At 41.5% G+C, this 72,089-nt stretch overlaps 3 protein-coding genes and 1 long non-coding RNA gene across 8 annotated transcripts in view; 2 read left to right on the forward strand and 2 right to left on the reverse strand.

Moving 5' to 3' along the window:
- Nucleotides 1-1,627, reverse strand: part of LOC139536402 (uncharacterized) — a 5,654-nt gene extending 4,027 nt beyond the window's left edge. Inside the window, exons 1-3 of the long non-coding RNA XR_011667298.1 lie at nucleotides 1,043-1,627; nucleotides 733-925; nucleotides 195-639 (exon numbers count right to left, since the gene is read on the reverse strand). This is a non-coding gene — a long non-coding RNA (uncharacterized lncRNA). The remainder of the gene's footprint in view (nucleotides 1-194; nucleotides 640-732; nucleotides 926-1,042) is intronic.
- A 2,999-nt stretch (nucleotides 1,628-4,626) lies between these two features.
- On the forward strand, nucleotides 4,627-11,230 carry LOC139536277 (serine/threonine-protein kinase TAO3-like). Of its 5 annotated transcripts, none has more exons than XM_071336669.1 (8): nucleotides 4,627-5,403; nucleotides 6,409-6,703; nucleotides 6,889-7,023; nucleotides 7,121-7,324; nucleotides 7,579-7,818; nucleotides 8,034-8,246; nucleotides 8,636-8,818; nucleotides 8,912-11,230. In XM_071336669.1, exons 2-8 carry the CDS (start codon nucleotides 6,518-6,520, stop codon nucleotides 9,071-9,073), a joined length of 1,323 nt encoding a protein of 440 aa, XP_071192770.1. In that variant the 5' UTR covers nucleotides 4,627-5,403; nucleotides 6,409-6,517; the 3' UTR covers nucleotides 9,074-11,230. The 5 variants fall into 5 exon arrangements, with proteins under 5 accessions (XP_071192770.1, XP_071192761.1, XP_071192799.1 ...); XM_071336660.1 differs by having other exon boundaries at nucleotides 4,628-5,403; nucleotides 6,467-6,703; XM_071336698.1 differs by having other exon boundaries at nucleotides 4,629-5,403; nucleotides 6,889-7,017.
- Nucleotides 11,231-24,527: 13,297 nt separating this feature from the next.
- LOC139536413 (uncharacterized) lies at nucleotides 24,528-26,305 on the forward strand. Its single transcript, XM_071336931.1, has 3 exons — nucleotides 24,528-24,642; nucleotides 25,282-25,430; nucleotides 25,602-26,305. Exons 1-3 carry the CDS (start codon nucleotides 24,585-24,587, stop codon nucleotides 26,073-26,075), a joined length of 681 nt encoding a protein of 226 aa, XP_071193032.1. The 5' UTR covers nucleotides 24,528-24,584; the 3' UTR covers nucleotides 26,076-26,305.
- A 2,568-nt stretch (nucleotides 26,306-28,873) lies between these two features.
- LOC139536417 (calcineurin B homologous protein 3-like) lies at nucleotides 28,874-55,755 on the reverse strand. Its single transcript, XM_071336944.1, has 8 exons — nucleotides 55,425-55,755; nucleotides 48,266-48,335; nucleotides 47,921-48,001; nucleotides 34,018-34,157; nucleotides 32,010-32,071; nucleotides 31,809-31,916; nucleotides 31,625-31,672; nucleotides 28,874-30,792 (listed from the first exon to the last, which is right to left on the reverse strand). Exons 1-8 carry the CDS (start codon nucleotides 55,486-55,488, stop codon nucleotides 30,715-30,717), a joined length of 651 nt encoding a protein of 216 aa, XP_071193045.1. The 5' UTR covers nucleotides 55,489-55,755; the 3' UTR covers nucleotides 28,874-30,714.
- Between the last annotated feature and the right edge of the window lie 16,334 nt (nucleotides 55,756-72,089).

The following is a 72,089-nucleotide window of genomic DNA, read 5'->3' on the forward strand; positions in this document are numbered from 1 at the left end:
AATATTACACTAAGTGGAATTGTCCAGAATTGTCCAAAAGGCTGGGGTTATAACAGCATTAATGTCATTCAACTTCTGCTTTTAAAACTTCCTCTAAATATGTGATATGTGATTGGTTTTACAGATTTCTTTGGCTAATTGCTCTCTTGACTGAACATTAATTGAACCACTATACTGCAAGTTCTTGTTCTCACATTTCAGGGTCTCCAGCTGATCCAGAGCCTCCTCATTGGAGTTGTTCATCTTGAACAGCTCAGTGCTCATAGAGAGAATCTCTTCCTGAGATCACTCCAGCTCTGTCTGTCCTTCCTTATACTTCTGTTTCCACTCAGCAAGAACCTGCACAAATGGACAATGTGACTAACTTACACTACTATGATCAAGAAATATAATTATCTGTCATTGTATCTCATTACAATCATCTCTTTTTATTAGTATGCTTTCTCCCTTTCTAGCTTGTCAAAGTTCCTCTGCTTCTTATCAAGGTTGGCAGCCATGGCATTAGCGCTCTCCACATCAACCATGAGGTCCTCTACCTCTCACCGGAGTCTCTGTTTGGTCTTCTCCAGAGAAGCACACTTGGAGTACAGAGCTTCAATTTGTTCCTCAGCCTCCTGCAGATGGGTGGCAAGCTTTTTCCTGTTGAACATGACAATTATGCAATGAGAAACTATGAGAACAAAAATCAGAAAAAGAGGTACATACTGTATTAGTTGTTACTTTTGAACACACTTTGCCTCCTCAAGTTCTTCAGTACACTGGATTGCATCAGTTTCATACTTGATTCTCCACTGAGCTACCTCACTGTTGGCCTTGGACATTACACACTGCAGCACAGCCTTGGCCTCCTGTTCGTCCTCAAACTGCTCCCTCAGCATATCACAGTCATGGCTGGCTGATTACAAACAATGGGCTAGGGTTTAGCCTTTAAGAAGGAAAAACAAGTAATTGGTTATAATAAAGTTACAAATGAAAATGTATGAATTGATTGTTTGTAATGACAGGTCCTTAACTTGACCTCCTCCTCAATGTGTATCTTCACCTCCTCAATCTGCTGAGTGTGTGCCTGCTTCCCTCTGGTCAGCTGAGAAACAAGAGCTTCTTTCTCTTCAAGCTGCTGGCTATATTCACCTGGTTTAAATGCACATCACTCATGATTGAAATTATATTCATATTAATTGGTGTCCTCTATGATACTGTAACATGAGAGATCATCAATCTCCATTTTGTATTCATTCTTCTCCTTCTCAAGCTTCTGCTTGATGCGCTGAAGGTTGCATATCTGCTCTCCCAGCTCTGCTACGCTGTCAGCCTGCTTCTTGTGGAGAGCAGCAGCGCTATCTTCATGCTGCAGGGTGGATTCCTCAAAGTCCAGGCGCAGCTTCTGGAACTCATCCTCACGCTTCTTGTTCATCTCAATTTGAGCAGCAGTTGCACCACCAGCCTCTTCAAACCTCTCACTGATCTCTTCAAGTTCCCTGGAAAGATCAGCTCTCTGCTTTTCAACCTTAGCGTGGGCAGTACGTTCTGCCTTAATCTCTTCTTCCAGTTCCTCAATACAGGCCTAAGATGAAAAGGTTAATGCAATTGAGTCCACCTTTCACACATATATAAATTATTGAATGAAAATAAATACATTATAAACTGCATACTTCACACCTAGAACGCCTTGATTTTCTTCTGTAGCTGAGACCCCAAATATTGCTCATCTTTAATCTTGCTTAGAAGCTGGCTGGTTTCAAAGTCCTTCCTGTTATAGACATAGGCAATGTTGACAGTTAAGTCTGAATCCTAATAAAAAGTATATGTTGATACAGTAGATGATTTACTAAATTGCAGTCCATGTTATTTTTTGATCTTCTCTTCTGACTGCTGCTTGTCATTCTCTAGATCCATTATGGATTCCTGGGCCAGTTTTAGGTCACCCTCAAGCTTCCTCTAGGCTCTCTCAATTTCCATGTGGAGCTTCTTCTCTTGCTCCTGAAAACCCTCAAGCTATACAATTAGAGAACATATTTGTTAAATGTAATTCTGAGCCGGTTTTATTCCAGCTATTTGATCAAAATCTAAACTCACATCATCCACTTGATGCTCAAGCTTGGTCTTGGATTTAGTCAGTGTTAACTTTGTCGTCCTCTGCCTGGAGATCCATCAGGGTCTGCGGATGTGCCTCTTGGAGGGCTTTTTCTCCTTGGTTAGCTTGCTAATGCTCTCATCTTGAGAGGCCATCTCCTCTGTCAGATTTTTAACCTGGTTAAAGTGAACGAGAGTCGAACTGTGTTGATACCAAATCAAAATGTAATTTTCATCATTCCATTCACATTAGCAGGTTGAATTTACAATGAAACAATATAATCTATTACGCCATACCTTGTTTTCTGTTACATGTTTCTTCTTCTCCACTTTAGCCAGAGGTGCTCTAAGTCATCAATGTCTTTCTTGAGCTCGTAGCACTCATCCTCCAGCTTCTTCTTCTTGGTAGTCAGCTCAACATTCATTTCCTCCTCATCCTCCAGTCTCTCGGTTGTCTCTTTGAGTTTGGCCTCAAGCTGGATCTTACTCTTGATGAGTCCCTCACATCTCTCCTCAGCATCTGTGAGATTCTCAGATTCCTGCTGTCGTAACAAGAGTACATGTACAGTTTATTTAATGACACAATATCAATGAATTGATGCAACGGTATCTTTGAAACATTTTGAAATGTTCATCAGCTAATGATTGTGTTCTAAGAAAAATGCTCACTCAAAGATGCTACTTGGAGTTGCAAGTCATTCATCTCTTGCAGAAGAGATACCCTATTTCCTCAATCGCCTTCTTCCTCGCCTCAGCCTTGGCCAAATTCGCTTTGCATTTTGAAAAGTCTTATTTCATGTTAGCCAGTTCCTTCTCTGTTTTAACACACTCCAGAAAATGCTTGATCTTGTAGTACACCTTCATCCATGGTCAGTGATAGGTTCTAAGTTTCTGGTACAATGATCCAGAAGAACTCCATTTAAATCTCATGCTAAATTTATGAAACCACACTGGGTCAGCTGCAGTGGCGATTTTAGCATGTAAATCTTGGTGGGGCATGCCAGCAAAGCCACTACACAACACTAAACAATAATTGGACTATAACGATAACAAACGGTGCCCACAAACTGTTAGGGCCTACATAATGCTGTCCCAACAGCAATCCCAACACCTTACCACTGCTACACATGGCTATCAGTGGAGCCTTGTCTGGCAGCGAAACAGTTCATTCAGCCTCATTTACTGCCTTTAAAAAAAACATAGCTGATATGGCTGACTTACGTTAAACAAATGTGGTTTCTACTGACAATTAAGATGTACAAACTATGGCATAAGGGGATGACGAGCGGATAAGAGGCAATACGTAATTTTGATTAAGACATTAATGAGCGAGCTAGGACGGATGTAGTCAATATAACTATTTGTTCAGCACTTTTGAAATGTACAGCGACAGAATTCAGATCATGGACCATTCTTACTGTATTCTTCCTGTACACCAAGTCCGAACCATAGGATAAATAAAGGGGGCATACTCTTACTGACAGTTGTGGCTGCTTTGTGTGATGTATCGTTGTCTCTACCTTCTTGCCCTTTGTGCTGTTGTCTGTGCCCAATAATGTTTGTACCTTGTTTTGTGTTGCTACCATGTTGTTACGTTGTGTTGCTAACATGCTGTGGTCATGTGTTTCTGCCTTGCTATGTTGTTGTCTTAGGCCTCTCGTTATGTAGTGCTGTGTTGTCTCTCTTTTTGTGATGTGTGTTTTGTCCTATATTTATATTGTATTTATTTATTTTAATTCCAGGCCCCGTCCCCACAGGAAGCCTTTTGCCTTTTGTTAGGCCGTCCTTGTAAATAAGGAATCCCCATCCAACCTGACAGAGGTTGAGAGGATCTGCAGAGTAGAATGGGAGAACCTCCCTCTCATACCCAAGAAGACTTGAGGCTGTAATCGCTGCCAAGGGTGCTTCAACAAGGTACTGACCTGTTTTTAATTTGTCATTATAGGGTATTGTGTGTAGAATGATGAGAATAAGGCTAACGTAACACAATGTGGAAAAAGTCAAGGAATCTGAATACTTTCCGAATGCACTGTATAACTCACATTTCTATGTGAATTTGGTCAGGTTGCCCAAAAAGTTACATATTGCAGCTTTAACAAATAATATACATATTTATAAACAGCGTACCTATTAATGAATTACAATGACATTATTTGTAAACATTTTAAGCATGTATAAACATAATTACAATTCAGAAGCAATTATGGCATGCATAATAATTTACAAAACACATATAAACATTTATAATGGCTTATTCATGAAAGTTATTGTAAAGGGTAATCAAGTTATCTGTACAGCAGGTTACCTACAGCCAGCCCTTTGAACTAGTATTCGTTTTAAGTAGTTTTTACAATACTACTATTGTATGACTTTTATAATGACCTTGTTGTTTATTCAGAAATGTTTACAAATCTGTATCAAGAATCAACAACATTCTATTAAATGAAGGAAGCCACACCATATAATGAATTTAAAGAATCGTTGTACAGCTTCCATCAAGTATGTGAAACATTGCAGTGTCTCTTTAAAAATAAAGTGGGAGTGTAAAAGATGGCTAGTGAGAGAGCTGGAGAGATCAATAGAAGGCACTAGAAACAACCATTTAAGAAAGAGCACAATGTATTTTGACTGAAAATGAATTGGAATATATAATAAATATCTAGCTGATTAGTATCGTCATAGGAGAAATAGGCCTTGGATGGATCTCTGTTTGATTTGCATAGTTTCATAGATCACCCAACATTTCATATCATCATGGGAATACAAGAAAAGGAATACTGCCCATAATCTTTTAATTTTATTTTGAGTTCGGGAGGAGTGCAACAATCTCTCTTTATAATTTCCCTCCTCTTCTTTTTGCCCTGATTGTATGTTATAGGCATTGTATATTTCACCCTTTCCCACCGGATCCATTTGGTTCCTCCTCCTCAGGAAGTGGAAACGCCAGAGACAAGGACTGCCTTCAGCTGCTGCCTTCCTGGCGGGGCCCGCTATCACTCTGCGATGCCCTGTTCATTTCTAGCGAGGAGCTGCAGGCAGTAGCGAGGGACCACGCAGGGGAAGGATGCATTTAAAGCAGGATGTGTGCTGGATGCTGGGAGACACGGCAGCGATAGCAGCAGCAACAGCGAGCACGGAGGGCCTGGGAAGCGCCCACCCCCTCTCTCTCCTACTTTTCCTCCCCCCCTGCAGGACCATGCTTGCGTGAGGGATGAGGCTGTGCACAGGGACGCCAGGCCAGAGCTGCGGCCTACTTCTTCTCACAAGAGCCGGGCTCTCGACTGCAAGATCTGTGAATGCTTTGCCACCATCAAATCATCAGCATCTTTGGTAGGCAGGCTCCCTCTCCCCGCTGTTTGCATAAGAAAAATGGGGGGGATCTCTCCGCCCTCTCATCTGCACATCTGTAGTCATGGCAACCGGATCCCGTTAATAAGTGTAATTCTTTCAATCCTCCGTTTCCCTCCTCTGCCTGTGCTTTTATATGTGTGTAATCGTTTGGATTTCTATCAAATCTCTTTCGATATCGGTTTATCATGATTTCAAGTGTTTTTGTTATTTATTTACAAGCTGTACCTTTACCATTCAATAGTAGGCCTGCAAACCAGGCTCACACCGCTCCATTTGTGGCTACATATACAGTATGTACGTGACAGATATATTAGCATGAGGAACACCACATTGACGTTCAAGGCACCCTCTTTATGTTAATGTATGTAGCAACCATAATTGATGATGCATGTGCTATGTTTCTAGCATGAAATCTGAGCCAAACAGCAATGATCAATCAGTGAAGAGGAACAGTGTGCATTATTTCCTGCCCTGGAAAATGCTATCCACAAATACTGTAGCTAATAATCCCCAGGAATGTCCACCAAATAACAATTGTGTGCATGTGCCTTTGCGTGTGTGTTTTATGTGTCAAATTTATGACAGGATTTGTGATAGGTGGTCATAGAGGCCATCTTTAGTTATAATTGATTGGACTTTACATGTTGGACTAGAACGCAGATTATATTTGGTATATTCTGGAATTAATTTAGTTATACTACATCAAGGGTGAAATTCAGAGAATGCTCTCTAGAGTAAGAGCAAATACATAGAACCAAATAAATACTGTAGTTAGCTTTAGGTCTACTGTATATAGTCTTTGTGAGGACTCTATTCCATTTAAGGTATTCTTGCAAAGACAATAAAATATGTTAAGTTATGTTTCAGATTCACAAAGAACATTGTTCTACTGTATTTTAAGGTCTATTACTGAGTATGACTAGGATACTCGTCCATGTTGAACGACACAGTACATTTTAATTTTACAGTCGTCTTCCTTCACAGGCCCTCTTGCTTTTCACCCCTGACCGTTCTCTCTGTGGCCTCCGACCCCTGTGTCCAGGTTACCAGGTAGATCCAGGAGCATGAGCAGGACTCTGAGCTGCGGGAGCAGATGTCTGGTTATAAGCGCATGCGGCGGCAGCACCAGAAGCAGCTGATCGCCCTGGAGAACAGGCTGAAGGCGGAGATGGATGAGCTTAGGCTCCGGTTGCAGAAAGAAGTGGAGACCCACGCCAACAACACTTACATAGAACTGGAGAGACTGGCCAAACGGCACGCCGTTCACACAGACAAAGAGGTGAATGATGTACTGTCGCCTGGTAGGACAGTAGGTCCTGATTGGTATGAATGAGGTGTAAACTGAAGATGTTCAAACTCCTTGATTAGATAGCATCCTTAGAATTTTGCCCTTTCAGCATAATGTCAGAATTTTAAACAGAACATCGAAGGGAGGTGATAAACGTTTAATATGTTCCCGTACAGTTAAAGGCAGCTACAGCAGAGGAGAAGAGGATCCAGCAACAGATCATTGCCCAGCAAAAGAAGGAGCTGACCACCTTCTTAGACAACCAGAAGAGAGAGTACAGGCTCTGTAAAGAGAAGATCAAAGAGGTAAATGTATGAATCATTAACACATTTGTGTGAAATTGTTTGCATTTTCCATGCATTTTCTCCCATGACCCACTAAGCCCTGGTTCTTGTCTGGGTGTTGCAGGAGATGAATGAGGACCCCAGTACACCCAAGGAGGAGAAGCAGGAGCGTCTGTCCAGGCACAAGGAGACGGTGCAGCGCTCACAGGCTGATGATGAGGCCCATCTCCTTGACCAGCAGAGGCTGGTCTATGACAGGAGTTGCCGGGCCATGAAACGCAGGACACTGGTCAGGAGGCACGAGTTTGAACAGGAGCAAATGAGAGAGGTACAGTTGCTCTGAGATTTAGTTAGCTAACTGAACTCACTACATGCAGGGTCCATGATGCTGATAGATGTGCGCTTTTATATCCCTTCTTTATCAGTGTGTTGTATGATTGCTTTCTTCAACTTTGCCTCATAGTTCCCGGTAAAATAGTAATCTCAACCTCTTTTGTTAAATGGCCTAATTTGCATTGTACAAATCTGAAGAACTGTATATTTAAAATGAAATGGAAAGATGAGGAATATGTCCCGTCCCAGGAGCTGAATAAGAAGAAGACCCAGAAGGAGATGGAGCAGGCCCTGATGATCCGACAGGACGAGTCCACTCAGGAGCTGGAGCGCAGGCAGCTGCAGACACTGCAGAGGCTCCGTGTTGAGCTGATCCGCCTGCAGCACCAGACCGAGTTGGAGAATCAGGAGGAGTACAACGGCCGGCGGCAGAGAGAGCTGCACAGGAAGCACGCCCTAGAGCAGAGGCAGCAGCCCCGGAACCTCAAGGTGCATAGAATCTATACTGCAGCTGTTGCACTGTAAATTTGGTTTAGTAAGAGCCAATGGTAAATCATTGTATGCCTGTACAGCTAGGCAAAGACCCTTTAGTTAAAGTTGTACCCCTGGTCAGACTGAAGCTCAGCCAGCACCCAAAACTGGCAAATTTATTGGTTCTTACTGTATATTTCTTACAATTTTTCTTTCCATTTGTCCTTCTGGAGATGTTGGAGATGCAGATCAAGAAACAGTTCCAGGACACGTGTAAGGTGCAGACCAAGCAGTACAAAGCCCTGAGGAACCATCAGCTTGAGGTCTCTCCTAAGAGTGAGCACAAAGCCATCCTAAAGTCACTGAAGGAGGAGCAGACACGCAAGCTCGCCGTGCTGGCCGAGCAGTACGAGCAGAGCATCAACGAGATGATGGCCTCACAAGCGGTAAGGGGACTTACCCTGAACCTCCAAACAGTCACACAATCTCTGCTGGTACATGCATTACATTTTTTGCCAACTCGGTGGCCTTGTGGTTAGAGTGTTCGACTTGAGATGGGAAGGTCGGAAGTTCGATCCCCGGCCGAGTCATACCAAAGACAAAAAAAATTGGACCCGATGAGTCTGCTTGTCACTCAGCATTAAGGAGATGGATTGGGTTAAGGCCCTGCGATAGACTAGTGTCCTGCCCAGTGGTGTATTTGCACATCAAGCTGCCTCACGCTACAGAAACAGGAGATAAGCTTTTGCTCCTATGAGTCGTTCCAGCTCGTGCAAGGCTACTTTACTTACATGTATTTTTAACCCCTCTCGCTCTCGTCTCTGTGGTCCTCCAGATGCGTCTGAAGGAGGAGCAGCAAGGAGAGTGCCAGGCATTGAAGCAGCAGCTGCAGCAGGAGATGGAGCTCCTGGATGCCTACCAGAACAAGACCAAGGCCCAGACAGAAGCCCAACACGAGCGGGAGCTGCAGAAGCTGGAGCAGGAAGTCTCCTTACGCAGGGCCCACCTGGAACAAAAGGTATGTTTTGATTATTTTATAAGTAACACAGACTCACCTCTTTAAACTGACCACTTCACTTATTTTATTGTTTAATATTCAACATGGATTCAGATTGAAGAGGAGCTGGCCTCACTTCAGAAGGAACGCACTGAAAGGATCAAGCACCTGTTTGAACGGCAAGAGAGGGAGATGGACGCTTTCGATGCAGAGAGCGCTAAGCTGGGGTTTGAGAGCTTAGGATCACTGGACTTCCCCAAGGAGGACGACAGATGAAAATGGATGTGTGTGTGGAGGACTCTTCCCTTCTGGTGTATGGTGTAGACACGTGCTTGCACGGTCTCACTGTCGACTTGACCATCGTCAACCTCCACAGTGACAACGCTGGATAACTCTCTCTCTCCCTTTCTCTCTCTAGTCTTTTAGATACCACATCATAGCATAGTGCTGTCATGTGCCAGGGGAACTACTTTTGTGCAATTTAAAAAGGGGGAAAATAAAACAAGATTAATTCAAAACACAAGACAAACCAAGAAACTAATGCTTATCAAAAATAAGAACTGACTCTTTCCTCCATGCCGTCACAGCTCCTTTTGGTATAAAATTCAGGAAATTTTAGTAAAAATGAGCACTTTGATATGTTTAAGTATTAACCATCATGTTCCTATAATGCTTAATGCGTATGTTACATTGAGGGGCATTGCGATTGTGGAATGTGAGCTGCGAACGACACCGTGATGTTTAGCTGCTTCATCTTCTCAGAGAATGTGAAAAATACTGGATGTGAAAACTGTGAGCTAAAAAGAGGGTATGGGGACGGTGTCAGATGTTGTATGTACAGTTTTATGGAGAGCTTTTACTTAATTCCATATTGTGCTAAAGAATATAGTCCTTCACTTTTTTAAAACAATTACGGTATTTATTTCCCATTGTTCAGTATTTAGGATTTATTGATATCAGTTTGATCAAGGTGTGTATTTTATCACAATGATTCAACTCAGTAAAACTGCTTATTGTTGCATGCACTTTAAAGACACATTCAGGTTGTGAAGTAAAGCATGAATCTGTCAAGAGATTTTAGCCGTTTGTAAATAAAAGTGGTCATAGCATTTTTGTTTTAATGCCTATTGCTACTGAACATAAGCGCCATATTAGATATGACAATTTCACAAATGCCTTTATTTAAGTTGTGCCTATGAAGCGGTTTTGATTTGTCGTTGTTCTTTCATGTTTGTTTAGCACGGCCAACACCATTGTTTGTTCCATCCCAATTTGTGAATAATTTAATGTTCACTAATCAAAGCTATTGTAAAGGAAATGGTGAGAATTGTGCTGTATAACTTTTGATATAAATATTTGTATTTGAGAACCTAACTAGGAGATACAGAAGATTTGGTCAATTACTGATGAAGGAACTTCACATTATAATTGGAAATATGTTTTTTTTTTTTGTCACAAATAGAACTGACATGGTAATACAGTAGATCAACATACTGAATACGAATCACTGCAGACTTATCAGATTGTATAAAAACAGTTTAATGGTACCACAGAATTACTGTAAATACATATTTTTTAAAGATGTCTGGCAGGTGGTTGCTTTGTTCTGGGTTGCATTCAAGTCATAGCTGTTTAGCTACCAGATGTACAATGTTTTGCAGTGTTCACTGTTGTTATTGCACATAAGGTTGCACAATGTGTCCATTACAGTGACTGGGAAGGAAATTGTTTGGTGCTTGATTTCTAATATCACCATCAGCCTTTGTGATCCTGTGACACAGACAGAAGACCAGATTGAATGTCTGTCTATGGATGTTACAAACTATTTCAAAGTGTCCAGGGTGAACAGTTTCAAAAGATTTCTTGAATGCAACCCTGGTATTTTGACAGTTGCCTCCAAACTCTCCTGTTCCCTATACATTGATAAGTGATGGAAATCATGCTCTTCATAGTGGTGGGCTGGGCAAGTGAGATTGAGAATGGTATAATATCTGACACAAATGCAAGAGAACTAACTATGGAATTCGAAATATATGAATAAACAACTCATATTTTCAATGTGAACAACCCAGTATGGCATTGTTGATACCCCCAGACTTATGGCTCCTTGCAAGAATTCAAGTGTCAAAGTTATTTAGTAGGCCTCATTTTTGGAATGATTTGCTGTAAATTACTCCTTTGAAAGCAAAATATTTTGAGTTTGGAGGGTTTTTCAGATTGTAACTTTTGTTGACAAATGGTTTAGATCCATATGCTATTTTCTCTGGGTTGGTTGAAAATGGTTTAAACCTGTTATGAACCAAAGTGTTTATGTGGACTTCAGTTATAAAGAAATATGTATTTAGCTAGAATAAAGGGGACTTTCCTAAACTAAGCCAAGCAGCATTTCCTGTGTGGCACAGAAAAAATAAAAGAGATTCTCTTGAAACATGATGACTGCATCAACATCCTGCATCCAATTTCAGTGAATGAATGTGCAATTATTTTATTATTTCCTGTATTGTTACCATATGCGTTATATACAGTATACACCCTGACCTGACAAAGTGTTATTGACCAGAACAACCGCATACTGTAAGGAGTCACAAGAAATACAAAAATAATAATAGCATGTCAGATTCACTAGAAGGGACACTCCAAATTTCCCACAGTGCTGTGTGTGATCTGCTGGTGAGGGAAGTTACACGGCAGTGCTTCCTGTGTTTCCTCGATGCCCTGTGGTCTACCATTTACCATGCAGAATGTGCATCTCTTTTGATCTGGCTGTAGGGGAGGGACATTCTCACTGACTTCAAGTCTGTATTCACTGGCAAGAATTCAACTGTAAGTTCCTCGAAGTGTTGACTGGCTGTGGTATCAGCAGCAGCCTTTTAAACATTGGCCAAATGGAAAGTACCCTGGGATGAATGGTAGAGGAGTTGTGGTGGAGGCACTTTACCCTTACCTGAGTTGTGCTGACAGGGATGTGGTCGTATGAGTTCCCCCTCACTTTTCTCAAGCAGTCAGTCATCTGATAGAACTAGAGTCCCTGCTGATGTAAATCAGAATAAAATGCTCACCTCCAAAAACATTGCTGAGTTGAAATGGGAACATGTGGATCATAATCATTAAAGGGAAATTAGTGTACATAAGTAAATGCATTCTCACGTAACACACACACTGGGCAAAAACTGGTTCAATCAACATTGTTTCCATATCATTCCAACAAAAAAAATCAATGTGATGATGTTGAATCAATGTGGAAAACAGATTGGATTTGAAAAAAGTTGTCAAATGTAAGGAAATTTTGTATTTTTTTCACCAAACCTAAACACAATGACAGTGATATTTTTCGTAGGTTTCACGTTGAATTCATATTAGTTGACAACTCAACCAAATATATATCAAAACTAGATGTTGAACTGACATCTGTGCCCAGCGGGCAGTGACTTAACAGGAACCAGGATTGAAACGTCATGTTATTCATATAGCATAAAGCAATGGTGTAGGTCAGTGGTTCCCAAACTTTTTATAGTCCTGTACCCCTTCAAACATTCAACCTCCAGCTGCGTACCCCCTCTAGCACCAAGGTCAGCGCACTCTCAAATGTTGTTTTTTGCCATAATTGTAAGCCTGCCACACACATACTATACGATACATTTAAACATAACAATGAGTGTGAGTTTTTGTCACAACCTGGCTCGTGGGAAGTGACAAAGCGCTCTTATAGGACCCGGGCACAAATAATAATATAATAATAATCAATCATTTTGCGCTTTATTTAATCATCTTACATATAAAAACGTATTTGTTCATCGAAAATTGTGAATAACTCATCACAGGTTAATGAGAAGGGTGTGCTTGAAAGGATGCACGTAACTCTGCAATGTTGGGTTGTATTGGAGAGTCTCAGTCTTAAATAATTTTCCACACACAGTCTGTGCCTCCTGTATTTAGTTTTCATTCACATAGGTACGTGGCTGCAAAGGGCATCAGTGTCTTAACAGAGCGATTTGCCAAGGCAGGATACTCTGAGCGCAGCCCAATCCAGAAATCTGTCAGTGGCTTCTGATTAAATTACAATTTTCACAGAACCACTTGTTGCAATTTCGATGAGGCTCTCTTGTTCAGATATCGGTAAGTGTACTAGAGGCAGGGCATGAAAGGTATAACGAAACCAGTTGTTTGTGTCATCCGTTTCGGGAAAGTACCTGTCTAATTGCGCAACCAACTCATTCAGGTGCTTCGCTATATCACATTTGACATTGTCCATAAGCTTGAGTTCATTTGCACACAAAAAAATCATACAATGATGGAAAGACGTGTGTGTTGTCCTTGTTAATGCAGACAGAGAAGAGCTCCAACTTCTTAATCATAGCCTCAATTTTATCCCGCACATTGAATATAGTTGCGGAGAGTCCCTGTAATCCTAGATTCAGATCATTGAGTGAGAAAAAACATCACCCAGATAGGCCAGTCGTGTGAGAAACTCGTCATCATGCAAGCGGTCAGACAAGTGAAAATGATGGTCAGTAAAAACTTTAAGCTCGTCTCTCAATTTAAAAAAACATGTCAATACTTTGCCCCGTGATAACCAGCGTGATTCTGTATGTTGTAAAAGCATTACATGGTCGTTGCCCGTATCATTGCATAGTGCATAGTGCAAATACATGAGAGTTCAGGGGCCTTGCTTTAACAAAGTTAACCATTTTCACTGTATTGTCCAAAACGTCTTTCAAGCTGTCAGGCATTCCCTTGGCAGCAAGAGCCTCTCGGTGGATGCTACAGTGTACCCAAGTGGCGTCGGGAGCAACTACTTGCACACGCGTTACCACTCCACTATGTCTCACTGTCATGGCTTTTGCGCCATCAGGACAGATACCAACACATCTTGAACCCCACAGTCCATTTGATGTCACAAAGCTGTCCAAAATATTCTCTCCTGTTGTCCTGGTTTCCAGTGGTTTTCAGAAGAGGATGTCTCCTTAATTGACCCCCCATAAACGTAACAGACGTATACCAGGAGCTGTGCCAGGCCCGCCACATCTGTTGATTCATCCAGCTGTAACGCATAGAATTCACTGGCTTTTAAGCGAAGCAGTAATTGTTTCAAAACATCTCCTGCCATGTCACTGATGCATCGTGAAACAGTGTTGTTTGATGAGGGCATTGTCTATAGTTTTTTTGGCCTTTTCCCCCAGCATTGTCCCAGCCATATCCGTGGCAGCAGGAAGAATTAAGTCCTCCACAATAGTATGGGGCTTGCCTGTCCTTGCCACTCGGTAACTCACCATATAAGACGCTTCTAGCCCCTTCTCATTAATGGTATCTGTTGCTTTTATACATGTCTTACTACTCAAAAGCAATCTTAATTATTGCAAAAAAAAACTCCAGTGACTTATTTTTCTAATTGGTATGTTTTGCTTCTAAATGTCTGCGCAAGAGTGAAGGTTTCATCGAGTTGTGAGATAGTATTTTTGCACATATAACACACCGTGGCTGAGGAAAGGCACTACTCCAAATATACACTACCGTTCAAAAGTTTGGGGTCACTTAGAAATGTCCTTGTTTTTGAAAGAAAAGCTCATTTTTTGTCCATTAAAATAACAACAAATTGATCAGAAACACAGTGTAGACAATGTTAATGTTGTAAATGACTATTGTAGCTGGAAACGGCTGATTTTTTATGGAATATCTACATAGGCGTACAGAGGCCCATTATCAGCAACCATCCCTCCTGTGTTCCAATGGCACGTTGTGTTAGCTAATCCAAGTTTATCATTTTAAAAAGCTAATTGATCATTAGAAAACCCTTTTGCAATTATGATAGCACAGCTGAAAACTGTTGTCCTGATTAAAGAAGCAATAAAACTGTCCTTCTTTAAACTAGTTGAGGATCTGGAGCATCAGCATTTGTGTTTTTTTTTTACAGGCTCAAAACAAAGAACTTTCTTCTGAAACTCAGTCTATTCTTGTTCTGAGAAATTAAGGCTATTCGATGTGAGAAATTTCCAAGAAACGAAAGATCTCATACAACGCTGTGTACTACTCCCTTCACAGAACAGCGCAAACTGGCTCTAACAAGACTAGAAAGAGGAGTGGGGAGGCCCCGGTGCACAACTGAGCAAGAGGACAAGTACATTAGAGTGTATAGTTTGAGAAACAGACGCCTCACAAGTCCTCAACTGGCAGCTTCATTAAATTGTACCCGCAAAACACCAGTCTCAACGTCAACAGTGAAGAGGCGACTCTGGGATGCTGTCCTTCTAGGCAGAGTTCCTCTGTCCAGTGTCTGTGTTCTTTTGCCCATCTTAATCTTTTCTTTTTATTGGCCAGTCTGAGATATGGCTTTTTCTTTGCATCTCTGTCTGTGATAAACTTGGATTAGCTAACACAACGTGCCATTGGAACACAGGAGTACTGGTTGCTGATAAATGGGCCTCTGTACGCCTATGTAGATATTCCATAACAAATCTGCCGTTTCCAACTACAATAGTCATTTACAACATTAACAATGTCTACACTGTATTTCTGATCAATTTGATGTTATTTTAAAATGGACAAAAAAAATTGCTTTTCTTTCATTAACAAGGACATTTATAAGTGACCCCAAACTTTTGAACGGTAGTGTAAGTGAACCCCAAATCAATGTAGTTCTCATCATATTTGCGCCTTTCGATGGTCCAACTCCGTCTGTTGTTCGGTGCTTTCCCGGGTAAGGGGGCAGTAGCTCTTTGGCTGCATTAGATTCACAACTGTCAGTGCCCATGCTAGCTGGGCTAACAACAAATGTAGAATTACTGATACTAGCATTGGATGTTCTCATGGAAGCAGAACAACTTGTGTCGTCGACAGGTGCATGTGTAGTACTGCTGGTAGTAGCAGTACTACACCTGTACCAACTGGTAGTAGAGCTGGTATGTGTCTCTATGGACGCAGGCCTTACTTTTTTTAACCATTCATCAATTTTCGAGCAAAAGGAATGAGCAGCAGCTACGTTTGGCTACATACGGACCGTTAGTGGAATTCCTGTGAGAGAGTAACGGTTAATGTGATTGGATGTTAATTATTTGACTAGGCTACCTGTATTTGACATTGTGTTGTTATTTCGCTGAACACTAGAAGGTTTAATTTTTATTTTTGGCAGTGAAACGAGGCTACTCAGGCGAGAAAAAAAACTACCTCTGTTTGAAAATGTGAATCACATTTTATTTGGCGTACCCCTGACGGCATTGCTAGGTGATTATGACAACCCGTCTGAGTCAAGCAGAAATGAAGCAACATGCATCATTCTTACATTATGTCATGAGTGAGTAAAATGTCTCTCTTAAAAATAAATGACTGTTTTCAGTACTTGTCCCACTTTGGTGATTCATTTCACAAATGTCATCACTGAAAATTCATAATTGTTTGGGTCATGGTTGGTTCATTCAAATATTTGGGGATTGTGGTTGAAAATGGAGAAGCATGCTTTTTTTATTGGCTATAAACAACAATCTGATAAGTAATTGGACAATCCTCATCTGATGAAAAAAGGGCCTCTCTGAAATATATTTACCTAACAGGAGTTTCCTGACAAAATAAACTTTTGTAGGTTTCAACAGCCTTCGAGGTGTGGCTTGGTTTGGTGCCAGGGACAGAGACCGACACTACAGGTAGAAGAGACAGGGGTTAGTTGTTACTTTGTGTATTTTTCAGCACCAGTATAGCTTACAAAACTATTTATGGCTCATAACTCTAAGATACTCTATGAGGATAAAAGGGTCCCCATCTCAATCCTGGTTCCTGTTAAGTCACTACCCATTGGGAACAGACAACAGTTCAACATCTAGTTTGGATTTATATTTGGTTGAGTTGTCAACTAATGTGAATTCAATATGAAATCTACGAAAAAGATCACTGTGTTTTTGCATTTAGGTTAAAAGTTGAGTGAAAAAAAGACTACATTTCCTGAAGTTGATGACTTTTTCCACATTGATTCAACACCACCACACTGTAATTTTTGTTGTTGAAATTACGTGGAAACACAGTTGACAAGCAGGTCCGGACCGGAACCAATCATTGACTGAATTGACAATAATAATGGCGGACGGAAGACAGGGTGGTGCGGCAGGTGCCGCTTCTCATACGAATGCTGTTATTTTATCTAAAACATCAGGTGTACGCCGACCCCAGCTAAGTAACTCATGCAAAGAGTTAAAGCGCAATTATGTGTTTTATCTCCAGTACTTTGCCATGATTGTCAGTTATGTAGCTGCTCTACTGATAATCTCAGTGCGTCCTTGCTGGGATGACACAATAAATCTACTGCCGGAGAATATCAACACCAAACACATTGGTTCACCGTTCCACGGGAGCGGACAGTACACAGCATACCATAATGTTCTGAATAATGGCCAAGTCTACCTCGCTCCCTATTCCACTGACCCGCTTAGGCATAACAAACACAAGTCCAACATTTATCGGAAACTGTTAAACTACCTGTTCACTACCCTCCTGCTCTCCAGGGATGTGCAACTCAATCCTGGGCCTAACATCACCGAGCCAGCGATACTCACCGGAGTGGAAAGCAGTGGATGGCCTCGTCCACTGATCGTCGCCGCTGTGGAAGTGGGTGAGTGCTATGGTCCCATGGTTTCTCTCGACTCACCCGGCTCCAGGATAGATTTAGACTCTTCAAACATACCTAAGTCGCTATATGCGATCCCTGACTCTGCTTCTGCAAGCTGTTTTAATTAGTTCCCAGCATCCTGTGCAGGCGGGAGCGATTGTTAATTGCGCTACCGAACTGCCCCTAATCAAAACGAAACAAAACGGCCTAAACCCAGCCGTCATAAAACACAGAAAATGTAACTTTTTTCAATGTGTCAATCACTCTCGAGTCATCTGGGACCCACGAGCTAAGCCCAAGGGACTACTAGGGGGGCACTTGAACATTCGTAGTGTCATTCCAAAAAGTGATCAAATTCAACATCTACTCACAGATTCCAAACTTGACTTCCTCTGCCTCTCAGAGACATGGCTCCATAAAAACTCTCCATATGCTTTGATTGTGCCTGGCTACAATGTTTTCAGGAGAGCCAGGATTGAAGGAAGAGGAGGGGGTGTGATTTACATTAAAGAACATATCCGATGTGAACAAATTGAGTGGTCCTGTGATAATGAACTAGAATGTATTGGCCTGAACGTTACACTGTCTCCCCAAATGTCTTTTACCCTTATTGGAATGTATAGGCCACCTTCCACCAAAAGTGTGTTTTTTGATCAGTTTAATAACATGCTTAGGGAATGTGATTTTGGGAAAGAGGTCATCTTAATGGGAGATTTTAACATTAATTATGAAGACACGTCTTGTAGGAAAACCCTCAAACGGATTACTAATACCTTTGACCTTACACAGCTAGTTAAAGGGCCAACCAGTGTGACTTGTTGCTCTAAAACACAGATTGATTTGGTGTTCAGTAATAAACCAGAGAGTGACTAAATCATTCAATATGGTTACTGGGCTATCTGATCATAATCTGACACTTATAGCCAGAAAGCTGTCTAAGAGCAGGTTTAACCTCTCTACTGTTAGAAAGCCGGATCAACTAAGAATACCTAAAACTGAATTAAACTATTTTGAAAACGCAATTAAGGGAATTAACTGGAATGATCTCTTGTCCTATACAGATGTGGAAGCTGATAGTCAGGTTTTTCTATCCACAGTCCAGACTACAATAAATGGTTTCCTAAAGAAAATCAAATCCAAAACTGGCCAAAAGAGCACTCTTCCTTGGCTAAATGGAGAAATCTGGAAATTGATGAAAGAATGAGATTATGCTCTAAAAATAGCCCTAAGATCCAAATTAGAGCATGACAGATGTAGGTTTACCATGTTGAGAAATAAGGTGATGAAAGAAATCAGACAGGCCAAGGCAAACTTTTTTATTAACATAATTGGTGAAGCAAAGGGAAATTCTAAATTGATCTGGGAGAATCTAAAAAAGTTAACAGGGAAAGACCATAGTAACACTGCAAAAAGACTAGAAATCATGGTGAATAACAATCTAACACAGGATGCAGTCGAAATAGCAATAGCCTTCGATTCCTACTTTATTGACTCTGTCAGGGTACTGACACAGAACCCCTCCACTGGTTTCTTGGGCTCAGTGCTAGTGAATGACGCTCAACCTGTCTTCATCATAAGGGAGGTTTCTGAGTCAAAGGTGAACAAGGTGATTAGCTCACTAAAAAACTCTAAAGCCAAAGATGTGTTTGGGCTGGACTCTACCTTTCTTAAAAACTACAAAGAGTCACTCATTGGCCCCATTACTAAGGTCACCAACACATCTATTGTCGGCCATAATAACGGCCATCTTTAAATCGGGCGACCCTGCTGACGTGAGTAACTACAGGCCCATTAGTATACTACCTGTGGTGTCAAAGGTTGTTGAGAAGTGTGTAGCAGAACAACTGATTGCCCACCTCAACAACAGCCCCTTCACATTACACTCCATGCAGTTTGGCTTCAGAGCGAAACACTCCACAGAAACGGCCAACTGCTTTTTTCTGGAAAATGTGAAAGGCCAAGATGGACAAAGGGGGCGTTGTTGGGGCTGTATTTCTGGACCTAAGGAAGGCTCTTGATACTGTTAACCATGAGATTCTCATCACAAAATTGTCCAAGTTCAACTTTTCCCCCGATGCCTTGAGATGGATGAAATCATACCTTGAAGGCAGAACTCAGTGTGTCAAAGTGAGCAATGAGCTGTCGCCCACTCTTAGCTATGATGTGGGCATGCCCCAAGGGTAAATACTGGGGCCCCTCCTGTTCAGCATGTACATTAATGATCTGCCTTCTGTCTGTACTGGGTCTGAAGTTCAAATGTATGCAGATGATAGTGATATATGTGCATGCAAAGAGCAAACAACAAGCTGCACAAGAACTCACTACTGTAATGGTCCAGGTTACTAAGTGGCTAAGTGACTCGTGTTTGCATCTCAATGTGAAAAAACTGTTTGCATGTTCTTCACAAAGAGGGCAACAGATGCTACTGAGCCAGATGTCTATGTGTCAGGGGAGAAGCTCCAGGTGGTATCTGATTTTAAGTACCTTGGCATCATACTTGATTCCAACCTCTCTTTTAAAAAGCATGTGAAAAAGGTAATTCAGATAACCAAATTCAACCTAGCTAATTTCTGATTTATATGAAATTGTTTGACTACAGAGGTAGCAAAACTGTACTTCAAATCTATGATACTCCCTCACTTAACATACTGCTTGACTAGTTGGGCCCAAGCTTGCTGTACAACATTAAAACCTATTCAGTCTGTCTACAAACTTCAGTCTGTCTACAAACTTGATAGGAAGCCCAATAGCCATCATCACTGTTACATCCTCAGAAAGCATGAGCTCCTGAGTTGGGAAAATCTTGTGCAATACACCGACGCATGTCTTGTATTCAAGATCCTAAATGGCCTGGCTCCCCCTCCACTCAGTATTTTTGTTAAACAGAAAACCCAAACATACGGCAGCAGATCCACAAGGTCTGCCATGAGAGGTGACTGTATAGTTTCCTTAAGGAAAAGCACCTTTAGTAAATCCGCTTTCTCTGTGAGAGCTTCCCATGTCTGGAATACACTGCCATCAGACACACATAACTGCACCACATATCACACTTTCACAAAAAACATGAAGACATGGCTAAAGGTCAATCAGATTTGTGAACATAATCCCTAGCTGTGTATTGCTGCTTCCATGTTGTCTGTAGCTTGTGAGGTGTGGAAACACTTTGTTGCTTTTATGAATTTTGTCTTGCTGGTTTTTGTTCTATGTTGCTCTTGTCTGTATGCTACGTCTTGCTTGTCCTATGTTGCTCTGTCTGTATGCTATGTCTTGCTTGTCCTATGTTGCTCTGCGTGTGCTCACTGCTCAATGATTGTCTATATTGTAATTGTTTTTAATAACCTGCCCAGGGACTGCGGTTGAAAATTAGCCGACTGGCTAAAACCGGCACTTTTACTGAAACGTTGATTAATGTGCACTGTCCCTGTAAAAATTCAATAAACTCAACTCATAGATGTTTATGTTTCACAAGTTCGGACAGCACAGAATACAGTAGAGCACAGCAGAGTACAGTAAAGAAAAATTATGTATTCAGTAGAATACTGTTGAGTACAGTAAAGAAAATAAAAGTAGTGTATTCAGTACAATACAGTAAAGAGACTCAAATTAAAGTATAGTTCTGGACAGTACAGCAAAGTAGGATACAGTACAGTAGAGTTCAGTATAATGTACTGTATTGTATCCTTCTGTACTCTACTGAATTAAACTCAACTGTACTGTACTATACTTTGGTCTATACTGTACTCTACTGAATTAAACTCAACTGTACTCTGTTGAATTCAACTACTGGACTGTACTGTGCTGTCCAAGCATTTGAAAAGTGGATGTCTTTTCAATGTACACTAAAATAAGTATAGTAGGAGTCTTTTCAACGTCATTTAGCTTACTTGGTACATTGTTACAATGTGGATGGTTGTCAGATTGTGACATGCAATCCCAACATCAATGTGACAACTATCCCTCAACCACACCCCCAATGCTAATTATGATGATAGTTAACACATGGATTGACATGGATTGACAAATAGGCTTTAAATAAAGCACTCCCTTTACTCTTTCAATAATAGTAATTGTCTATGGATAGTCCCATAATATACTTACAGTGCATTTGGAAAGTATTCAGACCCCTTGACTTTTTCCACATTTTGTTATGCCTTATTCTAAAATGGATTTAAAAAAAAAATATTCCCTTAATCTACACACAATACCCCATAATGATAACGCAAAAAAGAAAATAATATTTATAATCAGTATTCAGACCCTTTACTCAGTACTTTGTTGAAACACCTTTGGCAGCGATTACAGCATTGAGTCTTCTTGGGTATGACGCTACACGCTTTGCACACCGGTATTTGGGGAGTTTCTCCCATTCTACTCTGCAGATCCTCTCAAGCTCTATCAGGTTGGATGGGGAGTGTCACTGCACAGCTATTTTTCGGTCTCTCCAGAGATGTTCGATCAGGTTCAAGTCCGGCCTCTGGCTGGGCCACTCAAGGACATTCAGAGATTTGTCCCGAAGCCACTCCTGCGTTGTTTTGGCTGTGTGCTTAGGGTCATTGTCCTGTTGGGAAGGTGAACCTTTGCCCCAGTCTGAGGTCCTGAGCGCTCTGGAGCAGGTTTTGTCAGGATAATTTTTATCCCAATGGTTGAACTCAACTATCACTATAGCTTTGACCAATTCCCAGAAGTTTGTAAGACCCTGGTTAATGAAGAATTAGACAAAGCCCCCAGTCTGCAATAGATCAATCCTTTATTCAGAGTACTCTGAAGTAAAAAATTCAAACAATCATTTTATAACTCCCACCCACCCCCACCTACATACACACACACACACACACACACACAGTTTATCACTTTTCTACCAGCCTGGCAGTTTCTAGCCGTTCCTCTCCTCCCTAGATTAGAGGGGCCTTGGAAGGGCCCTCTTTCCTGTTGTCAGTTTTCAGTTATAACAAGTCGACAGTTCAGTTGGCCTTGAATGTCTCAACTCTACCCAGCTCATATTGCGAAATAGTAACACAATGGTCTAGTCACACACATTATTAAAATTATGACTCTAACACATTTCATACAATTATATGATTTCAGGGTGGAATACTTTAGTCATTACTTTAAACATATAAATTCCTTTATCAGGTTTTCATCAATGATCTATGTACTTTGCTCCATTCATCTTTCCCTCAATCCTGACTAGTCTCCCAGTCCCTGCTGCTGAAAAACATCCCCACTGCATGATGCTGCCATCACCAAGCTTCACCGTAGGGATGGTGCCAGGTTTCCTCCAGACTTGACGCTTGGTATCCAGGCCAAAGAGTTCAATCTTGGTTGATCAGACCAGATATTCTTGTTTCTCATGGTCTGAGAGTTCTTTAGGTGCCTTTTGACAAACTCCAAGTGGGCTGTCATGTGGCTTTTACTGAGGAGTGGCTTCCGTCTGGCCAGTCATTCATAAAGGCTTGATTGGTGGAGAGCTGCAGAGATGGTTGTCCTTCTGGAAGCCTCTCCCATCTCCATAGAGGAACTCTGGAGCTCTGTCAGAGTGACCATTGGGTTCTTGGTCACCTCCCTGACCAAGGCACTTCTCCCCAGATTGCTCAGTTTGGCCGGGCGGCCAGATCTAGGAAGAGTCTTGGTGGTTCCAAACTTCTTCCATTTAAGAATGGTTGGAAGCCAATGTGTTCTTGGGGACCTTCAATGCTGCAGAAATGTTTTGGTACCTTTCCCCAGATCTGTGCCTCAACACAATCCTGTCTCGGAGCTCAATGGACAATTCCTTCGACCTCATGGCTTGGTTCTTGCTCTGACATGCACTGTCAACTGTGGGATCTTATATAGACAGGTGTGTGCCTTTCCAAATCATGTCCAATCAATTGAATTTACCACACGTGGACTCCAATCAAGTTGTAATAACATCTCAAGGATGATAAATGGAAACAGGATGCATATGAGCTTAATTTTGAGTCTCATAGCAAAGGGTCTGAATATTTAAGTAAGGTATTTCTGTTTTACATTTTTTAAAAACTTTTTTTTATTTTTTTTAATACATTTTCAAATAATTCTAAAAACCTGTTTTTGCTTTGTCATTTTGGGGTATTGTGTGTAGATTGATGGAATTAAAAAAGAATCAATTTAGAATAAGGCTGTAACGTCAAGGGGTCTGAATACTTTCTGAATGCACCGTTTGTACTGATATGTAGGTTGTGTGTGACATACATGTAGGTATTTTAGTTCTCCACTAATAATGTTCTGTACTATGTATTGTTTCATGTGGACCCCAGGAAGAGTGTCTGATGCTTTTACAGCAGCTAATTGGGATCCTAATTAATACCAAATACCCCTCCTAGATTTTGAGTAATAAGCACTGTGACAACCAACCCCGGGCTCCTCTAATAATCACGATGTGGTAATGTTGTCTCATGGCCTAATTTGGTGACTCTGAACCATTCTTTACTCTGTCTTTTACGCACTGGTGAAAGTCTCCTATTGAGACACTCTTCCTGTGCGTTGACAGCTTCCCGTAAGGCCACATGCAAGGGTTTCTCATGAACATGAAAATGGTCTTAACTGACGTAAGCAACCACTGTGCGCTCACTCTGTTTTGTTTCCTCTATTGACAAGAGCACAGCTTTACAGTATTTTCTATACTCCATGCACCTCCTGTGTGTAACTACAAGGTAATCAACAATATATCATTATATGATACCCAAACTCAGATTGCAACACTGCATGCATCGATTTACTGTAAAACTTCACAACCACTTACTCTAGGTGGCGACAGTACTATGTACAATGAATTGTGTCAGAGTGGGTTGACCTCTTGTGACTGGTATAAAACAAATGACCTCACATATGCATAGGTTATTACATTAATATTTGTTAACTCAGCACTTACAGTACCTCAAATAGTATAATCCATTGACAGTTATGCTGTTTGTAAATGTATGTGCTGAATATACACAACTGAATACACATTTGTTGTAGATAGATCTGGTATTCATTAAGATTTGACATCAGACAGAGAAAATAATTCAGGTCTGAAAAAATACATTCTGGGGAAATTGGGTTGCTTCACAAAGAAAGAGCCGAGCACGTCATTTCCTCCAATGACAAATGCGTGGTTTCAGTCTTTTAAAAGGTTTTTCAGGGGAGTGATCATGACTAGTTTGTGTCTGACACTTGGCCTATGTCACTGTATGAGAAATGAGTGGTCATGTAAAGAATATGTATCCTCAGCTGTCCATATCACAAGCAGCAAGAAGTAAGTACAATTACATTATACAACCAAGATAACTATATTTCAACTATTTTCATTCTCTAATTGTACATTCAACCATCTGCATACTGTACTTTACTTTGCTGTAATGTCTCTAGTATTTATAGAACATCAATGTGCAGACTTGAATGTATGATGCTGTGCACATAATTGCATATTGATTTTTGTTTTTGTGTATGAATGACTACTCAGTGCACAGGTGCAAACTTAGTACAGATGTAGGATCTTAAATTTGAGCTAGTTTGATACAACAGGGGTTGAAACAAATTCTCAGCAACAAAAGAGCGATCAAATTAAGATCCTACATCTGTATATGTACACTCAACTTGTGTCCTTTGCTCATGTATACATTTTACATATTGTAACCGTTACCACAGCTACTTATCGCAACATATCTATTTCAGAACTTCATACTTCTAATTTAGATTTTCATGTATCACTGCTAAGGTAGCATGATTAAGTGTCTGTGATAGAGGTGTTGGCGTCATCAAATCACATCTATTTATAAAGCCATTTCTACATCAGTTGTTGTCACAAAATGCTTAAACAGAAACCCAGCCTAAAACCCCAAAGAGCAAGCAATGCAGACGTAGATTTCAAATTGTGTCATATCTTGCTCCTCAGCATTGCTCTCCCTGTTACTGGTGGCTGCCATTGATTCAGTGAATGCTGGAATAGCATGTAGGAACCAACAGTGTGAGAGTCACATACAAAGAAGTTCCAAGCTAACCAGACTCATACATATGGAATCTGTGGACCTCTTAAAAATATATGTAAGTAGAAAATCAATGCCATAACATTTATCCAGAATTATAGCCTAGTGTAACATGCATACAATGAAATTGTCCACAGTCTAATGGGAAATGTAAAACTGCTTTAAAGCTACATTATTGCCAAATCATAACACATTATACTTGTGCTACCAACAACTTCTTGATCTCCAGAAAGCCAGTCAAGGAGACATGTCAGAGCTGTTCTGCCAGATGCCAAACAACATTGTTCCTGACCCAAACATCTCTGGCCTGGACCCCTCAGAGCGGATGCTGAGCATCTACTCCCACTGTAAGGCTTTCCTACCACACCTGAAGAGAGTCACTGAGCAACAGAGAGACTTACAGCAACCCTCCAGCCCCCTGCTAAACAACCTCACCACTGCCCAGTACCGCACTAGTGGTCTGGCCAACCAAATAAACTGCATTTACCAAAACCTCTTTCCAAACCTGCCCATCCCACTTGAACCTGTAGACGGACCGACGTCAATACACCCCTCCCAAAACGTGTTCCAACAGAAGGTCTATGGTTGTGTGGTTCTGAAGAATTTCAAGGAGCTCCTGTCACAGATGAGACATGAACTAAGGACCTTAAAGAACCAAATGTGCAAAAGTAGGACATTTGCATACACAAATGCACTGTTCTGAGGCCAACTTTCTATTATATTTTATTTATTATTTATTTGGACACGTGTTCAGAAGTTACAGAAGCTTATTGCTGCCACTGGAAAAAACCTCTGCACAAATGTTTGACTTTGAATAACTTAAATACATTTTGTTTGTGTTGAGAATTAATTAACTTAACTTGTGTGTTAAAATTGCCCTGCAGTATTCTTGTAGACTACTGTGAGATTTTTAAATGAATGTCTTTTGTCAAATCTGAGTCACTTTGATAGTTTTGTCCATTTTAAGTTTTGTGAGCAAATTAAAAAGAAGTATTCTCGCAGCCTGTGCTCAAGTGAAGTCTGTGATGTTAACCTTAGACTGCAGAACGTCAACACAGTGGTCCCAACATGAGATATGCCAGGAAGCAATTGAGACAGTCTGTGATCTCATCTCACAATGACATGTCTTTAAGACAGCACAGCATCTGATAGGAAAGATTTTGTGAAAGTGGCGGGCTTCTGTCTGGCCAGTCACAAGGTGTGGGTGTGTATAGGTCAGATTATGTGTGTGTTCTGGGGTGATGCGTTCACATAGATGTAATGGTTCTCTTCATCACTCCCTATAAGGCAGACCTGGACTGGGACGAAATTCAAGAGTTTCATGATTTTACATTCTATATAAAACTAATCAATAGACTGTCAGTTTACTTTATCAAATGTCAAATACAACCAAGTATGTTGCATGGGTGGGAAAAGGTAGTAAGTAAACTTTTTGCAGTTGACACAATGAATGTAACTGATAGTTTGTAATAGTGTGTGCATCTTTAGAAATACTATCCAAATAAGCAACAGACAAATGCCATCAGAAATATTCTAAGCTTTCCTTAGATCACAAGCTCATGCAAAACTGGAAATTGAGGAGGGATACATTCTAGGTCATGAATCAAGTTCCCTGTTTCAACCCAGAACTTTATTTAAAACCAAGAGACAAGGGGGTAAGTCTGGGCAACAACTGAAATCCTCAAACATTTACTGGAATGAAAGGTCATTGACACAGATTCCCTTTTATGATTATCAAGTCTGTTTCAATCACAGTCTTCAGGGGAACCAAAGCACTAACTGGCTTTCTCTTTATCATGTTATTTTCTATATCCATGAAAAGGTGAAAGGTCATATACATACAGGAAAAATGGGAGGATGATAAAAGCTGCTATAATCAGCTAAATGTCTGTCTGCTCATGAGGGACAGACAGAAAAAAACTCCCTTCAGATAAATTGAGCACATTTTATGGGAGTACCGGGAACGCTACAATAACATGCTACTTTGGCAGATAATTATGTAAATATTTCATGTTAACCATACTGTACTGAAAACTACAAATTAAATCAAATTACAGTCAACTGTTCTAAACCACCACTAATTTACAATAAAATAAAATTTGATCAGTATGTAGGTTACCTGAGAGAAAAACCTGAGATTAATAGAAAACCCATCAGATGGGCAGTGAGGTCTGTTTGTCATGTTTGGGGTAAGGTAAGGGGGGACCATCCTCACAGCAGCATATACACTATGACAGAGGGAGTAATGCCATAACTGAGGTCTGTGGGGAAATATATGAGGTCTGGTGAAGTTAAAGAGATTCACCGGTACTTTTACATACTTTTTAGCCAGTTTATTTAATAAAAAAAAAAGTAACCTTTATTTAACTAGGCAAGTCAGTGAAGAACAAATTCTTATTTACAATGACAGCCTACCGGGGAACAGTGGGTTAACTGCCTTGTTCAGGGGCAGAACGACAGATTTTTACCTTGTCAGCCAGTAGTTCTGAAAGTAGTGCTCACGAGCCAAAAGTGGTCCCTGAAAATTGCTTACTACGTCACATATATGAAGAGACGATTGTGGACTACAGGAAAAAGAGGATCGAGCACGCCCCCATTCTCATCGACGGGGCTGTAGTGGAGCAGGTTGAGAGCGTCAAGTTTCTTGGCGTCCACATCACCAACAAACTATCATGGTCCAAGCACACCAAGACAGTCGTGAAGAGGGCACGACAAAACCTATTCCCCCTCAGGAGACTAAAAAGATTTGGCATGGGTCCTCAGATCTTTAAAAGGTTTTACTGCTGCACCATCGAGAGCATCCTGACAGGTTGCATCACTGCCTGGTATGGCAACTGCTCAGCCTCCGACCACAAGGCACTACAGAGGGTAGTGCGTACGGCCCAGTACATCACCGGGGCCAAGCTTCCTGCCATCCAGGACCTCTATACCAGGCGGTGTCAGAGGAAGGCCTTAAAAATTGTCAAAGACTCGAGCCACCTTAGTCATAGACTGTTCTCTCTGCTACCGCCCGGCAAACGGTACCAGAGCTCCAAGAGGCTTCTAAACAGCTTCTACCCCCAAGCCATAAGTCTCCTGAACAGCTACCCAGACTATTTGCATTGCCCCCCTCCCCCTTCTACGCTGCTGCTACTCTCTATTATCTATGCATAGTCACTTTAATAACTCTACCTACATGTACATATTACCTCAATACCGGTGTCCCCGCACATTGACTCTGTACTGGTACCCCTGTATATAATGTAGTCCCGCTATTGTTATTTACTGCTGCACTTTAATAATTTGTTATTCTTATCTCTTACTTTTTGGGGGGTATTTTCTTAAAACTGCATTGTTGGTTAAGAGCTTGTAAGTAAGCACTTCACTGTAAGGGTTGCCAGTGTGTGCGTGTTGTATTCGGCAAATAAAATTTGATTTGAGCACCACATCAGTACTCTCTCGTCGCCAAAGATACAGAGCATGTCTTTAAAGGTTTTTGAGAAGGTAATTACATAAATTCACTTTGATTAAGATCACTTTATTGGTCAATTGCAAACAAGGTCCAACTAATATCTATATATATAGCTTCCAGAAAAACAGTCGATTTCAAACTAGGGATTTCATATGAACAAAACATTGACACATTCAGCCCAAAGCGGAAACACACACACACACACACACACACACACACACACACACACACACACACACACACACACACACACACACACACACACACACACACACACACACACACACACACACACACACACACACACACACACACCCCTCCGGTTGCTGGCTCACGCCTCTAACCCCTAGGCTATGTGCTGCCCCCACTTGATTTGATTAAGCTCAAAGCAAATTCAAGTTTCATTATAGATCCCTCTCCAAGGCTGTCTGATAATACAATTATTTTCTTAAAAGCAAACTAAACACACTCCAATTCCTACAGTACATATTCATTCAAACGTTATACACTTTTGGTGAGCGGTTTCCTATTTTAATGTTCTCAATAAAAAGAGAAGGCCACATCATTTACATTATTCCTTGCTACAATAACATCCCAAATCGGAATGAAAATATTGTATTTTACAGTACAAATATACAGTGTGTATGGATATTCAAAGACCAAGACATGCTACAATCTGTAGATGCAATCAAGATATCGGCAGGCTGCAGTATTTGCTGGTGTCTACTTAAAATACATTTTATCTGCAACTGATTAAGACCAAATTAATTCAATGAATGCATGCCATTTAGTCCACAGGAGGCTGCTGAGGGGAGAACGGCTCATAATAAATGGCAGGAATGGAGCAAATGGAATGACATCAAACACCTGGAAACCATGTGTTTGATGTCATTCCAACTGTTCACTCCAGTCATTAGAATGAGGTGCCACCAACCTCCTGTGATTTAGTCATTTAAGTGTAGATGAAGAACAATAATCAAATATTTATCTTGATGGAAGTCACACAATTGTACAAATTTAAAAAAATAAAATAGGTAGTATAGAGATGATTAAATGTGGGAATGAGATATATTTCACATTCTTTGGTCTCTAGAGGGCAGCACAGACAAGTTGCATATCATTGTTCCTATTTCTAACAGTCAACAAATGCTTGGTAATGTGGGCTTGATTCTTAAAACATTTGCACAAGTCTGACGCACATTTTACTTGAAACTACCATCTCAATATGAGGAGGGTCTTGCCATAGGAAATGTGCAGTATGCTATACTGCTAGGCTGGTCAGTTGTACTTTGTTTCTATTGGTCAGTGACTTTTTAATGTACATGGAAATTCTAACCTGTTTTGATTCCAAACTGATGGCAGTGGCAGCAAAACAGTTTAGGTGTGATGGTGGTATAGAAGAGATGTGCAAATGTTTGTAGCCTATTCCACACAGTGCCCTAGATATACTAGGAGGTAAATTGCATTCACTTCAATCATGGAGCTGCATAATTGGCTATCGCTTTATTACTGGCTTATTACATTGTTATTACTGGATTGCATTATTATTGAATTTATTATTGATTCATGGCATTTAGAGCATTGTAAATACTCTTGAATAAAATATGGAGTGATAGATACAGGCATGCTAAATTCATAACATACCTACTGCTAACCTGTGTATATTTGCATAGTTGCACATATATTTTTTTATCCAATACATTTGTAAAAACATAAAGTGTGTGTTAGAGGCTACTAGATAGTAGAAGCTTAAACCGTCACCCAAAACTATTAAACAGAGCTTTGTAATAGTTGGTCAGAGAAGGTAAAGTATGCCCTAACTGGCCACTAAATAAAAAAGACCATAGAAGAGTGCTTGTGCATCATAGTAATAAAAAAAAGTGGAAGATCCTCACTTGCACAGGGTCGTCGTGTCCATATTCAAAAAGCGAATGTTCATTCTCGTCTCGATCTCGATATCTTTCAGTATCTGAAAAGAAAATGTTGTTTTACTACCACTATAGTACTTAGTTACTAAACTCAGACGATACCTTCAACTATTGTGTACTTTAATAACAAGAACAACAATTGTGCTGCTATTGTTTGTGTTAAAGGGACAATCTGCAGTTTTGTCAAACAGCAGAGAGATAGGGCTGGAGAAATGTATCCACTTTAGATTTTCAAAGACAGAGCTATAGATGCAAGGTCTGACCATCCACCAGAAATGTAAATTATAGTTTTAACCATGTTTTGATGCTATACAGTATTTGTTTGCAATATCATTGTTTACAAACAACGGTGTAAAACAAGCTTATATTTTGGGTTCTAATGGGATGTGACAGTTGAACTAAGGTCATGAGGCATTTAAAAGTTATAATTAAGCAATATGACCAATATACCACGGATAAGGGCTGTTATAACGCGGAGTGCCTGGATACAGCCCTTAGCCGTGTTATATTATTGCTATTATAAACTGGTTACCAACGTAATTAGAGCAGTTTTGTCATACCTATGGTATATGGTCTGATATACCACGGTTGTCAGCCAATCAGCATTCAGGGCTCCAACCACCCAGTTTATAATCTTCATTAATCAATGGGCATATATCGTTAATTTAAAAGTAAAAAAATGGATGTAAGGAGTGCAGATTACGCCTTTAAAGAAGTGATGATTTAATGGGCTCTCCAGCGAAGCTCACTTAAATAATCTATACTTTGTTTATTTAATAATAAAAACCTTTTAAAAAGAAAACTATAGCCATGACTTTTACCAACAACAAACAAACAATTTTATTAGACACAAAATAATGTTTTATAACAAACCTTCAGAAAATGTTCAAAAGTGATCCCCTCGTAAAACTCATCTGGTTCCTGAGAATGAGATTATTGAATATGGTATTGAAAAAAAACTTTTATAGTAGTCAGATGTCATATAGCAGCTGATTCCAGATGTAAAACTCAGAGTGAGGAAAAAAAACATTTACAAGATGTAAAAAAGCAGCCGTACCATGTGACCCATGGAAATACTGGCTACCTCCAGCATGGCAGCATCTGCTATTCCTTTAGCCGTTTCCTTCCCCAGGGCTCCGCTCCGAGACAGCAGCTCCTCCACTACCTACAGTACACTCAGAGGAAAGGCAGTCATGGTTACAATACATAGTGATAGGCAGATAGGGTATTTGAAAGATAGGGCTGAGCAGTGGCTTACATGTCGATACTCCTCCAGAGTGATTGTTCCATCGTTGTCTGTGTCGTGCATATTAAACAGGACTGGGAAAGAAAATAAAGAAAATCTTACACGAACTCTTTACAAATATTTGCTTACCTGCATGTGTCATGAGGCATCACTGTAATGCATTTGCTGATTAATGCTGTATATGGGATATAGATCTGTTGTATGCGTACCTGCTATCCCAGCAGAACGTTTACAGATAATTGATTCCTGTATGGATTCCAGTCACAGTGTCAGCCATAGTACACATCAAACCATGTACAGTGTTCTGAATGCCATTGTAGAAAGTACACAAGCTAATAAGGAACTAACAAGGAACTGAATCCACATGTGCTGTCTGCTGTATTTATTGCTTGTGATTCATGTATGTATTTACGCACCTGTTGTGTGTCCCGAAAGAGACACAAAGAATTATATCCATTTATATCTCTTTCATTTTTATATATTATTATATCAATTTCAGCACATTGTTTCATTTGGTAGTGAAACTATACTATAATGCAAAACATCCATCTTAAAACCTGATGAGGACCAGGGGTGCTATTTTCACTTTTGGTGAAAATCGTATGATTTTTAAACGGCCTCGTACTCAATTCTTGCTAGTACAATATGCATATTTTTAGTACCATTGGATAGAAAACAACCTCTAGTTTCTAAAAACGTTTGAATTTTTTCTCTGAGTCCAACAGAAGTCATTTGGCAGCACTTTCCCTGACCAGGAAGTAGAATGCAAGATGTCTATGCTCGCTTCAACGCTCTGCCTATACATGGTCATGCCACCTATGACCCGAAACACACCTCATACGCCTTCCTCTGTGTCAAGAGGACGTCAGAGGAGAAATTTTGTGTTTATCTTGTTCTGACGTGAAATAAGACCTATTTCTTTGACGTGACCGTCCATTTCCGGAAGTCTGAAGTGCGCGACTTTGAAGAGAGATTGTGTTTTGTTTTGCTGCCGTTTCGGATGTCAACTATCTCCGGCTCGGATTTGATTTGATAAATGAGACCATATCATCGTAATGTATGTTTTTTCAATATAGTTTAATCAGATGATTTGAATTTTTTCGGGAGTTTTGACGTGTTCCGTTGTGTGACTTTGTTTACTGGGAGAGATCCGTGCCACTCGACTAGTACCTGAAGTGGGAAAGGTACCATTCTGAATGGAATGAACGACTCATCTGGACTAAGGACATCTTGATCAACATTCTGATGAAAGATCAGCAAAAGTAAGACCCAATTTATAATGTTATTTCATATATCGGTCGTGCATGTGAACTGGTCGTGGGCGCCCAGCTGGTTCTGGCTGGCGTGGCTATGCTAATTTAGCGCTACATTTTGTTTTCGCTATAAAACATTTAATAAATCTGAAATATTGTCTGGAATCACAAGAATCCTGTCTTTCAATTGCTGCACAGTATGTATTTCTCAGATATGTTTTATGATGAGTAATTAGTTATTTGACGTTGGTGTCTGTAAATGTTATGGCTGCTTTCGGTGCAATTTCTGATTGTAGCTGAAATGTAATTTATGATTTATACCATAAATATGCACATTTTTCAAAAAAAACATATGCTATACAATAAATATGTTATCAGACTGTCATCTTATGAAGTTGTTTCTTGGTTAGTGGCTATATATATCTTTATTTGGTCGAATTAGTGATAGCTAGTGACGGAGTAAAAAACTGATGGAGTTAGAAAAGTGCTCTCTTTTGCTGACGTGGTTAGCTAATAGATTTACATATTTTGTCTTCCCTGTAAAACATTTAAAAAATCGGACATGTTGGCTTGATTCACAAGATGTGTACCTTTCATATGCTGTATTGGACTTGTTAATGTGTGAAAGTTAAATATTTCTAAAAAACATTTTTTTGAATTTCGCGCTCTGCCTTTTCAGTGGAATGTGGGAGGAGTTCCGCTAGCGGAACGGGGGAGTGAGACAGGTTAACACCAGTCCACACTAACATTTTAATAACGGTACTCACAGCGGAGTTTCTCCCTCCTGACCTTCTCTCTCTCTTCCTCTGTCATGTTCAGTGCTGGAGGTCTGAAGTGGGACATCACCACAAGGAACTCCTCAAAGCTGATCTCCTCGACCGTCCCGTCACCATTCTGATGGAAGTTTCTATAGAGGTATAAAAGCAAGGAACATAAATATCTCTATCTTGTGGACAGATGAGGTCACTGCATGACATCCTAGGCACGTCATGGATACTGAAAAGGATACTGTACGCAATATGGTAGTAGCTCGACTTCGCCTATTACTAGCTAAGGTTGTATTATTGTCATATAGATTATAAACTCAGTGAAAAAAGAAAACGTCCCTTTTTCAGGACCCTGTCTTTCAAAGATAATTCGTAAAAATCTAAATAACTTCACAGATCTTCATTGTAAAGGGCTTAAAACACTGTTTCCCATGCTTGTTCAATGAACCATAAACAATTAATGAACATGCACCTGTGGAACGGTCGTTAATTGCCTACCGTCTGTAAGCTGTTAGTGTCTTAAGGTCACAGTTATGAAAACTTAGGACACTAAAGAGGCCTTTCTACTGACTCTGAAAAACACCAAAATAAAGATGCCCAGGGTCCCTGCTCATCTGCGTGAACTTGCCTTAGGCATGCTGCAAGGTGGCATGAGGACTGCAGATGTGGCCAGGGCAATAAATTGCAATGTCCGTACTGTGAGACGCCTAAGACAGCGCTACAGGAAGACAGGACGGATCGTCCTTGCAGTGGCAGACCACGTGTAACAACACCTGCACAGTATCGGTACATCTGAACAGCACACATGCGGGACAGGTACAGAATGGCAACAACAACTGCCTGAGTTACGCCAGGAACGCACAATAGCTCCATCAGTGCTCAGACTGTCCGCAATAGGCTGAGAGAGGCTGGACTGAGGGCTTGTAGGCCTGTTGTAAGACAGGTCCTCACCAGACATCACCGGCAACAACGTCGCCTATGGACCGTCGCTGGCAGGACTGGCAAAAAGTGCTCTTCGCTGACGAGTCGTGGTTTTGTCTCACCAGGGGTGACGGTCAGATACGCATTTATTATCGAAGGAATGAGCGTTAAACCGAGACCTGTACTCTGAAGCGGGATTGATTTGGACGTGGATGGTCCGCCATGGTCTGGGGCGGTGTGTCACAGCATCATCGGACTGAGCTTGTTGTCATTGCAGGCAATCTCAACGCTGTGCGTTACAGGGAAGACAACCTCCTCCCTCATGCGGTACCCTTCCTGCAGGCTCATCCTGACATGACCCTCCAACATGACAATACCACCAGCCATACTGCTCGTTCTGTGTGTGATTTCCTGCAAGACAGGAATGTCAGTGTTCTGCCATGGCCAGCGAAGAGCCCGGATCTCAATCCTATTGAGCACATCTGGAACCTGTTGGATCGGAGGGTGAGGGCTAGGGCCATTCCCCCCAGAAATGTCGAGGAACTTGCAGGTGCCTTGGTGGAAGAGTGGGGTAACATCTCACAGCAAGAATTGGCAAATCTGGTGCAGTCCATGCACTGCAGTACTTAAGCAGGTGGTGGTCATACAAGAGCTAAATGTTACTTTTCATTTTGACCCCCCCTTTGTTCAGGGACACATTATTCCATTTCTGTTAGTCACATGTCTGTGGAACTTCTTCAGTTTATGTCTCAGTTGTTGAATCTTGTTATATTCATACACATATTTACACATGTTAAGTTTGCTGAAAATAAAGCAGTTGACAGTGAGAGGACATTTCTTTTTTTGCTCAGTTCATATATGAAGAGTTCATTTCCAAAACACCAGAAATGATTGATTATCGCTACATTCATGTGGGTGTAAACCGTTCTCAGATTTTAATTATTAGGATTTAGGTGTGTATTACATTTTATTATTTTTTGGGCAAAATGCTATACAGTGCATTCGGAAAGTATTCAGACCACTTCCCTTTTCCCACATTTTGTTACGTTACAGCCTCATTCTAAATTGATTAAATACATGTTTTTCCCTACACACAACACCCCATAATGTCAAAGCAAAAAAAGGTTTAGACATTTTTGCAAATGTATTAAAAATAAAATACCTTACTTATTTACATAAGTATTCAGACCCTTTGCTATGAGACTCGAAATTCACCTCAGGTGCATCCTGTTTCCATTGATCAACCTTGAAATGTTTCTACAACTTGATTGGAGTCCACCTGAGGTAAATTCAATTGATTGGACATGGTTTGGAAAGGCACACACCTGTCTATATAAGGTCCCACAGTTGACAGTGCATGTCAGAGCAAAAACCAAGCCATGAGGTCAAAGGAATTGTCCATAGAGCTCCGAGACAGGATTGTGTTGAGACACAGATCTGGGGAAGGGTACCAAACAATGTCTGCAGCATTGAAGGTCCCCAAGAACACAGTGGCCTCCATCATTCTTAAATGGAAGAAGTTTGGAACCACCAAGACTCTTCCTAGAGTTGGCCGCCCGGTCAAACTGAGCAATCGGGGGAGAAGGGCCTTGGTCAGGGAGGTGACCAAGAACCCAATGGTCACTCCGATAGAGCTTCAGTTCCTCTGTGGAGATGGGAGAACTTTCCAGAAAGACAACCAGCCCTGCAGCACTCCACCAATCAGGCCTTTATGGTAAAACAGAAGCCACTCCTCAGTAAAAGGCACATGACAGCCCGCTTAGAGTGTTTGCCAAAGGCACATAAAGGACTCTCAGACCATAAGAAACAAGATTCTCTGGTCTGATGAAACCAAGATTGAACTCAGCCTGAATGCCAAGCGTCACGTCTGGAGGAAACATGGAACCATCCCTACGGTGAAGCATGGTGGTGGCAGCATCGAATCAAATAAAATTGTATTTGTCACATGCGTCGAATACAACAGGTGTAGACCTTACAGTGAAATGCTTACTTACAAGCCCATAACACTTAATTTTCTTAAAACTGCATTGTTGGTTAAGTAAAAAAATTGATAAACAGAAAAGTAAAAGTAACAAATAATAGGTGTGCCAAGCATGTACCGTCACACCCAAGAAGACTCGAGCCTGTAATAGCTGCCAAAAGTGCTTCAACAAAGTATTGAGTAAAGGGTCTGAGTACTTATGTAAATGTGATATTTCAGTTTTTTTTAAACCAGTTTTTGCTTTGTCATTATTTAATCAATTTTAGAATAAGGCTGTAATGTAACAGAATGTGGAAAAAGTCAAGGGGTCTGAATACTTCTCGAATGCACTGTACATAGGCCAGCAGTCTTTAAGGTGCAGGGTTGAGTACCGGGTGGTAGCCGGCTAGTGACAGTGTCTAAGGTTCAGGGCAGGGTACCGGTGCGGAGGACGGCTAGTGATGACTGTTTAACAGTCTGATGGCCTGGAGATCGAAGCTGTTTCAAAGTCTCTCGGTCCCAGCTTTGATGCACCTGTCCTGTCTCCGCCTTCTAGATGGTAGCGGGGTGAACAAGCCATGGCTCAGGTGGCTGACGTCCTTGATGAGCTTCTTGGCCTTCCTGTGGCACCAGGTGCTGTAGATGTCCAGGAGGGCAGGCAGTGTGCCCCCGGTGATGCGTTGGACTGACCGCATCACCCTCTGGAGATCCCTGCGGATGTAGGTGGTGCAATTGCCGTATCTGACGGTGATACAGCCTGCCAGAATGCTCTGGTCCATAACTAGCCTCTCAAAAATGATGACAGAAATGACTGCTACATGGCGATCAAATCAAATAAAAAAAAATATTTGTCACGTGCGCCGAATACAACAGGTGTAGACCTTACAGTGAAATGCTTACTTACAAGCCCTTAACACTTATTTTTCTTAAAACTGCATTGTTGTTTAGGTAAAAAAATTGATAAATAGAAAATAAAAGTAACAAATAATTAAACAGCAGCAGTAAAACAACCATAGCGAGGCTATATACAGGGGGTACCGGTACAGAGTCAATGTGCGGGGGCACTGGTTAGTCAAGGTAATTCAGGTAATATGTACATGTAGGTAGAGTTAAAGTGACTATGCATAGATAATGAACAGAGAGTAGCAGCGTAAAAGAGGGGTCTGGGTAGCCCTTTGTTGTGGGGATGTTTTTCAGCGGCAGGACCTGGGAGACTAGTCAGGATATAATGATATATAGCTGCCGTTTTAAGGGCTCCTAACCAACTGAGCTATTGTGTTTTTTCGCATTGTTTGTAACTTATTTGTACATAAAGTTGCTGCTACTGTCTCACAACTGAAAAGAGCTTCCGGACATCAGAACAGTGATTACTCACCTCGAATTAGACGAAAATATTTTCTTTAATGAGTCTGATGCGAAGGATATGCTACTTTCCTGAGACCAGGCCCAAATCTCTGTCATTCGCGTGAAGAAAATGCAGAGATACAGAGGGAGGAGGTGGGGATGCCTTGTGAGGATTCGGAGGAGAGTGAGTAAATCGCCACTACCATCGATTCAAATCAAAGTGTATCTGTCAAGTGCGCCGAATACAACAGGTGTAGACCTTACAGTGAAATGCTTACTTACAGGCTCTAACTAATAGTGCAAAAAAGGTATTAGGTGAACAATAGGTAAGTAAAGAAATAAAACAACAGTAAAAAGACAGTGAAAAATAACAGTAGCGAGGCTATATACAGTAGCGAGGCTACATACAGACACCGGTTAGTCAGGCTGATTGAGGTAGTATGTACATGTAGATATGGTTAAAGTGACTATGCATATATGATGAACAAAGAGTAGCAGTAGCGTAAAAGAGGGGTTGGCGGGTGGTGGGTGGCGGGACACAATGCAGATAGCCCGGTTAGCCATTTGATTACCTGTTCAGGAGTCTAATTGGCCAACGATCAATCACTGGAAAACAAACTTGATGAACTACGGTCGAGACTATCCTACCAACTGGACATTAAATACTGTAATATCTTATGATCCAGTCTAATCTGGTAATGAATGGTGTGGCTGTTGAACAAGTTGAGGAGACTAAATTACTTGGCGTTACCTTAGATTGTAAGCTGTCATGGTCAAAACATATAGATTCAATGGTTGCAAAGATGGGGAGAGGTCTAGCCGTAATAAAGAGATGCTCTGCTTTTTTGACACCACACTCCAAAAAGCAAGTTCTGCAGGCTCTAGTTTTGTCTAATCTTGATTATTGTCCAGTTGTGTGGTCCAGTGCGGCAAGGAAAGACCTAATTGAGCTGCAGTTGGCCCAGAACAGAGCGGCACGTTTTGCTCTTAATTGTAATCAGAGGGCTGACATAAATACTATGCATGCCAGTCTCTCTTGGCTAAGAGTTGAAGAGAGACTGACTGCATCACTTCTTTTTAATAGAAACATTAATGTGTTGAAAATCCCAAATTGTTCGCATAGTCATCTTACACAGCTCTGACACACACACTTCTCCCACCAGACATGCCACCAGGGGTCTTTCCATAGTCCCCAAATCCAGAACAAATTCAAGAAAACGTACAGTATTATATAGAGCCCTTATTGCATGGAACTTCCATCTCATATTGCTCAAATAAACAGTAAACCTGGTTTCAAAAAACAGATAAAGCAACACCTCGCAGCACAACGTCTCTCCCCTATTTGACCTAGATAGTTTGTGTGTATGCATTGATATGTAGACTACGTGTGCCTTTTTAAAAATGTATGTAGTTCTGTCCTTGAGCTGTTCTTGTGATGTTCTGTATTATGTCATTCTGTATTATGTTTCATGTTTTGTGTGGACCCTAGGAAGAGTAGCTGCTGCTTTTGCAACAGCTAATGGGGATCCTAATAAAATACCAAATACCACCGACACAAATAATATTGAGCTGGCTGGGTTTTCCGTGCATCGGCAGGACAGAGCAGCTATGTCTGGTAAGACAAGGGGCGGGGGTGATTGTCCATTTGTCAATAACTGCTGGTGCGCGATGCCTAATACTAAAGAAGTCTCGAGGTATTGCTTGCCTGAGGTAGAGTACCTCATGATAAACTGTAGACCACACTATCTACCAAGAGAGTTATCATCTATATTATTAGTAGCCGTCTATTTACCACCCCAAAACCGATGCTGGCACTAAGACCACACTCAACGAGCTGTATAAAGTCAAAAGCAAACAAGAAAATGCTCATTCAGAAGAGGCACTCCTAGTGGCCGGGGAATTTAATGCAGGCAAACTTAAATCCATTTTACCTAATTTATACCAGCATATCACATGTCCAACTAGAGACAAAAATGTTTTTGCACCTTTACTCCACACAGAGACACATACAAAGTTCTCCCTTGCCCTCCATTTGGCAAATCTGACCACAATTCTATCCTCCTAATTCGTGCTTACAAGCAAAAACTAAAGCAGAAAGTACCAGTGACTCGCTCAATACAGAAGTGGTCAGATGACACGGATGCTACGCTACAGGACTGTTTTGCTAGCACAGACTGGAATGCGTTCCGTGATTCATCCAATGGCATTGAGGAGTATACCACCACAGTCACCGGCATCATCAATAAGTGCATCGACGACATCGTCCCCACAGTGACTGTACATACATATCCCAACCAGAAGTTATGGATTACAGGCAACATCCACACCGAGCTAAAGGCTAGAGCTGCCACTTTCAAGGAGCGGGAGACTAATCTGGACGCTTATTAGAAATCCCACTATGCCCTCAGACAAACCATCACAGGCAAAGCATTAATACAGGACTAAGTTTGAATCCTACTACACTGGCTCTGACACTCGTCGGATGTGGCAGGGCTTGCAAACTATTACGGACTTCAAAAGGGAAACCCAGCCGCGAGATGCCCAGTAACACAAGCCTACCAGACGAGCTAAATGCCTTTTATGCTCGTTTCGAGGCAAGCAACACTGAAGCGTGCACGAGAGCACCAACTGTTCCGGACGACTGTGTGATCACGCTCTTCGTAGCTGATGTGTGCAAGACCTTTAAAAAGGTCAACATTCACAAGGCTGTGGAGTCAGATGGATTACCAGGGCGTGTACTCAGAGCATAAGCGGACCAACTGGCAAGTGTCTTCACTGACATTTTTAACCTCTCCCTGACCGAGTCTGTAATACCTACATGTTTCAGGCAGACCACCATAGTCCCTGTGCCCAAGGAAGCGAAGGTAACCTGCCTAAATTGCTACAGCCCGTAGCACTCACATCGGTAGCCATGAAGTGCTTTGAAAGGCTGGTCATGGTTCACATCAACACCATCATCCCGGAAACCCTCGACCCACTCCAATTCGCATACCACCTAAAACAGATCCACATATGACGCAATCTCAATCGCACTCCACACTGTCCTTTCACACCTGGACAAAAGGAACACCTACAGTATGTGAGAATGCTATTCATTGACTACAGCTCAGCGTTCAACACCATAGTGCCCTCAAAGCTCATCACCAAGCTAAGGACCCTGGGACTAAACACCTCCCTCTGCAACTGGATCCTGAACTTCCTGATGTGCCACCCCCACGTGGTAAGGGGAGGCAACAACACATCTGCCATGCTGATCTTCAACACCGGGGCCCCTCAGAGGTGCATGCCTAGTTCCCTCCTGTACTCTCCGTTCACCCACGACTGCGTGGCCAAACACGACTCCAACACCATCATTAACTTTGCTGACCACACAACAGCGGTAGGCCTGATCACCAACAGTGATGAGACAGCCTATAGGGAGGAGGTCAGAGACCTGGCAGTGTGGAGTCAGGACAAAAACCTCTCCCTCAATGTGAGCAAGACAAAGGAGCTGATCGTGGACTACAGGAAAAGAAGGGCCGAACAGGCCCCCATTAACATTGTTGGGCTGCATTGGAGAGGTGGAGAGTTTCAAGTTAACCAACAAACTATCATGGTCCAAACACACCAAGACAATCGTGAAGAGGGCATGACAACACATATTCCCCCTCAGGAGACTGAAAAGATCTGGCATGGATCAGATCCTCTAAAAGTTCCACAGCTGCACCAGAGAGCATCCTGACCGGTTGCGTCACCGTCTGTTATGGCAACTGCTCGGCATCCAACCGTAAGGCGCTACAGATGGTAGTGCGTACAGCCCTATACATCACTGGGGCCAAGCTTCCTGCCATCCAGGACCTATATACTAGGCGGTGACTCCAGTGACCAAAGTCTTAGACTGTTCTCTCTGCTACCGCACATTATTGTTATGTAATTCTATTGTGAAGACTTTTATAAAAAACATTTATTTTACTTTTTTTTGTAAATATTTTCTTAAGTCAATTTCTTCAACTGCATTGCTGGTTAACTTATGGTTGGGGGTGCTATTTTCACATTCGGATTAAAAGCGTGCCCAGAGTAAACTGCCTGCCCAGAAGCTAAGATATGCATATTATTAGTAGATTTGGATAGAAAACACTGAAGTTTCTAAAACTGTTTGAATGATGTCTGTGAGTATAATAGAACTCATATGGCAGGCAAAAACCTGAGAAAAAATCCAACCAGGAAGTGGGAAATCTGAGGTTTGTAGGTTTTCAAGTCTTTATCTATCCAAGATAGTGTAAATTTGGTCCGATTGCACTTCCTAAGGCTTCCATTAGATGTCAACAGTCTTTAGAACCTTGTTTCAGGCTTCTACTGTGAAGGGGGAGCGAATAAGAGCTGTTTGTACCTGGGGTCTGGCAGAATGCCTGGAGCTAAGTCAAGCGCGCGGCCGTGAGAGCGAGCTCTGTTCCTTTTCATTTCTAAAGACAAATGAATTGTCCGGTTGAAACATTATTGAAGATTTATGATAAAAACATCCTAAAGATTGATTCTATACATCGTTTGACATGTTTCTACAAACTGTAATATAACTTTTTTGACTTTTCGTCTGGACTTAGTGCTCGCGCGTTGTGCATTTGGATTCGTGTACGAAACGCACGAACGAAAAGGAGGTATTTGGACATGAATTATGGATTTATCGAACAAAACGAACATTTATTGTGGAACTGGGATTCCTGGGAGTGATGATGAAGATCATCAAAGGTAAGTGAATATTTATAATGCTATTTCTGACTTTTGTTGACTCCACAACATGGTGGGTATCTGTATGGCTTGTTTTGGTGCCTGAGTGCTGTACTCAGATTATTGCATGGTGTGCTTTTGCCATAAAGCTTTTTTGAAATCTGACACAGCGGTTGCATTAAGGAGAAGTATATCTTAAAGGGCTTGTAAGTAAGCATTTCACAGTAAGGTCTACAACTGTTGTATTCGGCACATGTGCCAAATACAATTTGATTTGATTGAGGGAAAGATGAACAGAGCAAAGCACAGAGAGATCCTTGATTAAAAACTGCTCTAGAGCGGTCTGGACCTCAGACTGTGGAGAAGGTTGTGACAATGACCCTAAGGCAGATACACTATACAGTGGGGCAAAAAAGTATTTAGTCAGCCAACAATTGTGCAAGTTCTCCCACTTAAAAAGATGAGAGGCCTGTAATTTTCATCATAAGTACACTTCAACTATGACAGACAAAATGAGAAAAAAAATCCAGAAAATCACATTGTAGGATTTTTTATGAATTTATTAGCAAATTATGGTGGAAAATAAGTATTTGGTCACCTACAAACAAGCAAGATTTCTGGCTCTCACAGACCTGTAACTTCTTCTTTAAGAGGCTCCTCTGTCCTCCACTCGTTACCTGTATTAATGGCACCTGTTTGAACTTGTTATCAGTATAAAAGACACCTGTCCACAACCTCAAACAGTCACACTCCAAACTCCACTATGGCCAAGACCAAAGACCTGTCAAAGGACACCAGAAACAAAATTGTAGACCTGCACCAGGCTGGGAAGACTGAATCTGCAATAGGTAAGCAGCTTGGTTTGAAGAAATCAACTGTGGGAGCAATTATTAGGAAATGGAAGACATACAAGACCACTGATAATCTCCCTCGATCTGGGGCTCCACGCAAGATCTCACCCAGTGGGGTCAAAATGATCACAAGAACGGTGAGCAAAAATCCCAGAACCACACGGGGGGACCTAGTGAATGACCTGCAGAGAGCTGGGACCAAAGTAACAAAGCCTACCATCAGTAACACACTACGCCGCCAGGGACTCAAATCCTGCAGTGCCAGACGTGTCCCCCTGCTTAAGCCAGCACATGTCCAGGCCTGTCTGAAGTTTGCTAGAGAGCATTTGGATGATCCAGAAGAAGATTGGGAGAATGTCATATGGTCAGATGAAACCAAAATAGAGCTTTGTGGTAAAAACTCAACTCGTCGTGTTTGGAGGACAAAGAATGCTGAGTTGCATCCAAAGAACACCATACCTACTGTGAAGCATGGTTGTGGAAACATCATGCTTTGGGGCTGTTTTTCTGCAAAGGGACCAGGACGACTGATCCGTGTAAAGGAAAGAATGAATGGGGCCATGTATCGTGAGATTTTGAGTGAAAACCTCCTTCCATCAGCAAGGGCATTGAAGATGAAACGTGGCTGGGTCTTTCAGCATGACAATGATCCCAAACACACCGCCCGGGCAACGAAGGAGTGGCTTCGTAAGAAGCATTTCAAGGTCCTGGAGTGGCCTAGCCAGTCTCCAGATCTCAACCCCATAGAAAATCTTTGGAGGGAGTTGAAAGTCCGTGTTGCCCAGCAACAGCCCCAAAACATCACTGCTCTAGAGGAGATCTGCATGGAGGAATGGGCCAAAATACCAGCAACAGTATGTGAAAACCTTGTGAAGACTTACAGAAAACGTTTGACCTCTGTCATTGCCAACAAAGGGTATATAACAAAGTATTGAGATAAACTTTTGTTATTGACCAAATACTTATTTTCCACCATAATTTGCAAATAAATTCATTAAAAATCCTACAATGTGATTTTCTGGATTTTTTTTCTTCTCATTTTGTCTGTCATAGTTGAAGTGTACCTATGATGAAAATTACAGGCCTCTCTCATCTTTTGAAGTGGGAGAACTTGCACAATTGGTGGCTGACTAAATACTTTTTTGCCCCACTGTATATACACAATAGTATGTGGACACCCCTTCAAATTAGTTGATTCGGCTATATCAGCCACACCCAGGTGTATCAAATCGAGCACACAGCCATGCAATCTCCATAGATAAAACATTGGCAGTAGAATGGCCTTAATGAAGAGCTCAGTGAATTTCAACGTGGCACAGTCATAGGATGCCACCTTTCCAATAAGTCAGTTTGTCAACTGTCTGCCCTGCTTGAGCTGCCCCGGTCAACTGTAAGTGTTGTTATTGTGAAGTGGAAATGTCTAGGAACAACGGCTCAGCCACAAAGTGGTAGGCCACACAAGCTCACAGGAAGGGACCGCCAAGTGTTGAAGTGCCATGCCTAAAGTCACATTGCACAATAACAAGCGTCGGCTGGAGTGGTGTAAAGCTTGCCACCATTGGACTCTGGAGCAGTGGAAACACATTCTCTGGAGTGATGAATCACGCTTCACCATCTGGCAGTCCGACGGACGAATCTGGGTTTAGCGGATGCCAGGAGAACGCTACCTGCCTGAATGCATAGTGCCAACTGTAAAGTTTGGGGGAGGAGGAATAATGGTCTGGGGCTGTTTTTCATGGTTCGGCCACGCCCCTTAGTTCCAGTGAAGGGAAATCTTAACACTACAGCATACAATGACATTCTAGACGATTTTGTACTTCCAACTTTGTGGAAGGCCCTTTCCTGTTTCAGCATGACAATGCCCCCAAGCACAAAATTAGGTCTATACAGAAATGGTTTGTGGAGATCGGTGTGGAAGACCTTTCACTGGCCTGCACAAAGCCTTGACCTCTACCCCATCAAACACCTTTGAGATGAATTGGAACGCCGACTGCGAGCCAGACCTAATCAACATACATCAGTGCCCGACCTTACTAACGCTCGTGGCTGAATGGAAGCAAGTCCCCGCAGCAATTTTCCAACCTCTAGTGGAAAGCCTTCCCAGAAGAGTTGAGGCTGTTATAGCATTAAATGGGGGGACCAACGCCATATTAATGCCCATGCATTTGGAATGAGACGTTCCTAATATTGAATTGTCTCCCCCCCCCAAAGCGTTCCATAGGGATGCTGGACATTTTGACTCCAATGCTTCCCACAGCTGTGTCAAGTTGGCTTGATGTCCTTTGGGTGGTGGACCATTCTTGATACACACAGGAAAATGTTGAGCGTGAAAAACCCAGCAGCATTGCAGTTCTTGACACATACCAGTGTGCCTGGCACCTACTACCATACCCCGTTCAAAGACACTTAAATCTTTTGTCTTGCCCATTCACCCTCTGAATGGCACACAATCCATTTCTCAATTGTTTCAATGCTTAAAAATCCTTCTTTAACCTGTCTCCTTCCCTTAATCTACACTGATTGAAGTGGATTTAACAAGTGACATCAATAAGGGATCATAGCTTTCACCTGGATACACCTGGTCAGTCTGTCATGGAAAGAGGAAGTTTTCTTAATATTTTGTATACTTTCGTTTTGCTGAAAAAACATTATTATTTGTCTCTGAAATGAAACCATCAAGTGATTGAAGATAAATTCATGCCTATCTGTCATTGAGCAACACTATGCCATGATTAGATTGGTGTTTTTTTCACTCTTTCATAAGTTCTTTAAAACAATAAAAGCTAATTTATCAAGATTTCTGAAAATGGATATATATCATTTTGGAAAGAAACTTAATATTCAAACCTTTCCGGTCTACACAAGTGCTAGGTGGTAGTGGCTAATGGCGAGGGGCTAAAGGCTAGGGGTTGTTTCTAGATGAGGCTGACATTTGACATCTGTGAGGCACCACCAAACCTACTGTTTAATGAAAATCACACTATGTAGGTAGATAGGTTATAGCTAGGAACATCTTGAGAAGTTCACTTTTTGGGGTTCTATTTTCGACTGGTGTTAATTGTCAAACGCACGCTCGTTAGCAATTTCGATTTGTTAAAGCCGGCGCTCTGCTATTTTCCAAACCTTGCGCCAGGATTGGTAATTGACGTGTCTAATATCAGCTCGCTTGCGTTGAGGTGGGAGGGTAAGAAATATCTGAGGTGTGCCCTTAAAAAACATGCGCAAAAGGGCACATTTCAGGCAACGCTAGTGGGGATATTTATTTAGTTGGTTATGGCATGGATCTTGCCAGCGGAGGCACACAGTAGACTAATCAATATAATAGCCTAACCCCAATGTTATATTAAAATAGCACTTTTGGGAGCAGCAAAAACAGTCAACACCCTTTTCTTCTTTTACTTGTCCATTCGGACAACTTAAATCTATATTCTTCTTGTCCAACATTTTTATTTACCGGAGTTGCGTTAATGTCAAGCCCTGAATGTGTGTCTAAAAAACCCAATGTGTCTTGAAACCCCAAAGTCTCATTATAGGCTATGGATATTATTTATATCCAGCTCCTGTGAAACGTTGGACTCATTATGCGCGATGCCCATTGAATGAAATATGCCTATTTAGAAACATCAAGTTGTTAAAGTCTAATTACTGTTTTTCATTTATATAAAAAGAAAAAGCATCTTCTACTGTCATCTGTTGGATCTGAATGTCAAATTGCAGGAATTCCAATCGCTGTCCGTGGTGTGGAATCAACTATTGATAAATGCCTGTTTCTTTGCCTTTACAATTCTACTTCGCCATATCAACGTCGAAGGTAGACTAATCTTATTATAACATTTACAAATCTTGTTACAAGTTGAAGCAACCACATAAAAAGCGTTAGAGCAGGTTTTCATTGGCCAGTGAGTGATCAAGCCCTCGTCACACCAACAATTTATATTAATTCAAAGAAAGCCTGCCTCTTTACGCTAACACCAGGTGTTACGCCCATTATTCCCGCTGTCAAAATAGCCCAAATACTTCAGACACACCACCACTCAACTGCTTTACTTTGCGTTTGGTTTGTTAAAATAGAGCCCTTAGTCTTGTACTTATTGAGGTACTTAACGGGAACACGATAATCTACCTTTTGTCAAAGAAGGCCTCTATAATTTGGGTGCGGATTGGATTGCATGCCAGGTCTGGAATTGTGTCGAGGTCAGCTCTCCTACAAGTGAAAAGACAAGGAGATAATTAAAAGGTGTGCACCAGGAAGCTGGTCACTTATAACATCTTGCTAAACAAAAGCCAAACCAAAACCTGTTAGGCTAGTTTATTATAAAGAAATGGGAAGAACCACTTCACCAGAAATGTATTATGCCAGGATACACCCATGTGTGTCCCCATAGTAACAGCACAAGTTAAAAATAAAGTGTGTTAGAATGGGCCTTTACAGAGTGTATGAATGTCAAACATTATTAGGGAGTCCTACCTCAGCATGTCTTCATTGTGGCTCAACTGCTTGAATCTTTTGTGCAGGATTCCAATTTGCTCTAAGGAAACTGAGGAACAAAAAAAGGACTGTCATGAGTCCAAGACAGAGAGGGACATCCTACCACAGCAGGTTAGAGACATACATGGATGAAGGAGAACTCACATGTAACTTCAAGAGGCCTCTTATTAGCAAAATGCCAGGCAGCACATCAGTTAACACTGAATGAGCAGGAAACCATGACGGATTGCAGAGTAATGATGTTAACGGAACACAATTGTTTTTAACTTTTGCCAACTACAATTTATGTTTGTGTCTTGTTGTCATGTCTAATTTATCATTCAGTTTGCCTAATTTGACATCCTCAGGACTAACACTGTATACACACACACAGTATAAGCAGAGAGTAGGGCTGAATGTTTATTCAGCATCTATTTTTAGTTGATGCCAGTGGATTTGTATATTCAAATGTAAAAACGATTTCACATTGCATTCTCTCATCGTAGTTTAGAGAAAGACTGTAATAAATGTGTATTAAACTGTGTATTACATGTAATGATGAGCTCAAAGTATTCAAATGCATTCAAACAAGGACTGATATCTATCTATCTAATCGCCACAATATTTGAAATAAGAGTGTGTGTGTGAGTGAGTGAGTGCGAGTGTTTCAGTGTGTGAAAAAGAGGCCGAGGGAAGGACAGCTCATAATAACGGCCATTCTAGCCATTACTATGAGTCCGTCCTCCCCAATTAGGGTGCGACCAGCCGCATGTGATACATTCCTAGGTATATTGTATGGGCATACCAGTATGTGAAGATCTAATATTGGATTACCAGTGGTATGAGGAAACTCACTGAGGGTGGGGATTTCAGACAATAGAGATGGTGAAGAAAAAAGGTCTGTTCACGGCCTCATTGCTTGCATGTTTTTCTGAAGCTATATACAAAGTATCTAATCTATTATTCATGGTGGCTCAGTCAGGCCTACACTGTTATTTGTTTATTTGGATCCCCATTAGCTTTTGCAGAAGCTACTCTTCCTGGGGTTCACAAAAAACATGACATGCAACAAAACACTGATACACAAGGACAGTCACACAAATTTAAAATACAACGATATACAAACAATACAACAAAAATTGTGTGTTAGAGTGTGTCTGTGTTTGTCCCCTCACTGTCCCCACCGTTCCATGAGATATAATTCATTATTAAAATAATAATAGTTATTATTTTTTAAGGTAATTCTGCTGTTTGCTTGAGTTGGAAGGGAGTTTGATGCGATCATGGCTCTGTATAATACAGTGCATTGTCATGAACTCGTTTTGGACTTGGGGACTGAAGAAACCCCTGATGGCATGTCTTGTGGGGTATGCATGCGTGTCTGAGCTGCATATTATTTGATTGTGCAGACAATCTGGAATCTTCATCGCAGTAATATTTCTCATAACTAGAAGAAATCTAACAATACAGCTTCAACTATCATCTTATTATCCATTTATTTTAACCAATCATCTGTCATCGGAGTCAGCGCAGTACAAGGTGAGTGCTCTACCCCAATTTTCGGGGTATCCAAAAGGAAATGCCGGCGTTACAGAGGCAAGAGAGGGGAGTCCTGGCAAGATTAAGGCCAAGGGAGAACCAGCCACCTCTTCCTCCATTCTATAACATGGATTACCTCTGATTGCGGATTTGCTACCAATGGGACTCTCGTAACTGTAATACTCCCTGCTTTTCTGAAAAATTGCTTTCAGACAAGAACCCCCCAATGGCTATCCGAACTCGATGGATTCTCCACATAGATGACACAATGTCAATTACACTCCACACTCCCCTCACCCACCTAGAAAAGAGGAATACCTATGTGAGAATAATGTTCATTGACTACAGCTAAGCTTTCAACACCATTTTCCCCTCCAAGCTCGTCACCAAGCTTAGGACCCTGGGACTGAACATCTCTCTCTGCAACTGGATACTGGACTTCCTGATAGCCGACCCCAGGTGAAGAGGGTAGGCAACATCACCTCTGCCACGCTTACACCACAGGGGTGTAAGCTTAGTCCCCTTCTGTTCAGCCACGATTGCGCCAACACCATCATCAAGTTTGCTGAAGACACGACAGTGGTAGACCTGATCATTGGCGACGATGAGACTGGGAGGAGGTCAGTGACCTGGCAGTGTGGTGCCGGGACAACAACCGCTCCCTCAACGTCAGTAAGACCAAAGAGCTGATCATGGACTACAGGAAATGGGGGGATCATGCCCCCATCCACATCGACAGGGCTGAAGTGGAGCATGTCGAGAGCTTCAAGCTCTATGGTGTCCAAATCACTAAGGACTTAAAATAGTTCACACACACGTGCGCACAGTCGTGAAGAAGGTGCGACAGTGCCGCTTCCCCCTCAACAGGTTGAAAAGTTTTGGCGTGGGCCCTCAAATCCTCAAACAGTTATACAGCTGCACCATTGAGAGCATCCTGACTGGCTGCATCATTGCTTGTTATGGCAACAGCACTGTCCTGGATCACATGGCAATGTGAGGGTGGTACAGACAGCCCAGTGCATGGCAGGGGCCGAGTGCCCTGCCATCCAGGACCTCTTATCAGGCGGTGTGAAAGGAAGGCCTGAAAAATTGTTAAAGACTCCACCCAAGCCATAGACTGTTCTCTCTGCTTCCGCACGGCAAGAGGTACCGGTGCATCAAGTCTGACACAAACAGGCTCCTGAACAGTTTATATCCCCAAGCCTTAAGACTGCTAAATAGCTACACAGACTACCTGTCCCTTGTATTTTATTTTTTCCCTGTCTCTAGCACACTGACAGGATTCTACACACTCACGCACACTGACACTCCAACACACACACACATTTATACTGACTCTACAAACGCACGCACTCACATACACCCACACACTGTTATTTTTTCATATACCCCTATACATACAGTATCTACCTTAAATCACTCCAGTAGGGTGCTTTACTATTTTTAGGCAGTAGAATTACTTTAGCATACTTCCACATCTGTGGACACACACACCTTTAGGCTTTGGTTAAATATATAGCAAATAGGGGTGGCAATAGATTCTGCTACCATACTCAATAGTTTCCCATCAATGCTGTCTATACCTGGTGGCTTGTCATTATTGATGGATAACAATAGTTTTTTCCACCTGTCCCACACTAACTTGACTAAATCAAAACAGCAATCCTTCGCTTTCATTATTAGATATTTTATACAAAAATATGATGGATCACTGTTTAATGTTTTCATTTCACTTCTGGGTTTTTCCACTTTACTAGCAAAATAGTAATTGAAACGATTGGCATTATCGAAAGCGTTTGTTATAAATTAACTATCAACTTAAATGAACGATGGAGATTAATTGTATTTTCTGCCCATTATATCATTTAAGGTACTCCAAAATCTTTTTTCATTGTGTTTTATGTCATTTATCTTTGTTTGGAAATATAATTGATTCTTCTTTTAGTTAAGTCACAAAATGTCTCAGTTTACAGTATATCAACCAATCAGATGAGCAGCCTGACTTGTTTGCCACCTCTTTTGCATAATTTCTTTGAACCATAACATTTTTCAATTCATCATCCATCCAGGGGGCTCTAACAGTTCTCACAGTTCATTTCTTAATTAACAGGTGCATGCTTTTCAACAATTGGCATTAATAATTTAACAAATACTTCCAACGCTGCATCTGGATTCACCTCCTCATACACATCAGACCAACATACATTTTCAACAAAAGAATCCTGAGAAAACATTATAAATTACTTTAGGCCCAACCTTTGGCACTTCGGCTTTCCTTATTATTGCCACAATGTTATGGTCACTACAGCTATTTGACCAAGGAGAGTGATGAGGTGCTGCATCAGATGACCTGGCCTCCACAATCACGAGACCTCAACCCAATTGAGATGGTTTGGGATAAGTTGGACTGAAGAGTGAAGGAAAAGGTTTGAATCCAGGCTGTATCATAACCTGTCATGATGGGAGTCCCATAGGGCGTCGCACAATTGGCCCCGCGTCGTCCTGGTTTGGCCGGTGTAGGCCGTTATTGTAAATAAAAATGTGTTCTTAAATGACTTGCCTAGTTAAATAAAGGTTACATACATTTTTACAACAACAAAAAAAGCAGCCAACAAGTGCTCAGCATATGTGGGAACTCTTTCTAGACTGTTGGAAAAACATTCCTCGTGAAGCTGGTTGAGAGAATGCCAAGCGTGTGCAAAGCTATCAAAGGCAAAGGGTAGCTACTTTGAAGAATCTCAAATATAAAATATATTTTGATTTGTTTAACACTTTTTTAGTTACTACATGATTTGATATGTGTTATTTCATAGTGTTGATGTCTTCACTATTATTCTACAATGTAGAAAATAGTAAAAATAAAGAAAAACCCTGGAATGAGTAGATGTGTCCAAACTTTTGACTGGTACTGTATAGTGTATGTCAGTCAGTCAGGTGGCTAGCTGCCGGGAGAGACGTTGAAGGGCTTTGGCTAGTATTACTTTGCCAGATAGAAGGATGAAGTAAGAAGCTAACGTTAAACGGAGCCTACCTCAGCAGGAGCAGAAAATAGGCTACTGAGTTGTCATAATAGCTTTGCTTCACAGAGAGTAGCCTACTGAGACAGATAGCGATGTGGCGCTCAGTGGTGAGGCTGAGTCAGGCTGCAATGCATGCAGGAGGAAGCAGAAGAGAAAGAGAGGAAGCAAGCAGAGAGTGAGGTTATAGCAGTGGTTCCCAAACTTGGAGTTGTTCATGTTGAAAGAATTCAATATGAACATCTCCACATGGCCCATCTTCCCTATAGGCCGACATTAAAATGCAAACAATACAATTCTAAAAATGTCATTTGTTTTTTGTTATATTGGTGGTTGTTCGTCTTATCTCCATCGCCCACTGGAGTTTATAGTTCACATTACCCACCTTTTTTTACCACTACATCAATGATATTAATACAGAATCGTAAGTAATATTCTAATAATTTATGTGAATGTGATAATACAATCATCTGTGTGCTCCATTGATGTCTGTTTGTTAGGAGCGTGATTAGTAATGCCTAGGAATACAAATGTGAACACTATGTAATTTGAGAAAAGAGAGCCTATCAATGTATAGCAGATTTTATGCAATTCATCATTACAACTGACTGAACAATCCCTGATGCTATGTGTGAATCATTTCTCATATTTACCCCCTTCCAGGGGTAGGCCTATAACATTACAAATTGTAAAGCTAATAGGCTATTTGTTTGTAGATCGACTGAGGTGAATGAACCTAAAGCAGCCAAGGTGATAATGGCTTGAGCCATTTTTGCTGTACTCCAAATAACACTTAAAAAAAAAAATGTTTTATTTTATTGTATAGAAATCCAGTAAATGAGCTTCAACTTCCAAAAAATGTCCTCTGATCAAAGCTTAAGAATTATCAGAGAGCCCACTATGGAAATGTTATATACTTGTAGAGTATATTGTTCTAAACAATGTCTTGAAATAAACAAAATCAAAAAGGGTACTTTGATCTATTAACATTAATATTTTTAGTATTGAATAAATTCATATGAAAATTTGACATACTCCATATTTCAGAGCACACTATAAGAAGTATAATGACACCAAGATGTTGTTACAGGAGACATGTATAGGTCTTAATCCACAAATGGTTTGTGATACAAATGTAAAAAGCATGTCAAACATCCAATGAAGTTTCTACGTGAAAATTGCCAGAACAATTGGCGATACAAAAATATTTTCGGCTATACTGGCGTGGAATTGCCCTTTTAAGATTTAATCGTTTTAGCAACCATTTCCTGGTTGCTAAAATTCTAATAGTTCACCTAATTTCAGTTTATGTGACAAAACAAGAAAGTATAGTGTAGAGAATCATTCTACCATCTAAATTTGCTGTGAAATATATTTTCCATTACCAAAAATATTGTATTTTCAGCTGTTTGAAGATAGTGTACAAAACCGAAAGTAAAAGATGCAAAAGCTAGATTTAAGAATGGGAAGCATAGAAATAGCGCACATAGAACCGATCTACCGCTTCTTAGACTTGCTTTCAATGAGAAAGAAATGTGAGTTATCTGTTAATGTGAATTTGGTCAGGTAGCCCAAAAAGGTACATATTGCAGCTTTAAAAAAATATAGGCGATTAATCTGGTCTAATACGATTATCAAGTCTCATTTCTTTCATCTGACTTTAGTCACAAGGACATTCCATATTTGATCAAACAGTCTTCTCATTGTTCTGCTTTTAATTTGGACATGGTAGCTCATCTCATTGCAGGGTATCAGGAAAGACACTGCAGTAGGCCTACTAGATGCCTGACAATCATCAGACTGTGATACCTCAGGTTCACAGTCTGAGATTAATGTCATACATTTGATTTGAAAATGTCCTCTCACAAGCCAGAATGCTGAATACAATTGCATTTCAATGTATTCTACCAGTAGTCTGTGCGGGTTGTCCTTTTGTGGGTAGGAATTTGAGCAGAAATATCCACAGGAAAGTAATAAAGTATTATTAAACTGACTTTCCAAACACTGGTACCTCCATTGATATTTATATCCCCTGGCACATGCGCAAAACAATGTAAACAAACGTCTACAGGAGGCCTCTAGACAAGTATGCATGTATTGCCTGCGCATGTTTCAGGTGATCTGAACGCACTACCAGGCTTTTAAAAGTTAGTTTAATTATACTTTCATGTGGATATTGTCTCAAATTCCGCACTATACAAGAACCAACCCGACAAACAATCAGCAGAGTAAGTTCTAATAGAATTTTATTCAACATTCGTGACACAGTGGACATGAAACTAGCTTTCCGGTTATGTCAAAGCCTTTTGCGCGCTGACAGCATCGGCGCCAACTAGCAGGAAAGATACTCATACTAGTACTGTAGCCTACAGCAATATATAACTCATCCTGGTCGGCTATGGAAATAGCCCCCAGAACACTTACCGCTACACTTGATGACGTGTATTATGAAGATACTCATTATTGAGAATGGTGTTACTTATTGTGGGGGCGTTTCATTTCACAATAATGATACATTTTAGCGCAGGATTACATAATCCCATAAAAATGCGTATTCTCAACAATTGTAATCGTATACTACAAAAAACAAACGTAATACTCACAACCCGTCTTCTCTGCCAATTCTCTGTATTCGGGTTCATCAGATAATGACTGTAATGCGCCCATAACTCGAGAAACGCGCCAGCCGACCAATCCAGACGCATGGAAATACCGATTGGTCTCGCTCAGGACAACGCTGGTAACTACTGAAATCGAAACGGCGTCAGTTCAGTGGAACAGATATTTTTCATTAGCACATCCCCAACACCAACTCATGTTATTGGTCGATACCGGCTGCGCTCATAATTAAGTAATACGCCAGTTTCTTCAAGGTCCTAATGCATTTCAAGGTGTCATTCTCTGCAGACAGAGCGCGCACTTCCGCAACTTGGCAGTCTCCTTTGATCTAGTTGTCTCACTACTTCTTCTTCGTCTGGTTTTCTGGCAGACAGCCGCTTCGTTGTGTATTGCTGCCTTTCAGTTTGGAAAGTGCATTGTATTGCACATTTTGTTCACAGAAAAGGGAAATAAAAAAAATAGGAAATTGCATCCCCATCTATATATATATACCACTATCTCCAACACACCCGTCCACCCCTGCCCAATACTTTGGCCCCAACAGATCCTACAGCAGGTCATCAGCCTGGGAGGCGGGAACCCCTTCTCTCAAAACCCCCTGTAGTTTTTCTGCACTAAAATCTCTGATACCCAAACACATCTATGCTTCTGCTACTACCAATTCAATCTTCTGGGACTTCCTTCCCATCTGTGCGGTAAAATTAATGACCATAGCAATAAATTCCAAGAAGCCAACCTTACTAAAGCACAAACTGTTCTGGTCACTCTGTACTGACCTACTTTCCCATTCCTTTAACACACCATCCTCTACTTTCCTCACTGCCTCAGCATGTGACACTTTCTGCGCTCCTCTCACCCTGGAAACTTCAATCTGTCTTACTCGCACAGGACATTTCTGATCCCCAGCAACATGGCCACCACTACTATTTTGAAACACCCAACCTTTTCCCTGAAACTACACACTCTTTTTTCACAAGCCCTTCTGCACACTTCTCACATCTTTGAATCTCCCTCCTACGTACTGCTGCAACATGACCAGAAACTTGGCACCGGAAACACCGTAGTGGGTTCCGAATGTTCTCTTATTACTGTCAGCAGTGGCCTACTTAGGCTACAGTGTAGTAGTGGTTAGAATTTTAGTGAGTTCCGAAGTTTTTTATTGTATAGAAGTGTAGTAAATGAGCTTCAACTTGTACATTTCTATACAAATAAAAAAGTTATATTTGGAGAACAGAAAAAACAAGCAAAAATGACCCCAGCCATTATCACCATGGCTGCTGTACACTACCGTTCAAAAGTTTGGGCTGCCTAGAAGGCCAGCATCCCGGAGTCGCCTCTTCATTGTTGATGTTGAGACTGGTGTTTTGCGGGTACTATTTAATGAAGCTGCCAGTTGAGAACTTGTGAGGCGTCTGTCTCTCAATCTAGACACTCTAATGTACTTGTCCTCTTGCTCAGTTGTGCACCGGGGCCTCCCACTCCTCTTTGTATTCTGGTTAGAGCCAGTTTGCGCTGTTCTGTGAAGGCAGTAGTACACAGCGTTGTACGAGATCCTCAATTTCTTGACATTTTCTCACATGGAATAGCCTTAATTTCTCAGAACAAGAATAGACTGACGAGTTTCAGAAGAAAGTTATTTGTTTCTGGCCATTTTAGGCCTGTAATCGAACCCACAAATCCCGCTGCTCCAGATACTCAACTAGTCTAAAGAAGGCCAGTTTTATTGTTTCTTTAATCAGCACAACAGTTTTCAGCTGTGCTAACATAATTGCAAAAGGGTTTTCTAATGATCAATTCGCCTTTTAAAATGATACATTTGGATTAGCTAACACAACGTGCCATTGGAACACAGGAGTGATGGTTGCTGATAATGGGCCTCTGTACGCCTATATAGATATTCCATAAAAAAATCAGCCTTTTCCAGCTACAATAGTCATTTACAACATTAACAATGTCTACACTGTATTTCTGATCAATTTGATGTTATTTTAATGGACAAAAAATGTGCCTTTTTTTCCAAAAATAAGGACATTTCTAAGTGACCCCAAATTACTGAGGTCCGGACCTTGGTGTCCTCATGTAGTTGTCTACGGTAGGTAGGCCTACTACATTCCAAAAAAAAAAAAAAGTATTGCATGGGCTGCTTTCATAGCTGACTAAACTCCACTCCACGATATAGCCTACATCTCAATGGAGTTTTGGTGGAGTATAGGCCTACCTCCGAATACATTGAGTCAGTATCAGTCGATACTTCTTCAATGCACACCTTGTAGTCTTACCTATGTAAGTCCTGTGCAACTGTGTTCTTTTCTTTGGGTGCTGCAATAGTAAAATAGAGCATTCCACACTGATGAAATCACTTTTACATAAGTATTCAGACCATTTACTCAGTACTTTGTTGAAGCACCTTTGGCAGCGATTACAGCCTCGAGTCTTCTTGGGTATGACTTTAGAAGCATGGCACACCTGTATTTGGGGAGTTTCTCCCGTTCTTCTCTGCAGATATTCTCAGGCTCTGTCAGGTTGGATGGGGAGCGTCGCTGCACAGCTATTTTCAGGTCTCTCCAGAGATGTTAGATTGGGTTCAGGTCCAGGCTCTGGCTCTGGCTGGGCCACTCAAGGACATTCAGAGACTTGTCCCGATACCACTCCTGCATTGTCTTGGCTGTGTGCTTAGGGTCGTTGTCTTGTTGGAAGGTGAACCTTCGCCACAGTCTTAGGTCCCGAGCACTCTGGAGCATTTTTTTATCAAGGATCTCTCTGTACTTTGCTCTGTTCATCTTTCCCTCGATCCTGACAAGTCTCCCAGTCCCTGCCACTGAAACAAATCCCCACAGCATGATGCTGCCACCACCATTTGTGATGCTTGGCATTCAGGCCACAGAGTTCCATCTTGGTTTTATCAAACCAGAGAATCTTGTTTCTCATGGTCTGAGGGTCTTTAGGTGCCTTTTGGCAAACTCCAAGCGGGCTGTCATATGCCTTTTACTGAGGAGTGGCTTCCATCTACCCACTCAACCATAATGGCCTGATTGGTAGAGTGCTGAGAGATGGTTGTCCTTCTGGAAGGTTCTCCCATCTCCACAGAGGAACTCTGGAGCTCTGTCAGAGTGACCATTTGGTTCTTGGTCACCTCCCTGACCATGGCCCTTCTCCAATTGCTCAGTTTGGCCAGGCTGCTAGCTGTAGGTAGAGTCTTGGTGGTTCCAAAGTTTTACATTTATGAATGATGGAGGCCACTGTGTTCTTGGGGACCTTCAATGCTTCAGAAATGTTTTGTTACCGTTCCCCAGATCTGTGCCTTGACACAATACTATCTCGGAGGTCTACGGACAATTCCTTCAACCTCATGGCTTGGTTTCTGCTCTGACATGCACTGTCAAATCACGTTCAATCAATTGAATTTACCACAGGTGGACTCCAATCAAGTTGTAGAAACATCTCAAGGATGATCAACGGAAACAGGATGCACCTTAGCTGAATTTCGAGTCTCATCGCAAAGGTTCTGAATACTTATGTAAATAAAGTATTTCTGTTTTTTATTTTAAATAAATTTGCTAACATTTCTAAAAACTTGTTTTTGCTTTGTCATTATGGGGTATTGTGTGTAGATTGATGAGGAAAGTTTTTTATTTAATACATTTTGGAATAAGTCTGCAACGTAACAAAATGTGGAAAAAGGGAAAGGGTCTGAATACTTTCTGAATGCACTGTATATTTATATCTATATATATATAGATATAAAGGCTACAAAATAAACTTTCTAGTGACACTGACTCACCCACTGATGAAGATGAAGCATAGGCTACTCACTAGTGATGGCCAATGCGCTCGTGCTAATATCTCAAGAAAAGCTCCTTTGAAAAACAGTGCTGTTCGGTCATAATCACGCCAAAGCTGTTGAGAATTTTTTTTTGTGTTAGCTTCTGTAGACATAGACTACATGAACAAAAACATTTTCACGAGTAAAGAAAAAAATAAGTAGGCCTAGGCCTAATTGAAGGATTCATGAGTAAAAAACTTCACATTGTCATCTACATAGTATTTGGTAGTTTGAGACTTGAATTGACTGATAGCCTAGTTGCTTGAGTATTTGGGGTGCAATAGGCAATAACCATTATATGGCCTATACTTTAGCAATTAGGCCCGAGGACGTTTTGTATATGGCCAATATACCATGGCTAAGGGGTGTTTTTAGGCAGTGCCTGGATACAGTCCTTAGCGGTGGTGTATTGGTCATTTACAACAACCCCCCCAGGTGCCTTATTGCTATTATAAACTGGTTACCAAGGTATATTTCAGCATTCAGAGCTTGAACGATTGATGATTATTAATTTTATGTTACCACTATTGAACAAAATCTGATGAGTTGATTTATTAATGTGAAACCACAACTTATTCTATTGCTCAGGCTTCACACCACTCAAAATGCACTGTCACAGTGAATGAGGATCTGGGAACTGTGGTGACCCTGATATGCTGCAGTCATCATTGACAATGTATCATCTTTGGAACAGATACACTTGTGAGATTAGTTTATTAAATAATCTAGTAACCCCTTTATAACAGAATCCTTTATTTTAGAAGGATATAAAATAGATGTTTAGTGTTTTTCAAAAATAGATTTTTTTTACGCTTTAATAATAGGGAGAAACAAAATAACCACACTTTTCCTCTGTATTTCTCTGTACTTCCCCAATCTGAGATATCTACTGCAGCCCTCAACCTCCACATACAACACCCATTCTGCCAGTCACATTCTGTTAAAGGTCCCCAACGCTCTGTTTTATCTCAATCTCTTTATTCAAAGACTAAATCACGGACACTCTTACTGACAGTTGTGGCTGCATTGTGTTTTGTGTTATTGTCTCTACCTTCTTGCCCTTTGTGCTGTTGTCTGTGCCCAATAATGTTTGTACCATGTTTTGTGCTGCTACCATGTTCTGTTGCTACCATGTTGATGTTATTTTGTGTTGCTACCATGCTGTGTTGTCATGTGTTGCTGCCTTGCTATGTTGTTGTCTTAGCTCTCTCTTTATGTAGTGTTGTCTCTCGTCGTGATGTGTGTTTTGTCCTATATTTATATTTTATTAATTTTTTATATCAGCAGGAGTTCTTTTGCCTTTTGGAAGGCCGTCATTGTAAATAAGAATTTATTCTTAACTGACTTGCCTAGTTAAATAAAGATTCAATTAAATAAAATAACAATTCTCTGTTTCAAGTTGTATTTCTTGAAGGATACCACATGGTGGCAGCAGGTATTTAACTATAAAAAGCATTTCCTGGGACCCATTACTTACCAAATATCTGTAGATGGCATTGTTGCACTGTCAGACCTTTTTCAAATCAAATTAAGTTTATTGGTCGGGTACACAGATTTGCAGATGTTATCGCAGGTGCAGTGAAATGCTTATGTTTCTAGCTCCAACAATGCAGTAATATCTAAAATAAAAAAATGTAATATGAAAAAATACGTTTTTTTTTATCAGAATGAGCAATATCAGCATGAGCAATGTCAGAGCCCGGAATAAAAAAAATATATATAAAAAAAATATATATATATACACTGAGTATACAAAACATTAAGGAACACCTGCTCTTTCCATGGCATGTAGACTGACCAGGTGAAAGCTATGTTCTCTTATTGATGTCACTTGTTAAATCCACTTCAAGCAGTGTAGATGAAGATGAGGAGACATGTTAAAGGAGGATTTTTAAGCCTTGAGACAACAGAGAGATGGATTGTGTATGTATGCCATTCAGAGGGTAAATGGACAAGACAAAATATTTAAGTGCCTTTGAACGGGGTATAGCTCAACAGTTTCCCGTTTGTATCAAGAATGTTCCACCACCCAAAGGACATCCAGCCAACATGACACAACTGTGGGAAGCATTAGAGTCAACATGGGCCATCATCCCTGTAGAACGCTTTAGACACCTTGTCAATATTAGGAAGGTGTTCCTAATGATTGGTATACTCAGTGTATATACATAGTGTGTATAGACAATATGGACAATATGTGAATGAAAAAGGTGTGTACAGCTGTAGTTATATAGGATGAGCCATGACTAGAATACAGTATATTCATAAACAGTGGGTAAAACAGTATGTACACATCAAAATTACCAGTGTTCAATGACTCTATGTACAGTGCATTCAGAAAGTATTCAGACCCCTTGACTTTTTCCACATTGTTTTATGTTACAGCATTATTCTAAAATTGATTAAATATATTTCTTTTTTTATTAAATAAATACAATACACACAATACCCCATGATAACATAGCGAAAACAGATTTTTTTACAAATGTTTACAAAAGCATTAAAAATAAAAAACAGAACTACCTTATTTACATAAGTATTCAGACCCTTAGCTATGAGACTCAAATCAGCTCAGGTGCATCCTGTTTCCATTGATCATCCTTGAGATGTTTCTACAACTTGATTGGAGTCCACCTGTGGTAAATTCAATTGATTGGACATGATTTGGAAAGGCACACACCTGTCTATATAAGGTCCCACAGTTGACAGTGCATGTCAGAGCAAAAACCAAGCCACGAGGTTGAAGGAATTGTCCATTGAGCTCCAAGACAGGATTGTGTCGAGGCACAGATCTGGGGAAGGCTACCAAAAAATGTCTGCAGCATTGAAGGTCCCCAAGAACACAGTGGCCTCCATCATTCTGAATGGAAGAAGTTTGGAACCACCAAGACTCTTCCTATAACTGGCCGCTCGGCCAAACTGAGCAGTCGGGGGAGGTGGGCCTTGGTCAGGGAGGTGACCGAGAACCCGATTGTCACTCTGACAGAGCTCCAGAGTTCCTCTGTGGAGATGGGAGAACCTTCCAGAAAGAACCATCTCTGCAGCACTCCACCAATCAGGATGGTAGAGTGGCCAGACGTAAACCATTCTTCAGTAAAAGGCACCTAAAGGACTCTCAGACCATGAGAAACAGGTTTGATGAAACCAAGATTGAACTCTTTGGCCTGAATGCCAAGCATCACATCTGGAGGAAACCTGGCACCATCCCTACGGTGAAGGATGGTGGTGGCAGCATCATGCTGTGGGTCTGTTTTTCAGTGGCAGGGACTGGGAGACTAATCAGGATAGAAGGAAAGATGAACGGAGCAAAGTACAGAGAGATCCTTGATGGAAACCTGCTCCAGAGTGCTCAGGACCTCAGACTGGGGTGAAGGTACACCTTCTATCAAGACATCGACCCTAAGCACACAGCCAAGACAACTCAGGAGTGGCATCGGGACAAGTCTCTGAATGTCTTTGAGTGGCCCAGCCAGAGCCTGGACTTGAACCCGATTGAACATCTCTGGAGAGACCTGAAAATAGCTGTGCAGCGACGCTCCCCATCAACCTGACAGAGCTTGAGAGGATCTGCAGAGAAGAATGTGAGAAACTCCCCAAATACAGGTGTGCCAAGCATGTACCGTCATACCCAAGAAGACTCGAGGCTGTAATAGCTGCCAAAGGTGCTTCAACAAAGTATTGAGTAAAGGGTCTGAATACTTATGTAAATGTGATATTTCAGTTTTTTTAAAACCTGTTTTTGCTTTGTCATTATTTAATCAATTTTAGAATAAGGCTGTAATGTAACAGAATGTGGAAAAAGTCAAGGGGTCTGAATACTTCCCGAATGCACTGTACATAGGCCAGCATTCTTTAAGGTGCAGGGTTGAGTACCGGGTGGTAGCCGGCTAGTGACAGTGTCTAAGGTTCAGGGCAGGGTACCGGTGCGGAGGACGGCTAGTGATGACTGTTTAACAGTCTGATGGCCTGGAGATAGAAGCTGTTTCAAAGTCTTTCGGTCCCAGCTTTGATGCACCTGTCCTGTCTCCGCCTTCTAGATGGTAGCGGGGTGAACAAGCTGTGGCTCAGGTGGCTGACGTCCTTGATGAGCTTCTTGGCCTTCCTGTGGCACCAGGTGCTGTAGATGTCCAGGAGGGCAGGCAGTGTGCCCCCGGTGATGCGTTGGACTGACCGCACCACCCTCTGGAGATCCCTGCGGATGTAGGTGGTGCATTTGCCGTATCATACGGTGATACAGCCTGCCAGAATGCTCTGGTCCTTAATTAGCCTCTCAAACACTTCATGATGACAGAAGTGAGTGCTACATGGCGATCAAATCAAATAAAAGTTTATTTGTCACGTGCGCCGAATACAACAGGTGTAGACCTTACAGTGAAATGCTTACTTACAGGCTCTAACCAATAATGCAAAAAAGGTATTAGGTGAACAATAGGTAGGTAAAGAAATAAGAATGAGTAAAAAGACAATGGAAAATAACAGTAGCGAGGCTACATACAGACACCGGTTAGTCGGGCTGATTGAGGTAGTATGTACATTTAGATATGCTTAAAGTGACTATGCATTTATGATAAACAGAGAGTAGCAGTAGCGTAAAAGAGGGGTTGGCGTGTGGTGGGTGGGACACAATGCAGATAGCCCGGTTAGCCAATGTGCGGGGGCACTGGTTGGTCCGGCCAATTGAGGTACTATGTACATGAATGTATAGTTAAAGTGACTATGCATATATAATAAACATAGTCATTTAGTTCAGTTCCATTGGCTTTCTTGGGTACAGGAACATTGGTGGACATCTTGAAGCAAGTGGGGACAACAGACTGACATAAGGAGAGATTTAATATGACCATTCAATAAGACCATTTTCACAGAGGCACACCAGGCACTGTGTATGTATTTTATTACATTTTACATTTTTGCTTAACATTTTAGTCATTTAGCAGACACTCTCTATCCAGAGCGACTTACAGTAGTGCATATATTTTTGTATTGGTCCCCCATGTGAATCGAACCAACAACTCCGGCGATGCAAGCGCCATGCTCTATCAAAGACATAATGTTTGTTGTACAGGAGCACTGTACACATGTTGTGTTATAAGCATGTTGTGGGCTGTAGTTGTGGGGTGGCAGGTAGCCTAGTGGTTAGAGCGTTGGGCCAGTAACTGAAAGGTTGTCGGATCGAATCCCCGAGCTGACAAGGTGAATATCTGTCGCTGTGTGTGTCTACCGTCTTTTTAGGAATGCACATGGGTTTTAGATAATGGCTACTAATGCTGGTGGTTTTAGTCACTGACGCATCCATCTTAAGCTGTTTCTCATACACATTAAATGGTCTCAAATGAATTAGTCAAGCTGCCACTTAACTGACTAAGAAACAGGTGCACACTTAGTGCCGTGTTGTGTCTAGCTTAATTGGCAACAGTTTCTCCACAGGGAAAGATATGATTTTAATTCTTTATTAATTAGATTTTGAACACTTAATTTTTTTTGACAGGAGATGTTGTACAAATATCAAACAGCAAGCAACAGCGTGAGTGCATTATAAATGTAGTGGTTCTGACAAAGATAACTCTGCCTGCTCGCTATCTAAAATCTCATACACTTGGATTTAAAAAAGCCCATCTGAAAATCTGAAAACTCTATAGTGGGAGCTATTACACAATGTCACGGTCCTGAGATTACAGCCTGACTCAAGACTGTAATCTTCTCAGCAGACAGGCACCCAACCCAGACACATCTGGTAGGTTAACAGAAAGTTCACAAATCCCTGTATTTACCCTCTTCCATCTCATTCTGAGACAGCACAGGGTTTCCATTGAAATATTTACCTCCTGTGTCCTGAGGAGAGCTCTGAACAGATCCAAACTCATGAAATCAGATGAGTTCATATTCTACTACAACTACACCACTTTTTGCTGACAGTGACTTTATATAGCATTCCTAACAAATTTCATGCAATACCTTAACACTTGTATGGAGAGACACAGTATAAAAAACAAGAACAGAAAAGTCCCCAAAAGTGTAAAACAAATGGTGAAATGAACACTAGTGGTTATAGTCAATATCTGGTGTCTTGTATTTTAACTTCATACATATGCATGACTGGTGTAGTCCGTGCCATTTAAATTGGTACCATGGAGACCGGAGAATAGTTTGACACTGCCTAATTCTCCTCTTTGCAAATTGCTTCTGACAGCTGAGGGGAGCCGAGAGCATTACAAGCTTCACAGGTCAATCAGTTTAGGACATGTTTATTCATTTTCTTATATAGGGAAATTTATTAAAGGTGCTGCCTAATACACAATCAATCTGGTCTGCTAAATGAGTGGTACAGTGCCTTGCAAAAGTATTCATCCCCCTTGGCATCTTTCCTATTTTGTTGCATTACAACCTGTAATTTAAATGGATTGTTATTTGGATTTCATGTAATGGACATACACAAAATAGTCCAAATTGGTGAAGTCGAATGAAAAAAATAACTTGTTTAAAAAAATTTGAAAAGTGGTGCGTGCATATGTATTCACCCCCTTTGCTATGAAGCCCCTAAATAAGATCTGTTGCAACTAATTACCTTCAAAAGTCACATAATTAGTTAAATAAAGTCAACCTGTGTGTAATCTAAGTGTCACATGATCTGTCACATGAGCTCAGTATATATATACACACAGCTGTTCTGAAAGGCCCCAGAGTCTGCAACACCACTAAGCAAGGGGCACTGTCACACGGACCGGAACAGGTGAACCCAAGAGCAGAGTCAGATGAGGATACTGGGATGAGGTAACCAAGGTATTTATTGAAACACGGGGGGAAGATTGAGTGCAGGCCAGGGGAAGCTCGAGCGGGTTGCCGGAAACCAGGTGCAGAGGCTGAGGCTGGAGCGAGAGGTGTTGGGACAGAGTAGCAGGACTGACGAGAAGTCGAACTGGAGACAGGGACCAGAGTCAGAGCGGGCAGAACTATAGTGGAGAGGAAACAGCTTCAAGCAAGGGAAAACAAGGACAACAGGAACAAATGGCTAGAAACATGGACTGACTGAGCAGAGATAACGATCTGGCAGTGTGGAAGAGGCAGGACTGAGTATATGTAGAGGTCTTGATTATGGAACAGGTTGCAGCTGGTGAGGATCTGCTCTGACTCTAGCACACCTGTCTCCACCCACACAATCACACACACACACAGAGAGAAGGAGAGGGAGAGAGCACTGTGGGAGTGGCGGCAGGTCAAGAAGACATAGGATGAGCACTAGAGGGCGTGGCAGGAGCAGATGTGACAGGCACCACCAAGCAAGCGGCACCATGAAGACCAAGGAGCTCTCCAAACAGGTTAAGGACAAAGTTGTGGAGAAGTACAGATCAGGGTTGGTTTATAAAAAAAGATCAGAAACTTTGAACATCCCACGGAGCACCATTAAATCCATTATTCAAAAATGGAAAGAATATGGCACCACAACAAACCTGCCAAGAGAGGGTCGCCCACCAAAACTCACGGACCAGGCAAGGAGGGCATTAATCAGAGGCAACAAAGAGACCAAAGATAACCCTGAAGGTGCTGCAAAGCTCCACAGCAGAGATTGGAGTATCTGTCCATAGGACCACTTTAAGCCGTACACTCCACAGAGCTGGGCTTTACGGAAGAGTGGCCAGAAAAAAGCCATTGCTTAAAGAAAAAAATTGGTGTTCGCCAAAAGGCATGTGGGAGACTCCCCAAACATATGGATGAAGGTATTCTGGTCAGATGAGTCTAAAATAGAGCTTAAGGAAAACGCTATGTCTGGGGCAAACCCAACACCTCTCATCTCCACGAGAACACCATCCCCACAGTGAAGCATGGTGGTGGCATCATCATCATCAAGTTTTCCGTTGCTTTGTCTTATTTCTTGTTTGTTTCACAATCAAAAATATTTGGATCTTCAAATTGGTAGGTATGTTATGTAAATCAAATGATACAACCCCCCCAAAAAATCTATTTTTATTCCAGGTTGTAAGGCAACAAAATAGGAAAAATGCCAAGGGGGTGAAGACTTTTGCAAGTCACTGTATTACCTCTTTGTGTCCTGTCCTCTGTCCTTCACATGTCTGGCTCAAGCACTAAATAAAACAATAATTATAATACATATGTATTTTATTTATTTATTGTTGGACATAAAATACTTTAAAAATACCAGGAAATCATCTCGAAGTGATTTGGATTTTGGAAATCCTGTGATCATATACAAATGAGAGACATGTGATCATATACAAATGAGAGACATGTGATCATATACAAATGTAATTAAAGTTATGACTATGACTATTAAAACCTACCCAAACCAAAAACCGTGGATAGATGTCAGCATTCGCACAAAACTGAAAGCACAAACCACCGCATAATTACAGTGTAATTATTAACTCCGTAGGCAATCAAACAGGCAAAACATCAGTACAGAGACAAAGTAGAGTCGCAATTCAACGGCTCAGACACAAAACGTATGTGGCAGGGTCTACAGACAATCACGGATTACAAAGGGATAACCAGCCACGTCGCAGACTCAGACATCTTGCCCCTGAACAAGCTAAACACCTTCTTCACCCGCTTTGAGGATAACACAGGGCCACCGATGCGGTCCGCTCCCAAGGACTGTGGGTTCTCGTTCTCCGTGGCCGACATGAGTAAGACATTTAAGCGTGTTATCCCTCGCAAGGCTGCCGGTCCAGACAGTATCCCTAGCCGCGTCCTCAGAGCATGCGCAGACCAGCTGGCTGGAGTGTTCACGGACATATTCAGTCTCTCCCTATCCCAGTCTGCTGTACCCACTTGCTTCAAGATGTCCACAATTGTTCCTGTACCCAAGAAAGCAAAGGTAACTGAACTAAATCACTATCGCCTGATTACCAACAATGACTAGACAGCCTACAGGGAGAAGGTGAGGGCCCTGGTGGAGTGGTACCAGGAAAATACCCTTTCCCTCAACGTCAACAAAACAAAGGAAATGATCGTGGACTTCTGTCATCGTGAAGTGCTTTGAGAGGCTAGTTATGGATCATATCACCCCTACCTCACCTGACACACTAGACTCACTTCAATTTGCATACCACCCCAATAGATCTGGAGATGATGACATCGCCATTGCACTGCACACTGCCCTATCCCATCTGGACAAGAGGAAAAGCTATGTAAGAATGCTGTTCATTGAGTATAGCTCAGCCTTCAACTCCAAGTTCATCATTAAGCTCGGGTCCCTGGGTCTGAACCATGCCCTGTGTCCTGGACGTCTGAACCCCGCCGTGGGTCCTGGACTTCCTGAAGGGCTGCCCTCAGGTGGTGAACGTAGGAAACAACACATTCCACTACGCTGATCCTCAACACAGGGGCCCCACAAAGGTGCGTGCTCAGCCCCCTCCTGTACTACCTGTTCACCCATGACTGCATGGCCAGGCACGCCTCCAACTCAATCATCAAGTTTGCAGACGACACAACAGTAGTAGGCCTGATTACCAACAATGACTAGACAGCCTACAAGGAGAAGGTGAGGGCCCTGGTGGAGTGGTACCAGGAAAATAACCTCTCCCTCAACATCAACAAAACAAAGGAGCTGATCGTGGACTTCAGGAGACAACAGAGAGCATGCCCCTATTCACATCAACGGGACCGCAATGAAAGGGAAATGCTTCAAGTTCCTTGGCGTACACATCACTGACATTCTTAAATGGTCCACCCACACAGATAGTGTGGTGAAGAAGGCGCAACAGCGCCTCTTCAACCTCAGGAGGCTGAAGAAATTTGTCTTGACCCCTAAGACCCTCACAAACATTTACAGATATACAACTGATAGCATCCTGTCGGGCTGTATCACCGCCTGGTACACCAACTGCACCACCCGCAACCCCAGGACATCTACAGTACCCGATGTCACAGGAAGGCCAAAAAGATAATCAAGGACTTCAACCACCCGAGCCAAGGCCTGCTCACCCCGCTATCATCCAGAAGGCGACGTCAGTACAAGTGCATCAAAGCTGGGTCTGAGACACTGAAAATCAGCTTCTATCTCAAGGCCATCAGACTGTTAAATAGCAGTCACAAGCCGGCTACCACCCGGTTACTCAACCCTGCACTTTAGAAGCTGCTGCCTATGTACATAGACATGGAATCACTGGTCACTTTAAATGGAACATTAGTCACTTTAATAATTTTTATATAGTGTTTTACTCATTTCATATGTATGTACTGTACTCTACTGTATTTTAGTCAATACCACTCAGACATTGCTCGTCCTAATATTTATATATTTCTTAATTCCATTATTTGACTTTTAGATTTGTGTGTATTGTTGTGAATTGTTAGATACTACTGCACTGTTGAAGCTAGGAACACAAGCATTTGCTACACACACAATAACATATGTTAAATATGTGTATGTGACCAATACCAATAGATTTGATTTGATTTGCGGTCTTTAAATTATTTGTAATTATGTTCCGGCCCCCTGACCATCCGCTCAAGAAAAAATTGGCCCGCGGCTGAATCTAGTTGATGATCCTTGTCAAATGTTTTGTTCAATTCAAAATCAAACTTTATTTGCCACATGCACCGAATACAACAAGTGTAGACTTTTTAGTGAAATGCTTACTTACAAGCCCTTAACCAACAGTGCAGTTCAAGAAGAAGAAAAGATTTATCAAGTAGGCTAAAATAAAAAGTAATAATAAAAAGTAACACAATAAGAATAACAATAACGAGGCTATATACAGGGGGCACTGGTACCGAGTCAGTGTGCAGGGGTACAGGCTAGTTGAGGTAATCTGTACGTGTAGGTAGGGGCGAAGTGACTATGCATAGGTAACAAACAAATAGCGAGTAGCAGCAGTGTACAAAAGGGAGGGGGGGTCAATGTAAATTGTCCGGTGGCGATTTTTATGAAATGTTCAACAGTCTAAAGGCTTGGGGGTAGAAGCTGTTGAGGAGCCTTTTGGTCCTAGACTTGGCGCTCCGGTACCGCTTGCCGTGCGGTAGCAGAGAAAACAGTCTATAACTTGGGTGACTGGAGTCTCTGACAATTTTATGGGCTTTCTTCTGACACCGCCTATTATTTAGGTCCTGGATAGCAGGAAGCTTGGCCCCAGTGATGTACTGGGCCATACGCACTAACCTCTGTGGCGCCTTACGGTTAGATGCCGAGCAGTTGCCATACCATTTGGTGATGCAACCGGTCAAGATGCTCTCGATGGTGCAGCGTGTACAACCTTTTGAGGATCTGTGGACCCATGTCAAATCTTTTCAGGGGGAAAGGTTTTGTTGTGCCCTCTTCACGACTGCCTTGGTATGTTTGGACCATGATAGTTTATTGGTGATGTGGACACCAAGGAACTTGAAACTCTCGACCCCCTCCACTACAGCCCAGTCGATGTTAATTGGGGCCTGTTCGGCCCGCCATTTCCTGTAGTCCACGATCAGCTCCTTTGTCTTGCTCACATTGAGGGATAGGTTGTTGTCCTGGCACCACAATGCCAGTTCTCTGACCTCCTCCCCATAGGCCGTCTCATCGTTGTCGGTGATCAGGCCTACCACTGTTGTGTTGTCAGCAAACTTAATGATGGTGTTGGAGTCGGGTTTGGCCACGCAGTCGTGGGTGAAAAGGGAATACAGGAGGGAACTAAGTTCTCACCCCTGAGGGGCCCCAGTGTTAAGGATCAGCATGGCAGACGTGTTGTTGTCTACTCTTACCACCTGGGGGCAGCCCGTCAGGAAGTCCAGGATCCAGTTGCAGAGGGAGGTGTTTAGTCCCAGAGTCGTGGTTAAGTTTGCCTGCATTAAAGTCCCCGGCCACTAGGAGCGGTGCTTCTGGGTTAGCATTCTTCTTTGCTTTTGGCCTTATAGAGTTGGTTGAGAGCGCTGTTAGTGACAACTTTGTTTTGTGGTGGTAAATAGACGGCTACGAATAATACAGATGAGAACTCTCTTGGTAGATAATGTGGTCTGCAGCTCTACCTCAGGCGAGCAATACCTTGAGACTTGAAATATTAGACATTGCTTGATATTAGACTCGAGCTTGAGATATTATACATTACTCACCAGCTGTTATTGACAAAAAGACACACACCCCCACCCCTCGTCTTACCAGAGGTAGCGTCTCTGTTCTGCCAGTGCATGGAAAATCTCGCTAGCTCTATATTGTCCGTATCTTCGTTCATCCACGTCTCAGTGAAATATAAGATGTTACAGTTTTTAATGTACCGTTGGTAGGATTATCTTAATAGTAGGTCATCAATTTTATTTTCCAATGATTGCACGCTAGCAAGAAGAATGGAAGGCATTGGGAGTTTACTCGCTGGTCTCCGAATTCTCAGAAGGATCCCAGATTTGCCCAAAATAGTACAATTGGTTGGGAGAATGTAAAACGTCAGCCATGTTCTTCGGCAAGATGGCGCCGTCTATGTCTATAATGAGAGAATGTGAACTCATGGAATGTGACCAGAGAGAGATATGAGAAGATTGTTTAAAAGGTGGCACAGAGACAAAGCTTATGCAATAGAAAGTGGAGGTGCACATATTAAGAGACAAGTTTCAAGTTTTCTTGGTCGTATGTACAGGATACACATGGTATACAGTACACCATCCCAAAAAATGTTTACTTGCGGGTTCCTTCTCGACAATGCAACAACAATAAGAAATAATAAAATATATGAATATGAACATAAAGTAAATGGCTCAGTAGAATAGAATAAACATTTTAGCGTAAGTATAATACAGGAAGGCACAATTTATAGTACAATATTTACACATGTATCAGAGGAAGGTTGGATTGGGGGGCAAGTGTTTAAATTCTGCAATATTTGCAATGGTAAATAAGTCTGGT

Source organism: Salvelinus alpinus, chromosome 1, assembly GCF_045679555.1.
Source record: "Salvelinus alpinus chromosome 1, SLU_Salpinus.1, whole genome shotgun sequence".
NCBI lineage: Eukaryota > Metazoa > Chordata > Actinopteri > Salmoniformes > Salmonidae > Salvelinus > Salvelinus alpinus.

Bases quoted from the DNA above. Each gene is read 5' to 3' on its own strand.
- LOC139536417 (XM_071336944.1), bottom strand. From the start codon at position 55,488: ATGGGCGCATTACAGTCATTATCTGATGAACCCGAATACAGAGAATTG. The intron at 32,072-34,017 runs GTGAGTACCGTT...TTTCTTTCCCAG, and splicing joins CAGGAGGGAGAAACTCCGCT to TCCTGTTTAATATGCACGAC. The intron at 30,793-31,624 runs GTTTGTTATAAA...TTTTCTTTTCAG, and splicing joins CTTTTGAACATTTTCTGAAG to ATACTGAAAGATATCGAGAT.
- LOC139536413 (XM_071336931.1), top strand. From the start codon at position 24,585: ATGAGTGGTCATGTAAAGAATATGTATCCTCAGCTGTCCATATCACAA. The intron at 24,643-25,281 runs GTAAGTACAATT...CTTGCTCCTCAG, and splicing joins CATATCACAAGCAGCAAGAA to CATTGCTCTCCCTGTTACTG. The intron at 25,431-25,601 runs GTAAGTAGAAAA...CTTGATCTCCAG, and splicing joins TGGACCTCTTAAAAATATAT to AAAGCCAGTCAAGGAGACAT.
- LOC139536277 (XM_071336669.1), top strand. From the start codon at position 6,518: ATGTCTGGTTATAAGCGCATGCGGCGGCAGCACCAGAAGCAGCTGATC. The intron at 7,819-8,033 runs GTGCATAGAATC...GTCCTTCTGGAG, and splicing joins AGCAGCCCCGGAACCTCAAG to ATGTTGGAGATGCAGATCAA. The intron at 8,819-8,911 runs GTATGTTTTGAT...ACATGGATTCAG, and splicing joins GGGCCCACCTGGAACAAAAG to ATTGAAGAGGAGCTGGCCTC.